General features: G+C 35.0%; 1 protein-coding gene across 3 annotated transcripts; it reads right to left on the reverse strand.

Moving 5' to 3' along the window:
• Positions 1-27856: 27856 nt before the first annotated feature.
• LOC132282751 (uncharacterized) lies at positions 27857-30494 on the reverse strand. Of its 3 annotated transcripts, none has more exons than XM_059784529.1 (4): positions 30304-30494; positions 29368-29622; positions 28914-29009; positions 27857-28834 (listed from the first exon to the last, which is right to left on the reverse strand). In XM_059784529.1, the coding sequence occupies exons 2-4, from the start codon at positions 29611-29613 to the stop codon at positions 28112-28114; spliced, it is 1065 nt and encodes a 354-aa protein (XP_059640512.1). In that variant the 5' UTR covers positions 29614-29622; positions 30304-30494; the 3' UTR covers positions 27857-28111. The 3 variants fall into 3 exon arrangements, with proteins under 3 accessions (XP_059640512.1, XP_059640511.1, XP_059640513.1); XM_059784528.1 differs by having other exon boundaries at positions 28914-29045; XM_059784530.1 differs by having other exon boundaries at positions 28914-29006; positions 30304-30492.
• Between the last annotated feature and the right edge of the window lie 41595 nt (positions 30495-72089).

Genomic DNA, 72089 nt, shown 5'->3' on the forward strand with positions numbered 1-72089 from the left:
GAGGTTGCCGGAGTTGCTAGAGACGACGGTTTAAGATTTCTAAACTGAAATCAGAGGCAAGTTTCTATTTTGTCTTTTTCCCTTTAACTTGTGTTCTGTGCATACCTAGGTAGACTCCAGGGGTTTAATTAATGCTAAAACATATCTGTGATGCATGTTTAAACTGGAATTTGCTTCGTTGTATTAAACTATTTTGAAAATTCTTAAACCGTTTACTTGTATCCTTCTGTATATGTTGTTTAAGCCTTGTTTAATTGAGATTGTTGATGCATGTTGATGTCTTTAAAATAGTCTGGGACATTAATTTAACACTAGAACAAGTATTAAAATAATTATAGAGGCCATGGGAATCACCGGAGGCGAGGAAAACGAAGCCGAAACACGTAACTGCTTCAAGGAGTGAGAGAGCAGGCTCCCAAAAGGAGGGAGCCAGCTCCCTCAAAGATGGAGGCTGCTCCTAGCTCTAAAGAGCGGGCTCCAAGGCTGTAAGAGCCTGATCTCCTATGTTGGGAGGTGGCTCCCAAGTTTATGGAGCAGGCTCTCAATTTGTGAGAGCCTGCTCTCGCCCGGAATTGCGTATTACTTGTTTTTAGGCTGTGTTTGGGCTTTACTGGGTCTTTTTGATCCGTTTAAATTGCGTTAAATGGTGTAGGTAATTGTTATAGACCTGTAAGAATATAGGGAAACAATAATTCAATAATGGATTAAGGAATGGGCAGTGTGAACTTAGGGAAAAGTCCTACATGTTGCACTTTGGTTGTTAAACAACTTACCTACTGGAACTTGGAGATTCTTGTAAATATGACTTAATACTGTTTAAACATATTTAAATTAAGGTATAAGTATGGTGAATTACTTAAAACTAACTATGCTTGGTTGGGATTAAATTGGTATTTAATTTGCTATAAACTATATCAATTTATGAATGATTTGGAGGATTTAAATCCTTTAATTGATTTTAGCAATTTAAATAGTTGGAACATGATTTTTAGGTTCTATAATGAATGCCTAATATCGTTGTATATGTATTAATTTATGTTGATGCATACTTTGGAGAATGGTTGATGTATTAACTGTTTGGATTTTCATCAATTATTGGATTTATGGATTCTTATGAAATTTACAATTAAGAATTTCATTATAATGTGTTCAGTAATAATTCTGATTATCATTATATTGTTTTGGATTATAATTGATAAACTGCTTATTTTGTTTTGTCAATTGTGGATTTGTTGTGTGTGTATGCACTGGTATAAGACGGTGGCATACTAGGGACGGATTAGTTCAAAATACTAAGTCCTACCTATTCGAAAATAAGTTGGATTAACTTATAACAGTTAAATCCTACTTACATATATGTATATGCACCGATATGGGATAGTGGCATATTAGGGATGGCTTAGTTCAAAACACTAAGACCTACCTATATTAGAGACGGATTAGTTCAAAACACTAAGTCCTACCTATTCTGGAATAAAATGGATAACTATAAAAGTTAAGTCCTACTTATATATATGACAGGTCAATTAACATTTGAATGTCATATTTTGAACGGATTTTATATATATATCTTTATGGTGCCGTGATATAAGCTTGAGTCTCAGGATCATGGTTAGGGTGCATATATCGCCTAGGATGGATAACTGGACATAATTATTGTTCCCTGGTAGGTCTAGGTATACATGACCACGTTATGTGCGATTTGCATGTTACCTTCTATTCAGGCTGAGACTACACTATAGTCTAGTGAATGTCCTATAGTGTGTATATATATACATATATGGATTATTTTAGTTATTGTTGAGCTATCTAGGATGTATCTACGTATCGGGTTTCTGTATAAATTGTAGTAGGATAGAACTTGCATGTAGGTCTGACCCACTCTTATTTTTTTCAGGTGTTCGCAAGTTCCAAGCTTAGAGCTTGATCGTGTCGAGTAGATACAGACACTCACTCCTCCGACTATGTAGGACTGCTTTCCATATTTAGCTTTGTATTTTTATTTTAGTTGTATTACTTTACAGTTTTGGATTGAATAGGGGTCCACTAGATGGATTCCCGAGTTGTACAGATATTGGGAAGTTAGGAATTTATTATTTAATTTTTGACGATTTTTAATTTAGAATTCTTTCAGCGTATTATTATTTTATTCTTATCTTAAATTTGTATTCTATGCTTATTTACATATCAAATTGTTTAGTACCCCTCGGATCTGTATTCGGACTTGATTACCCATGGCTCTAGAATCGAGGGGCATCACATGTTTAGGGATTGCCCTTGAGGGTTCCAAGATCACACCCACCTCCTCCATGATTGGCTCGACTTCTCCTTGGGGCTTGGATGAGCCCCAAGTTTGTAATCTAAACCTCTATCTTTTTCATACTTTTTGGGGAATAATATCTTGTGATTAGTGTTTTAGCCTTGTAAATTTAATGAATCTTGGGTTCTCCTTTGATTTCTATAGTTAAATACTTCCATCTAATTCTCTATGTAATTACATGTTGTCTTATGTGTAATTATTTAGGAATTGATCTCTGCACTAGTTTTTCTATATTAATTGCATGTCTTTGTGTGGATGATTGAGAATCTAGTGATGGCTAGACATGGTTTTTATTAGATGGGTTTGTCAATTAATTTGATGGATTATACTTCTGCTTGATGGGTTATTCTACAATTTAAAATACTTGTAGGTAGGTAGACAATCTTTACTTGATTTGATATTCTATGGCTTATTGTTGCAAATCCTATGATTCTCTAGATTGATGTGAACTATAATTGTGACTGGTTTGATGGGTCATGCTTAGAATTTATGGGTTATGCTACACGTAGTTTCTTTGTTAGTTAGGTAGGCAAATCATACATGAATTTAATGGTCTATGCTTAATATTGCAATTGGTAGTCGCATTTTATTCTCAAGAATGTTTTCCCCAAATTAGTTGAAAGTGTGTGGTTTGGTGAACAAGCTTGATGGCGATTCCAATGCACCCCAAGACCTCACTTCTCATCTCTTAAATCCCTATCTCAACTTAGTTTATTTTAATTGCATTTTAATTAATTAAATTTTAGTGTAATCAAATAATTAATCTCTCCTTTGCGATCTTGTGATCCACTAGAGTCGAAGTGAAATTCTAACACGTATAATCCCTTTGGACTATCCCTACTCACTCTTGCTACGTTAGTAGTAGTAATTTTTATAAATTTAAACTTGACTTAAAAGGCTTTTCTTTAACTACACGTTCACTACATTATATTGGTGTATACAACCACTCCCCTGGTTAATCCCGAAGATACAGGAATTGTGGGTGCAGAATGAGCCTGCTGTAGTGGCCCCTGAGTGTGAGTACTGTCCCCGACCTTAGCCTTCTTCCACTTACTCCTTGAAAAAGATGAAGCCTCACTATGATGCTGCTTATGTGAACCTCTAATCCTCAACTAATTTTTGTCCTCTGCCTCAACTAACATAGCCCTCTAGACCACCTCTCTGTAGGTCCTCAAATAAATAAGTGAAACCTATGGCCTGATGTTAAGATGAAGCCTATTACGAAACTTCATAGCCCTGGTCTCGTCTGTCGATACCATCTCCTCGACATAGCAGGAAAGAGAAGTAAACCATGTCTCGTACTCAATGACACTCATAATGCCTTAATAGAGACCTACAAACTAAATCCTCATCTCCTGTCTCATAGCCTTCGGAAAGAAGCACTAAAAAAAAAGCTCCCTGAACTTAACCCAAGTTATCGTCTCCATATTGTGAACATTGGTGATAGACCTCCACCAAATCTCTGCGTCGCCCATGAATATGGAAGAGGTCAGAGAGATCATTAACCAATCCGTAGGCACTGCCATACTATTTAACTTACGAACCATGAGGTCAAGCTATGCCTCTAAAACCAACGGATCTGAACTCTCAGCAAACTGATCAATCTTAACCCTTTGTAGCTTTATGAAGTAATCCAATGCCTCATTAACTACTGGTGCCGGTGCCGGTACAGGTGTAGGAATCTGTATCCCGGTAAACTATCTGCGAAACAACTCCTGAATGGACTCAGAAATCCCAAGAGCCACTCCCTATGCAATCTGTTCCTTATTCGTAGGAACCCGTGGTGGATTAGCATCCACACCCTAAGGTTGAGCTCTGGGCCTCCCTGGAGCTCAGTGTCATCAACCTGCTCCTCTCTAGCTTGATGTGAAAACTCTCCACGTGTCATCACCATGATGCTATATGCACAATGAACAAGGTCAATAACAACACAAGTTATTATGACCGAATGCAACTCACTCAGTGAATGCATGAAACACGAAGCACAAAGATGTATGCAACATACAATCATGTTGAGACAGTTAAAGAATGCTTTTAACACTTAATCACATAAGCACGTAAACATGTGAACACATCAAAGCATATCAGCAGGAAGTATGTTATGAACCCAAAAACTCATTGTCCTAAGGTTTTCGAACCTCAAGCTCTGATACCACTTGTTACGGCTCAAATTTCAAAGAATCTGGTGTGTTAGCGAGTAACCTAAAAACTAATCCGATAATAAATCCCAAATGTGGAAGCAATAAAAAGAGAAGAGGTCTTTAGAGGTGAACATCACATCTAAGACACTAAAGTGACTTCCTAGAAGTCACGAGACTCGAAAAGGAAACAAAAGCGGAAGCTATGATTTAAAACGGTCAAGGTGAACCACTAGGGGTAAAATGGTCTTTCTAAATAAAAATGGATGCTACTGTGCACACCATTGGATAAACAACAAAAAATTAATAAACTTAGACTCAAAAGTCACTCAATTTGAAGTTAGAACGAAAAATATACGAATTTCTGAAGTTTTATAAAAATTTGACAAAAAAGGGTGCCTAGTACGATCAATCGTGAATGGGACGATCGATCGAAAACTGAACGATCGATGAACTGTGCGAAGTCTCTGTGGAGCGATCGGTCGTAAAAATTTACGAACGATCGTAAATTTAATGAATGATGAAAATACAAAGGGGCTTTGTGGAGCGATCGATTGCAAACTTTTACGACCGATTGTAAAATTTACAAACGGTGATCCTGTGACAGTGAAGTTTTTGAAAACGCCTATTTTTTGAAGCAAAAACGGAACTTTTTGGAAAAAGTTTGTCTACAGTATCCGGAAGTACCGCTTGTGGTCCTATTGAAAATACCAGCGAAAGTGAAGATCCAGATATAAATAAAAACATTCATAGTTGGATTGATAGTGACGGTTTTAGTTACAGTAATAGTAATGTTGATCATTTATTCAGTGTCAAGGACATTCGGAATTTCATTTCTGATGACACTTTTTTAGTTAGGGATAATAATAACCCTATTTCCTCTATGGGGAAGAAAGAAAATTAAAGAACCCGCGGCTATTGGCAAAACTACAATTATTTTTAACCAAGGAAAATCATTCGTGGCAACCACCCCCCCCCCCCCCCCCCCAAAAAAAAAAAAGTCCTCTAATCAACCATAGTCAAAACCAAATATAAATTGCACTGAAAAATAACCAAAATACTCCCAAGATAAAACTACATCAAGGAAATAAAAATATGCTGAAATTGTCATACATTCCATACATCAAAAGAGATTGTCCCTTGGCCGCATTACATACATATTAAAGTAGCATCAAAATAAGGTACTTAAGTTCATATTACATAACCAAAAGGAAGCAAATTGTGCTTCTAAACAAGTTATACATTGACAACATCAAAAGAGGTAAATCATGCCAACACTTGCATGTCAAAAATATATAAAAAAAGAATCCAAAGCTACTCAAGCCAAGCTAAGGATGTTGCCAAAAAGAGGGTCTCCTTTCCTGAAAAACCAAATATCAACTAGGGTGAGTAAACAAGTTACTTCATAGGATGAAGCGTATGTGTATACCTTAAAATTTTAACGGTTCTTTGCAAATGTAATAACCAAACACATGTGGATTATGCCTCCTAACGTCTAATTTCAAAGGGGAAGCTAAGGGATCATCCTAAGCTATATTTGAAACAATTTGAAAGCAATCCACAATAGGTAATAAACCCAATTACATTAGAACATCCAATGAGGTACAACAAGTTATAAACTCAAAGTAATATCAACTTGGAAATGGCGTCCGGTTATGAACTTCACAACGCAAGACAAATAGTTGTTTTGGGCTTTTAACCCATAAGGAACCACCTAAGTGTGCACTATATTAGGAAGAACTCATACCTCTCGTACTAGGGCCGTACCCTAGCCATATCAATGTTTCATTGCCCCAAGTATTTCCAAAATCTACAAGAATACCACAATTATTACATAGTTATAGAATGCATTTAACCACCTTCCATGCACATCAAATTCGAAATCCACACACACAACCATGCCCTAAGTTCTCAAGCTAGAATGGCAATTACAATATCAAGTTTACAACATGGATACAACTACACTACTATAAGGTTGTCAACACAGGCAATTTGTTCATGCTATCAAGGTAAGCTTAAATCCCCAATTGTAAACAATAACATAGTTTAATTCCACACATAATCAATGATAAGAATAATTCTAGAATATCATAGTTACAACAACCAAATAAAACTAGAATTTATTCTTCCACTAAATAAAGTAATAACTATACAAGAGATAAACCATATATAAGTCTTGTACGAAATGAAACGCTAGGTAGAAATATTCAATATTCATACATATATACAACCCTATAACTTCAATAAACATGCATGCAATGTATATCAACTACAAAGAACACAAGATACAATAAGAATATAAATATAAGACAACCTCTACCTCACTAGAGAATTAAATCTCTAGAATCCTCAAGAGTGAAAGCAAAAGGAGAAACCAAGGAAATATGTGGTAGATGTGGAGGTGAGGAAGCTTTTGTCTTCAAGGTGGAAGACTAAAAGCTTAAAGGAAGGGGCTTGAAAAAAGAGAAATAGAGGCTAGGGTTTCAAGGTGTCACAATGGTGGCTTTGTGAGGAAGACAACATTTCTAGAATTTCCACTAACTTAAAAGCCTTTGATAGTCAATTACACTACACTAACACTACCTCTCTCACATATACACACATCCACTCTCCACTTGTCATGATCCTAGGCCTCCTCACAAGGCTTAATCTAAACCTTACACTTGTTAAAATCCTAGGCTAACAAGTGTTCCAATGGAAAGTCAACAAATAGGCCAATAAAAATATGACACTTGTTACTCTTTCTCAAAATTACAAGTTAGTCCCTCCACTAAATATCTCAAAGAATAATTACAAAAAGGTCCCTAAGATAAAAATATCTCAAAAACTTAATTACGCAAATAATCCCGAAAAACAAAAATGTTTTTGAAGAAATTATGCATCCATACCCCCAGAAAATAAAAATAAATGAGCATACTTTTTAATGAAATTAAATCATGCACTGGTAGTAAAAACTAAAATAATGCAATGCACGTGGTGTCGAAAATCAGTTCCGGACACCGAACCCTACCTAGGGCTCAACAAAATCCTAAGGCAACACGGAAAAGAATAAACAGATAAATAAATTAAAAAAAAATAATATAAAAAAAATGAATGCTAGAAAAACTGCTTGCACTTGTGGTCCACATCATCCTGATTTTGTGATTGTTTTGAGAATCACTCTAGTATTCTACACTAGCACAGGTGCATACTAGCATTCATTTGTGGGGTACTTGCTTTGTTGATTATTGAATTGGTTATATCCCAATTGGGCTAGTAGTGAATTGAAAGCTTTCATTCTTGATAAAGGTGGATAACAAACCCTTTTCATTGACTAGCCGGGATTCTAGCCTCATCAAGCACTGAATTTCTCGCGCCGAAAGATGGAGGGCCCAAACTCTAGGTTAATAATTGAATGTTGAAAAAAAAAAAGGTGAAGACTTCTCCTAAAAGGTGAGAAGTGGGAAATGATTAGATAGAGGTTATTTTGATTTGTAGCCTAATTGATTTGAGCTTGTAAGTCCTTAGGGGTGTTTGCATACCTAATGCCCTAAAGCCATCTGGTTTGGGAGTCATTGACCTAACGCTCGACCTCATAGATCGCTAGAAAGCTTAATAGATCAACACATTGCACCATGTTTCCATCTTTGATCCTTAGGATTAAAAAAATAAAAAATAAAAATAAAAATAAGCGCACCTAGATAAATAAAACTTTAATAAAAGGTCTGTTCTTGTCTTGATGATCGGTACTAGATTTGTATGCTAGTTTGAGGGTAAGGATGTGATCATTTCTTTAGTTGGCTTAGATAGCAACATATTTGATGTCGATCCACTCAAAAAGGATTCTAGAGTTGTTTTGATTTGCATGATCATTTTCTTGATGTGTGGAGGACCATATTTGCTTGCTTGATGTTGAAATTTTGGGAGATTGCTTGGAAAGGGCTGAAAAATTGCATACTTAAGGTAGTTTTCTCCCAATGCTTGTTTGTAATATTGGTGCCTCTTTTGTGAGAATGAGCTTAATGTTTGTGGGTATCATTTCTGGAAACCCTCATGAGACTTCACTCGTCCACTAGGGGTAACCTAGGAGTTTAAAAGGCTTGTTTCATGTGTTAAATGCAATCGTGTTCCCTACGAAAGTGGCGTTATCCATTTATTGCTTTCTAGTTCAAAGTTGTATAGTTGTTCATTTCATTCCTTTACTTTGTAGTTCATTGCTAGGGACTAGCAATATTTAAGTTTGAGGGTGTGATGAGCGCTGAAAAGTGCACATTTAAACCCCTTAAACTCAAGTATTCTAGGACCTTTATCTATTTTACTTTTCCGTTTTAGACTAATTTCATGTTATTGCCCTTTTTAGGTGTTTATCCCTAAAATAAGTCAATTCAGCCAAATTATAGTATAAAAGAAGCAATCTCAAGCTGAATGGAAGAATGGAGTAAAGTGGAAGCAAAGTGGTAGAAATCAGCAAACGTTGATCGATCAGGAATATTTTCGATCGATCTCACATTGATCGATCTCACCTCACCAGGATAGATCAGACCCCTTGTCCTTATCCTCAAAGAAATTCTATCTTTGATCGATCCAACTTTCTTTAGATTGATCGAACTTCCTTGATCTTATCCTTACCTACCACTTTTGTCTTTTTCCCAAAATATCCCAAAATATCTCAGAGATTTGTCGTATTCCAAAAAAGCACCGCCAAGGATTGATCAATTTGGCCTAACTTCGATGGATCTGGCCATAGTTTGATTGATCTCATCTGAATTCGATCAATTGAATCTTCTCAAGTTCGAATTAAAACAGAGTCCATCTCATTAAAAGATGGCTCGTGGTGCAATCATTGAAGGGACCCTAGTGCACGAGACATGACCATTGGGTGTCACACTTGAGCTACCTATAAAAGGATTTTGAGCCATTTTTACATCATAACTCATATATCTCAATACATCTCATATCACATATCTTGGAGAGGAGGCTAGAGCTTAGAGAAACATACACTATTTTGGGAGTTCTTCCATTCTTCTAGGGTTTCCATCAAGAAGAAGAGCATTTCTACCATGGAGATGCCCTTAAGGGTTGAATGACTACATCAATGAGTGGCTAAACATCTTCTTGGGGCTAGAATTAGCCCTAAGCATGCCTTCTAGACCTTAATGCTTTGTATTTTGAGGGAATTTGTGTTATAATGTTGTCTTGACACTTGATTTATATATGACTCTTGTTCTTACAATGATTTGTGTTGATTAATATTTCCAATTAATCATTTCATTCTATCCATATGTCTATATATACTAGAGTAGATGTTCATGTGTTTATCTCTTGGTTTTGTGATATTGATGCATGTCTATGTGTATTGATGCTATGAATCTAGAGATTGTCAAGGCATAGTGCTTAAATAGTATACTCTTGTAGTTTGTTTGATGGTTCATACTCATTTCTTGAAGGATTATGCCTCTACCTTAGTTTAATTAGTTTAATTTTCATGTCCTTAGCTTAAAAGTAGTGTAGTTGCTTTATTTTCTTAGATGTGAGGACAATCCATGCTTGTTGTTTGATGTTCCATACTTATAAATGTAAGTAGTATAGTTCTCTAACTTGTTAGTGTGTTGATTGTGGGCTTAAAGGAAGGAATAATTGCTTAGTTTGATATATTGTGCTATTCACTAGGTTGTCTAGACATTATATGCTTAATTAGTCAATTCATGCTTGTTGATTCAATCAATCATACCTCTTTGTATTGTAACACATGTTTCCCCTCATTCATTGCACATTGAGTGTCTAGAATGGTAATGTTTAGTGGTGACCTTTAGATCCCAAGACCTCTCTCTCTTGTTCTCTACCCTTTTATTTACTTCAATTGCTTAGTATTGAATTTATTTATATTGTAGTTTAATTAACAAATCAAAACACCATTTGATCACTCGACCTACTAATCCGACCTTATTTCCATATTAACATAGCCCCTAATCCCTTGAGATGATCCTTACTCACCTTACCTATATTAGTTGTTAGAGTTAGTAGTGGCACTTTATAAATTTAAACTTGGCCACACTTTTATTGCAACTTTGTTGGTGCACGTGATGGACCACACCATCTATCTCGCACCTTTGTTTATTATATGAACGTAAACTATCAACCTTTGTAGTCTATGTCATTCAACCAGTTTCCACAAATAAATATTGTTTCCCTATATACTAATTTAGCATATGATCCTGGCATCTACGTTCTTCTTCTTCCAATACCTTCCAAATTGGTGTCCTACTATTTGTTGATAAGACTAAACGATTTAACTTTAGGATGCACTAAAGGACCGAAAATAGAATACAATGAATCCTAAACTTAAGCTCTAAGTAAACGAATACACAAGCGGAAGTCACACAACGAAAGACACCCTAGGGACATTTGAACCTGGAGTGCTTTTATACCAACTGTGATACTTCATAATTTTGAAACACGGGTTGATCAAATCCGCGTACAAAATTATGGAAATATAAAAAAAATTAAAGTATTTAAACAAGTATAAATTACAAAAAGAAATAAAAAGAATAAATAACTCGCTGTAGAAAAATCTATTAAATAATAATTCCATTTAATACTTCTCCAAAATTATAACTCGGGAATCCCATAATTTAAGAATCCCTAAAAACATTATCCAATAAATAACAATACTACTTAAAAGTAAATAAGATGAGTAGATGATTAACAGTCTACTAGCTGCGGATCCTCAACATCGAGACTGGAACTTCTAATAACCTGAAAAATAAATCATGGGTTAAACTCACGAGCAAGCTCTCTCTACCAGGCCTCTGAAAACTAATAAAAAGATCATCTCTGACCAAAGTCAATCCTAATAGAGTTTTTTTTATCTTTAATATACAATGATATACATATATATAATTAATTATATATATACTTCACTAATCACACCCATTAATAGGTTCCTTAAATTTCCAAACCCATTAAATAATAATTAAATTAATAATCATTTATAGAGCAATCCACAATTTATTTTTCTCTTAAAAAGAAACTTTCTTACCTTAATTCCTTCCTAGACAGTTGTTTAATCATTTAAACAACAAAATTATAATAAAATGAATATTATATTTAATTCAAAACTCAATAATGATTTATTTATTCAAATCACATATCTAATACCTATGTTTTGACAAATCATCCATGTCTCCACCAATATTATTTTATTAATATATATAAAATAATATACTAACATTTAAACCCTAAATTATTCTAATATACGAATATCTAATCATAATCCAACTTATCTATACACTAATTTCATATATGAAATTTTAATCATCTAATAAACATAACAATTTAATTATGCTTTGGCAAATCAACCATGCCATTATAAATATATTTATTTATACATTGACAATTCAACCATGCCTCCTTTAAATATATTTATTTATACATTGGCAATTAAATCATACCTCCACAAGTATATTTATTTATTCATTGGCAATTCAACCATGCCTCCACAATTATATATATATTTATACTTTTAAACTAGCAACTCATCCATACTTCTTATATATATATTTTATTCATACAAATACTTAAGCAATATATTTACACATTTAGTAACTCATCTATGCTTACAATTCAACCAAGTATCAAACCTTAAAAGTTAATTTATCAACCAAACAATCCTTACATAGGCAAATTAACTTATCAACAAAATAACTCATAACTAGGCATTCCATGCATATCGTATGCATATAATTAATTTAATAACCAACCTATCTAGATATACTAAATAAGACTAATAATATTAATCATCTTAAATAATATATACATTTACACATATATTATTTAATATATATATGTGTATAATACATTCCTTAATAATCCTTGATTATTTAAACTCATATATACATATATATCAATAATTATATATATATTTATATATACGTCCATCCATACCACTCATAAATTAATTAAACTAGATATATACATATATAAATAAATATGTATATATAAATATATCTCCTTCCATCACCAATATATTAATTTAATTATATTTATGCAAATTAAATGCTACTAAATATCGTCATAAATTGTTTCCCATAAATATTCCATCTCGGTTTAAATAATTTTTCGACACCGTTTTACTAAAATGTAAATATCTCCTAGTAGGATGAGAATCTGAGAATGAAATTGGTACCATTAGAAAGAGGACGAAAAATCCTTAAATTTGAGCTCAAGAATAACCCAATTTCGATTTAAGATAACTGAGTTATGACCGTTTTAATTTCAAGTGTCGAATTCGGCCAACAATAGTTTCCTATACGCGCCCACACGCTTACCATGCACTTGCACACGCTGGATCCAAGCCTCCATGTGTGTTGGTATTGGCTGAGCTCATGCGCTACAGTGAGCTTGCCCACACTGAATCAATCAGCTGCTCTGGTCCCCCCTTAACTGCCCAGATCCGTGCGTATCGTAACTCTAGTACACCGCACCGCACTAGATCCATCTCCCTTTTGATCAATCCTCATCTATGGATCAGATCCGCGGCACATCATAATTCAATGTACCGCAACGCATTAAATCGAACTTCCTTGTTGACGTAGAATTCCCCAGTACGTAACAATTTGTAGAAATTCCAAAAAACATATAAATTTTTTTTCTAAAAATATATTAAAATATAAAAAAAAATTCAAAAAAATCCCAAAAATTCTAAAAACCTCAATTAACCCTCTAAGGTCCGGATCAAGCCTATAAATTGATTTTAAATATATACAACCTATATATATAATTAAAATTCAATAATTTCAAAAAATAAAATAATAAAAAATCATTCTTTTAATACTCCGATTTAATCCTCATTTAATTAAATAAAATTAACTTAATGCTTTTGATTAATCTGTTCTAACCATGATTTAATTAATAAATTTAATCTAAATATTGATTCTCAAGGTGAAATCCTTATGAGTTCTAAGAGGAAAGTTAGAGAAGAACTCGCTTGAAGGTTCCGAAACGAAACTGACTTTTCAAGCTTTGATTATCTCTTCCAATTTTGGCATCATCTTTCTCCGATCTGGCCTCCTTTTTGTCAGCTTTCTCTTCTTCTTCTCTCTTATTTTTCTAACGTGTAAGTTTTTAACTATAAAACCTTATATGTAAACACACTAAAATCCAAATCCTATTCCTAATAGGACTACAAAATAAAATAATAAAAATAGTAATTATCTTAAATAATATATATACACATGTTATATAATATATATATATATATATATATATATATATATATATATATATCAATTGATGAGCCCTGAAAAGTACGCAATTAAACTCCTTAAGCTTAGGTATTTTAGGACCTTTATTTATCTTATTTTCCCGTCTTAGACTAATTTCGTAAGTGCGCAATTAAACCCCTTAAACTTAGGTATTCTAGGACCTTTATCTATCTTATTTTTCCGTCTTAGACTAATTTCGTGTTATTGTCCTTTTCAATAACTTATCCCAAAAATAAGTTAATTTAGCCAAATAAGAGCTTAAAAGAAGCAATCTTAAGCTGAATGGAAGAAAGGAGCAAAGTGGAGAAAAAACAACATCTTCGATTGATCTCAACATTCCTTCGATTGATTAGAGCAAGATCGATCTGACCTCATCAAGATGGATCCAAGCAATTGTCCTTATCCAAAAGATCTCACCATCTTCGATCGATCTAACTTTTTAAAGATCGATTGAAATTATTCGATCTTATTCACACCTACCACCCCACCTACCACTTTTGTCTCTTTCCCAAAATATCTCAGAGATTTGTCTTTATTCAAAAAGGCACCGCCAAGGATGATCGATCTCTGCAGCATTCGATGGATCTCACCAAGTTCGATCGATCTCACTACAGTTCGATCGATCGAACCTCCTCAAGTCCGAAATAAAACAAATTCTAACTCATTAAAAGTTGGCTCATTGTGCAATCATTGCAAGGACCCTAGTGCACGAATCCAGACCATTGGGTGTGACACTTGAGCCTTCTATATAAGGATTTTGAGCCATTTTTACACATATCTTGAATATCTTCATATCTCAACATAACTAACACATCTCATATCTTGGAGAGGAGGCTAGAGACTAGAGAGAGTTTTACATATTTTGGGAGTTCTTCCATTCTTATAGGGTTTCCACCAAGAAGGAGGTCATTCGTACCATGGAGATAGCCCTTGAGGGTTGGATGACTACTTCAATGAGTGGCTAGACATCTATTTGGGGCTAGAGTAGTCCCTAAGTTTGCTTCCTAGACTTAGTGCTTTGTATATTTTTGGAGATTTACTTGTAACAATTGTTTTGATCTTGGATTTATATATATATCTTGTGGTTTCTACTTGATGTGTATGGATTAATGCTTTCAATTGATTATCTATTTCTAATCATATGTCTATGTATGCTAGAATGGATGATTCATGTGCTTTTTTCTAGATTTAATGGAATTTATGCATGTCTATGTGTATGGATGAAGTTAATCTAGTGATGATCAAAACATAGTGCTTAATTGAATACTCTTGTAATTTATTTGATCGTTCACACTTGTTTCTTGATGGATTGTGCCACACCTTTAGCTTGCTTAGTTTAATTTCCATGTCTTTAGTGTAGATGTAGTGTAGTTGTTTTAGATTGATAGATAGGTGGACAATCTATTCTTGTTCCTTGGTGTTCCATACTTATGAATGCAAAGGGTATATGTTTCTAGATAGTTATGTGTGCATAAATTGTGGTTTCATTGAATGGATTTTGGTCTCATTTGATAGGTTGTGCTTTCCATTTGATTTGGCTAGACAATTTATACTTATTTGTCATCCATGCTTAGTTTCAATTAATGTCACACACACACACAAGGTACAATTCAATTTCTCCATTGATATACAATTGCTAGTATCTAGTGAAGTCAAGCTTAGTGGTGAGCTCTAGTACCCCAAGTCCTCTCCTCTATATCTTTTTCCCTATTTTCTAAATTGTTACCTTTTACTTCATTTAATTTCAATTGCATTGTAATTTAATCAACCAAACAAACCATCTTTTGATCACTCGACCTACTAACTCTATACATTGTTTCCATTGCAAATACGCACATAATCCCTTGGGACGATTCCTACTTACCCTAGTTATAGTTTTAGTTAGAGGTAGTAGTAACTTTTATAAATCTAAAACTTGGCCATATTGTACACTCACATTTTTAGCACCTCTTTAAACGTTGGTGCCGCGACAACACCATCAATATATATATATATATATATATAATTATGCAAAGATAATTATTTAAATATCTTTATAGCCATGTGTCCTTATTAATTAACCCAACAAGACTTCCTTCAAGTCCAAGACCACATTCTTTGGTTCAACTTTCCTGAAACCCAAATCCAATTAATTTAAATAAATCAAATAATTAAATAAACACTTAAATTAAAATAACTAATTACATGAAGCACATAAATAAAGTAAGAAATTACAACCAAGTCACGCCATACCAATAAAATCAACACACCAACAATTCAATCAATAATCAAGTACACACACAAACAATCATCATATATAATCATGAAAAATTAATTTAATTAAAATAAGACAATTAATCTAAGCACTCAATTAAATTAAACAAATCATTTAAAAATAAAAATAAAAGCAATCAAACCCAAATAAATCAAATAAATTATTTAAAAATAAAAATAAAAGTAATTAATTCCAATTAATAAATTCTTTAAAATATCGGAGTATTACACTTACGGAGACATACCTAACCTACCTTTAAATTTATTTTACAATTGTAGTGCCAAATGTAATTCTTTTTCAAATAATAATAATAATAATATCAATTGGTACACACTACTCCATGACCCATCATCTGTTTCCATCTATCATCGTTGCACTTAATTTGTCAAAAGAATATGGTCCATATATCCCAGGCAAAGATTTCAATTATCAACTTTATGTTAGTGTCATCGTTTTTTTTTTTTTTTTTTTTTTTTTGTGTTCATACATTGGTCACTTACATAGACATACCTTACCTGCCTTTAAATTTATTTTACAATTGTAGTTCCAAATGTATTTCTTTTTCAAATAATAATAATAATAATATCAATTGGTACACACTACGTACTCCATGACCCATCATCTGTTTCCATTTATCGTCGTTGCGCTCAATTTGTCAAAAGAATATGATCCACATATCCTAGGCAGAGATTTCAATTGTAGACTTTGTGTTAATGTCATCGTTTTGTTTTTCTTTGTGTTCATACACTGGTCACTTATATAGACATACCTAACCTATCCGAAAAAGAAATTAATTAGTTAGAAGGTTCAATCACTCTATTTTTTCCACCTCTTACACTCTTACACTTTCGCCCTCTAACCATGGCCATTTCCATCTCTTCCACCTTCACTTTTGCCATCACCCCTCCCTTTTCAACCTCTTACTAGCACCCCCTCTCCACCAATTAGGGTTGGCAATTTAAGCCCAAGCCCATTAAACTGTCCAAATTTGCCTATTAAAATTAAATCATTTGAACACTTAAATTTAAGTGAGTGGATAACAATGGGTAAAAAGTAAGTACCCATCTAATTAAATGAACAATGATGGGTTAAGAGTGGGTACCCATCTTAACCCACTCAAACAAAACCTTCTTTTCTTTCTCCTTCATTTCTCTCTCCTCCATTTTCTGCCTCTCTCATTCTCTTTTTTTTTTCTTTCTTTTTTTTTTTCTCTCTTCCGTTTCTCTCTCTTTTCTCTTTTCTCTTCCTTCTCCTCCAATTTTATTTATTTATTTATTTATTTATTTGCATTCTCTATCCTCGCTGGTTGGAATCGGTTAACTCGTTTTGACCTGCCTATTTGAACCCTTACCCATTTATATCCCACTATTGGTGGGTTGAGAATGGATTACTGAACATTCATACCCAACTTATTTCAAACTCGCCCAAACCCACCCAATTGTCTCCCCTACCACCAACCACTATATTTATAGGCACAAATATCTTGATAAGACTATGCTCATATATAAAAATCTAATTTGAACAATAATCAATAGATCTCGCAAATACCCTCGTAAATTAAAACATATATATATATATATATATATATATATATATATATATATATACACACACACATTTATATAAAATCACATGTTTTGTAGGAAACGGCGTCGTACCAGGCCGTCAAATACGCTCTTAGGTTTGGATTTAAGGTAACCAACAATGAGGCGGAATATGAGGCCCTCCTGGCCAGCCTCAGGATGGCTAAAGCCCTGAAATTCAAGCGACTAATAGCGTATACTGATTTTCAATTGATAGCTGGACAAGTCCAGGGGGAATATGAAGCCAAGGATGAGAAGATGAAGACCTATTTGCATAAGATAGAAGATATCAAGGGATGTTTTAAGAAGTTTTTCATTCATCGGATCCCTCAAGAAGATAATGAGCAGGCAGACGCCCTAGCTCGACTAGCAACCGCAGAGGAAGATAAAGCTATATCTGTGGAACATTTGGATGAGCTTAGCACAGTCTGGGATTGGCCACAGAAATACACCAGGTGATCTAAGGCATGGAATGGGCAGAACCCATTATCAGGTACATAGAGAACCAAAAGCTACCCCAAGATCATATAGAAGCATGAAAGGTCAAGATGCGTGTAGCAAAATATTCCCTCATTGATGGGGTTCTCTACAAGAAGGGATTTTCTCTACCCTACTTACGTTGTGTCTCCGCTGATGAGGCAAACTACATTCTAAAGGATATACATGAAGGCCTTTGTGGAAACTATGCTGGGGGCAGATCACTAGCTCATAAAGCTATCCGACAAGGATACTTTTGGCCTATTATGCAGAAAGATGCGCTTGATTTTCTGAAGAAATGTGACAAGTGCTAGAGATTCGCCAACCCCTTTTACAAGGCCGTGGCCTTTGCCCAATGGGGAACAGATCTTATCGGCCCCTTACCCCCAGGGAAGGGACAAACTAAATACGCAATTGTGGCCATCGATTACTTCACCAAGTGGGTGGAGGCTGAGCCATTAGCTCACATTGGAGTGAATGAAGTAAAGAAATTTTTCTGGAAGACAATAATTTGTAGGTTCGGAGCACCAAGGGTGATTGTGACAAATAATGGGAAGTAGTTTGATAGTGAGCAGTTCAATGATTTTTGTAATGAGCTTGGGACCAAAATTCATTTCTCTTCTCCTACCCATCCCCAATCCAATGGGTAAGTAAAGGTTACAAATAGGACGATACTGAAGATGATCAAGACATGCTTAGAAAAGGCCAAGGGCTTGTGGCCTGAACAGCTACCTGGAGTTTTATGGGCATATCGTACTACCGTGAGAACCCCCACTGGGGAGACCCCCTTTGGGTTAGCTTTTGGAAGTGAAATGGTGATTTCGGTAGAGACAAAGGTTGCCACCTTCAGAACCAAGTATTTTAAACCTCAACAGAATGAGATGGAACTGCGGTTAAACTTGGACCTAGTAGAAGAAAAAAGAGAGTAGACCCAAGTCAAGGTTGCAGCTTCCCAACGGATGGTATCCAAGTACTACAACGCCCGGGTCAAGCTAAGGAGGTTCGAGCCAGGAGACTTGGTGCTTCGCGAGGTTACCCCGGCTACTAAGGAAAGGGGGAAGGAAAGTTAGCTCCCAAATGGGATGGCCCCTATCGAGTAACCCAGAGCAACAGACCGGGGGCATATTAGTTAGAGACACTTTTAAAGTGATAGTATGCTTTTGGCTTCAATAAAGCGGACCAGTATTTAATGAATGCTGATGATCGACTGTCAAATATTATTTTCGATAAGTTTTTTTTAATAAAAACAATTATTTGTCTTTATTTTGCATTTTTCTACTGCTGACGATATTACTATTGAATTTAGTAAGTTATGAAAGGACTAGTAAAATGTTAAGTCCATTTCTTTATTAAAAGAAATAATTGACATTCCTTTATTAAAGGGACGAGCTGGGTGAAGCTCATAAAAATACATTCCTTCAGAAGAAGGACAGGCTGAGTGAAGCTTGAAAAAGTGTTCGAATATTTCTTTAAGAAAGATGTGTTCAATACCACAAAGGGAGAGCCGCATCGATAGAAAATGAATTCTGCATAAAGAAATAATAAATATGGAGCAATATCATGAAAGACAAAATGTCAAAAGCAACACAACTATTTTCTGAATTAAGAGAAATTCTGAAAAGTTTTTAAGAGAGCGACATGCTAAGAAAGCAAAAAACCTAAAATATATATTTATATATATGTATATATAACTACTACTATGGAGCTCAATCTTCCTCTTCGCTCTCAGCTTGAATATCATACATAGAAAAATCTATGTTTGGACGATCTTTGCTGACAAGGGCTTTGAACTTGTTAAATCCATTACAGCAAGCCTTGCCTATGAGCACCTTGAACTCATCAAAATTTTCAAAGCTCTCCACGGCAGCTAGCTTCTCAAGTTCAAGCTTATCAAAGTATTCTTTGGTAAGTCTCACTTTCTCATCTTGAAAGCTTAATTTTGCATTAGCCAAGTCATCTTCTTTATTTTTAAGTATAGAAGTAACATCTTCGTATTTAGCCTTGAGGGAAGCTATCTCTAGGGAAAGCTTCTCGTATTCTTTTGCAATGACAACAGAGTATGTACTGCCCTATAAATAAATAGTGGCAAATAGTTAAAAAAGAAAGGGATGCACATAATAAGAGTAAAGTCTCACATGGCTAATTAGATGATGAAATTTCCGTGAAAGCTCAGCTGCCGGTAGGTTCTGCAGTCTGGCAGAGTCATCTTTTACCACCATTTTATGTAACCTATCATTCGCGACACTAGGGTTATCAAGAATCCATTCCTCTTGGGAAAAAGCTTGGTTGGTAGAAGTCGACACCGAACCAAAACTCTCGAATCCCGTAGGAACCCCACCAAATTTACCGAAACCTAAAGATATAGAAGTTGGTTCTAATAACACTCCAGAGCTTGAAGATCTACCCTGATGTTCCTCTCCTACCCTTCGTAATTTTTTGGAAGCAGGAATAGAGGGAAGATTACTTGACCGGACTTGGGCCAAAAGTCTTTTACTAAGTTTCTTAGCTACATAAAATGTAATAAATAAAAAAAAAATTAATGAAAAATTAACTAAAACCAATAAGTGTAGGTGTGGGTACCTTCATTTTTCTTATCTTTCTCTGAAGGAGTGAGAATTTCAATTGAGCTAGTAGCTCTTACGTACAATTGTAAAGCTTCATCAGTCATAAGAGCACTAAAGATCTTCATTGGGTAAGCAAGGGCATTACCTAAGTATTTCTCCTCTTGGGTTGAGAGAACTGGTTTGTCCTTAAAGTTTGGGAAAAGGAATTGTAAGTTGCAATTCTTTAAATGAATAAATAAAATAAATTTCCCTCAAAGTTTAAGAAGTTAAAAAAAAAAAAAAAAAAAAAACAGTGTTCAGTGAACAGTACCTGCGGCACTTTTCCCGAGGGAACAGTGCTAAGGTCTAAAAAAACAAAAAAATTAAAATATTTTTTACTGTTCCAGTGAACAGTGCCAAGGGCAAAAAAAAATTTAAAATTAAAATATTTCTTTACTGTTCCAATGAACAGTACCCGTGGGAATAGTGCCAAGGGCAAAAAAAAAAAAGTTTAAATTTTTTTACTGTTCCAGGAACAGTACCCGCGGCACTGTTCCCGAGGGAACAGTGCCAAGCATAAAAAAAAAAACAAAAAAAAAAAAATTGTTGCACTACCTAAGGGTTAGATATATATATATATATATATCGTTACCTGCAGGATCTAAATTACTCAAAAAACTTAGAAATTTTTCGTACGCACCGGAAATAAAAAAAAAACGACTCTTCCAGCCTTTATTGTTTTTAAGAGCTGCAACAATGAGGAATATCTTCTTCGATCTACACTGGAAGTACCAAAAGTCATCATTTTTCTTGGGATAATAAAAATGCAAGAATTGATTTATTGTTAGGTGACCATTGCCACACCTTCCCCAAATAATTAAACAGTCTATAATAATTCTCCATGAATTAGGGGCAATTTGAAAAGAAGCTATCTTCAAATTGGAAAGTAAATCTTCTACAAATGGATGAATCGGAAAACGCAAACCAGCAGTAAAAGTCGACTCGAAAAAGTATACCTTCCCCAAATGAACAAAAGAACATTTATCCTCTAGTTTGGGTTTGTGAAGGTGAATAGATGAAAGAATGGAATATTTAAATTTTAAATTATGTAAATTATCATCCTTTATTAAGGATTCTCCTTCACGTGGGGGTTGCTTGGAAAAAGCAGTCCTTGGTCTTGACGGGTAATCAACACCAGATTCGCCAGTATAATCAGGATTAAGTTCTTCAACACTTTTAGAATTTGAGTCTTGAGATTAGGATTCAACATTCAAATTATCTTCATGCATAGACATAATGAGATTGTGGATATCGTGAAAACAGCAAAACCATTCTGGAATTACACCAACAACCCGACAGAGACGACTAAACTCAACTACGTATCTCGCAAATTGAGGTTTTGGAGAATCCGAGTAAAAACAATAATAACTACAACGATCCATAAGAAACTCAAAGTCAAGATCCAGCTTAAAGGATTTTAGACAATAAGAAAAGAAAAAAGAAGGGAGGTAAATAAATAAATAAATAAATAAATAAATAAATATATATATATATATATATATATATATATTTATTATAAGAAATCCTTTTTGAATAACAATGAAATTCTCTTGAAAGAGTCCTACTAAAATTTGGAAGGGGATTTGTAGTAAAAATGAAATAAATAAAGTATATATACATATTAATCACTATTTCCTTGGTCCGAAACGTACCCGGAAATAGGGGGCAACTGATAGAGAAAAATAACCCTAACGATAGAGGCAACTAAGTGTTGACCAGCCACCAGACTTCTTCGACTTTACGATAAGAACGACGTTATTCGGTTAGCAAGGATAAGGGAGCTTGTTATTAAAGATAAATCCAATCTTTAATAAACTCAACCGACTATATCAACAAAAGACCATAAGTATAAGATGACGGGAAAATAAGGGATATACAAAAAAATCCTACTTGAACTATTACGATAGCAATTCCTGCTCTAGAAACCCCCACTAATTTGATCGTCGGATGATCTATGGCCGGCACCACACCGGTGTTTGACTTAACCGTCTTTGTTTTGCAGGAAACGGCGTCGTACCATGCTGCGGCGAATTTCAACCCCAACATCACACATTATTCTTCTATGTTGAAAATTGATTTTTATGGGCTATAAAATTCTTTGCTAATGGAAATTGTCGATAATCAACTAATTTTTATTGCAAAAGGACTTTTAAAAATATTTTAATTTTTAAGCATTTACATATACACTGCTATATCAACATATATAGTTATTCATTAGGATTCAACAAATTAAAACACTAAAAAGAAATTCTTACATGACTTCTTCGGAGCCATAATTCATACATAACCATCTAAAATTAAAGCATCATATTTAACTGGAGAAATATACCACTGGAAATGTGTTAAAAAAATAATACAAAGAAAAAAAACCTAGCAAACATGATCTAATTATCCAATGGAGTAAAGATATTACTATTTTAGGCTTGATGACATGAACTGGGAACTCTAATGACTTTTATACGCTTAAAATTGAAAAAAAATAAAAATATTTTTTTATAAATAAAAAAACTGTTTGTCAAATTTGTGAGATTAATTATAGATTTACTTTCACCATTCTACTATTCTTAGTTTTTATAACATCAATTAGCTCAAAAAATTATATATATATATATATATATATATATATATATATATAACACATATATATATCTTTATAGGTAAATCACTATCATATTTTTATCCCTATTATTATTATATAAATAAATAGTATTACTATTTTATCAAATTAAATTAATCTTGTCTTTTTCAATTTAATATGGTAGTCAAAGAAACTTTGTTTGACGATAAAAAAAATAAATAAATAAAATTGAAACTTCCTTTGTCATTTTAAATTTTGCTAACATGTTGGAATGGGTTTGACCCATTTCTAACCCGTCCATATGAGTCCTTACCCATTTATGACCCGCCATTCAAACCCAACTCATTCAAAATTCACCCAAACGTCATAAAACATTGTTAGACTCTATTGCATAATTGTAAAATACTTAATTTCGTTCCAATTAAAAATTTTAAAATAATATTATCAGAGATTCAGAATACCAAAGGTCCAAAATTATCCTCAGACGAACTAGAATTACTAAAATAATCAAACAAGATCACCAATCAAACCGTAATAGAAATATTAAACAATTAATAATAGTGTTACTTTTATAATATTCCTCGAATGTTAATCATATATTAACTAGGGTAAAATGAAAAAAAAAAAACTTTCTAAACTATGGAGGAATCATCAATTAACCCCCTAAACTATTAAAGTTACAACTAATCCTTGAACTATACATTTTTGTTACAGATTGTCCCTTTCGGCAAACTTCCATTCCAAACTTGCCGTAAAGCGATCACGTGACTGTCACATGACCCTCAATATTTAATTTAATAATTATAATACCCTTAAAAGCAAGAAAAGACTTTAATTCCCCTTATTGTGCCATTGCACACCCTTATGCACCTTTTGTCTACACACGCAACTCAAAGACTCCAAAACTACATAGTTTTAGTAAAGGTAAATGGGTATTTTTATTTTTTCGACCAGCTCACTTGCTGGATTGTTCTTAATTTTTTTGTAGTTAAGGGATGTGTTACAACATGCCAATAATTTAGGAAGGTTTTTTTTTGCATTTAACCTTATTAACTATTACCATTCAATTGTTATTACACATTGTTATCAAAGAAAAAAGAACTGTCCTATACAGTCCCACCATTTCTACTGTCACCATTTCTATTGCCTCCTTTTACATGGGCTTGTTTGGCTGGGCCTTACGTTCAATCCCTGTCAATGATCCTGTGGGCTTTAAGTCTCTATTGGGCCACTATGTTATTGCACATGGTTGCATGCTGGTGTCTTCTCAGTCTACTCCGATCCAGCGATGTGTGCCGCTAGGTCGTCCTCGGTTTTCGAAGTGTACTGTGTGGTGTTAGTTTGGGGCCCACTTGTCACAGAGTGTAATGATGGTGCGTGGGAAGGGTGCATCTCCAATATGTTCTCGTGCGTTCGGTTCCTTCTGTTTGGCTTTTATTGTTGATGTCCGATACCTGGATGGGCTGGTGGGGTTGTCAAATGGGCCTAATGATCAGTTAGCTCACATTTTAAACCCAGTCTTGTTCCCTGTGACTCATCATACCTGTGTTACACTGTGTATGCTCCATCGGCTAGGCAATGTTTCTTGTAGGACGTTTTCTTTTTGCAGGTCTTGTGGTTGTTTTGTTTTTGGGTTGTTCAGTTTATTTGCTTTGGTTGTGATTTGTGTGTAGTTGTTCTGTTTCTTGTAGACGGCCTAGGTGATTCTATTGCGAGGAAAAAAAAAAAAAAAACAGTCCCACCATTTCAACCCAAATTTTGGGCTAAATGCATTCCAACCATGGAATGTAACAAAGTGGGATCCACATGCTAGCAAGTTAACAATTTTTAATTTTTATTTTTATTTTTATTTTTTTCCGAAAAAAAGGTTAACAATTTTTTTTGGAATTAAAAGGTAAGCTTAGCAAGTTAACAATTGATATTGCAATTATGAATTTATGTACAGTTACCTCGTGCACATACAGCAATGTAACCTGAAATTAATAATTTTTAAAAAAGAAAAAAAAAAGTATGATGGATTTATATTAGCAGGTTACGAAGGAAAAAAAAAAAAAATCCACTAACGTGCTTAAATTGGTTACGTGCCTAATCATGAAAGATTTTTAAGTTGATTTTAAAATCCAGTTGAATAAATCGTCAATTCTATCATTTTTATTCTTTGAAAAATAAAAGGCTGGGGTTAAAAGCAATCTAATGTTACCAAATAAATTTATTTATTTACTTTTTTTTATTGACTTTAAGATTACCCAAATTAAATGATGAACAAAAAACAAAAACTTTATAACCAATGGAACGAAAATAATGGTGAACAAACGACAAACATGTAATTCATGGCCTGAGGTGAAGGAGTCGGGTCAGGTGAGCTTGGGTCCGAAGAGATTCGGATCTTCTGTGGATAGATATCAGGTACCTTCATTACTTGCCCCCGAATCCCAATGTCAAAAAGGTCGCCTATACCTTCTTTACTAATCATGTCTTATGGGATTGCGGGTCTCTTTACTAGCTACTATTTGTGATCCACAATTTCGTAGAACGTAGGCAGTGGTTATAATCGATTCGATAAAAAAGAAGAAATATTATGTAATTTTTATTGAAGACTTTTTGAAAAAAATTATCGCATCTTCTTTTGATTCCTTATAAAAGATATTTAATAAAAGTTAAAAAGAATATTTACGTTCGTGGTGTCTTTTAATATGGAATAAAATCAAAGGTCGGGGGCTATTTTTTTGACTCGTACTAATGAGAATTTGACTCAACGAGTAAGGAACGAAAAGTTCCTGAATTTGTACTCCAAAAAAAAAAAAAAAACAATCAATTGTGAACTACTCCTTCCATCCCATAATTATTATTTGTATTAGAACTGTGACTTACAAAAATATGCAAGTCACAATTCTCAATGTAGACAATTATTATGGGACCGAGAAAGTATAGAGTTGTTTTTATGGAGTTATGGGTTCTAAGATATCAAAAGAATATAGTCCACAGATCCCACTCAGAGAGATTTCAATTACGGAGTATAAACTTTGGTTCAAGTGTGATAAATATTCTGTGTTCATACAATAGTCAATTAAAGAGAGATCTATCTGACTAGTTACAAAAAAAAGTGAAGTTTTGAGTTCACTAATTCTCATAATATTAATTAGTTACTCAAATTGTCAAAGTTTTTGGGTGTTTCTATGCGCGCGTTGCATATAACTTAATTTCGTTAAACTCCAATGCATAATTCATAAGTTCATGTTGGTGTGACATTATTTCGTTCTAATTAAATGTTTTTAAAATTTATTAGTGAACCTCCTTTGAGTTTAGTTGATTTTTCTCTTGATTTTCAGTTAAAGTCATGAAAAATAATATAATCAGAATACCAAATGTCCAAAACTATCCTTCATATACACCAGAGTTACTAAAATAATCTTAGCAATGGACCAAAATCACCAATCAAACCATAATATAAATACTAAATAATGGAGTTGGTAACGACGCTCCACTATTGTCTTTAGGGGATCCACTCTTATATTTTTCTAAAATAAAATTACCAAAAAGTCCAAACTACTATATCAACAAATATAGTTATTGATTGGGATTCAACAAATTACAACACTCAAAAGAAATTCTTACCTGACTTCTCATAATTCATACATAAACATGTAAAATTAAAGCATCATATTTAACTGGAGAAACATACCACGGAAAGGTGTTTAAAAAATACAAAGTAAAAAAATTACTAAACATGATCTAATTATCCAATGGAGTAATGATATTAGGCTTGATGAATTGAAATGGGAACTCTAATGACCTTTATATGCTTAAAATTGAAAAAAATAAAAAAAAATTTAAAAAAATAAAATAAAAACTGTTTTTCAAATTTGTGAGATTAATTATACATTTACTTTCACAATTCTACTATTCTTAGTTTTTATAACATAAATTAGCGCAAAAAAATAATAATAATTGAAAAAAAAAACCTCAATTAAAGCCCATACTATTATATACATACACATATATATATCTTTATAGGTAAATCACTATCATATTTTTATCCCTATTATTAAATAAATAAATAAATAAATATTATTACTATTTGATCAAATTAAGTTAACCTTTGTCTTTTTCAATTTAATATGGTAGTCAAAGAAACCTAATTGGAAGTGGAAGTTGAAAAGGTGGACAGAGCTTACATTTATATGACCGATTCACAGACCATACTCTAAGTCACATAAAGCGGAAGTGGGAGCGAAAGCGAATTTGAGAGCGAGAGTATGAGAGTGGCATAATTAAGTCATAAACGGAGAGAATTTGAGCAAATGTAAGAGCGGGAGCGCGACATCTATTGAGAAGGATTGTGTTAATTTCACAAACCTTTTGAAATTTTGCTACGTGTTGATTTCACAAACCTTAAGTCCATCAACACAAACCTGAAGTCCGGAAAGGGTAAATACTTTGCCAGAGGTACTCTAGCTAGATTCATGTTAACATGGAAACAATTCCAAATTCTGTTGATTTTTATTATTGTGGATATGCAATATTGAAAAGTAGGCCAGATTCATGTTACATGGGCCAGGTCAATTTCATCCTATACTTGGAACATTTCTATCTTGCGTGTACATGCATTTTCTTTACTCAGTTGTAGTTTACTTTTCAAAGTGTGCAAACTGCAAGTCAGGTTGAAAACAGAAACATGGCATTTTCATTCATGTGAACTTCACTACATTCCACAAAAGAAATTCTACAAAGTTCACAGTTGTAGATTCAAAGTCTGAGCATTATTCATATCCTAATCATTCAACACCTTCAACACCATACCCACACTTTCATACCCACTACTTTCCAAAGAAAACTTTAATCCACAAACAAAAACAGAATGCCAACCACACAAAGAAACCACAGCTTTGACCTTCGCATCTTCAAGCTGAGGAAGTTCAGATGGAAGAGAGTCTGTCCTTAAACCCAACCCAAACTTGCCTAGACTCTTCAAGCGAGTCCACAGCTTTGACCTTCGCATCTTCAAGCTGAGGAAGTTCACTAGATAAGCTTTCCCATTTCTTCTTGAAGGGTTCAGACTCGGTGAGGATTGCATTTGCTACCTTTTCCAGTTCAACTTCTTCTTGTTCAACCTGCTCCAGTTCCTTTTGAATCCTATTCAGTTCAGTTGTCAACGCCTCTCGCTGAGTAGCTAACTTGTCAGCCTGTTCTCTGATCTCTGGATAAGGATCCAGACTTAGTTGAAAATCTTCAAAGGCTTTCTTACTAATTTCAACTTTCTCATCATACTCAACAATGGAAGAGGTGCAAGATCTGACATTGGTAGCAATGGATTGGAGATGGTGCTGTAGTTTGTTCAATGATGCCCTGATGCCCTCAGAAAAATCTGGACACTTCTTGAGAGTAGTTAAAATGAGGGTCAATTTATGGTGAAAGGTCAATACCTCTTCAACATCTTTAGAAAGGTACAGCAACAACTGCTCTTTGGCGACCTTTACTGCATCATCTTCAGAATGACATGGAATCACTGGCACACTCGCACTAGAGGTAGAAGTGGTAGAGGACTTGGAGGCATTGATCGCCTTGTAAAGATTTTCTAAAGCTGGAAGTGCCCTTCCTTTCACCATGAAAGAGGTTGTAGTTGAAATGGAAGGGGTCACCTGAGAAGAACTTGTGTGTGAGAAGTCAAACAAGAAATGTGAAAGGAGGCAAGTCATAAAGTTGTAAGCGCGCACTTGCCTCTGGAAGGGAAGGAGTTGGCGAATCCTTGCCATCTTTAGCAGCTAGACTCTCGGCAATAGCTTGAAGTACCAAGTCCTCCTCTGCTACAACCTGCTGGTCCAGATGAACGTTGAGGAGATTAGAAAAGCCCTACAAACAGAATGTTAATGTTTGGGAATCGTATACTTTCCAACATGCACTTCTATGGAAAATATGGAAAAGGAAAATAACAATACCAGTTTTATTTCTTTGAACAAAAGCTCTATCATTGGCTACATTTTTCCCACAATAGTATCACATAATCCATTTTTAATTCACTAGCTATCAACCTTTTTTTCTTGTTTATATTATTATTATTATTTTTAAATGATATGATGCAGTACAAGAAGAAAAAAACTAAAATTCAACCCACACCCCAAGTGTGATTTTAAATGAAAAACAAGTGAAAGGAAAGTATAGAAAAGTGATCAACCTTGCCATCTTTAGTGGCTAGACTCTCGGCAATAGTAGCTTGAAGTGCCCAGTCCTCCCCTGCTAACTCCTGCTGGTCGAAATGAAGGTTGAGGAGATTATGTCCCGTGGAAGAGCCAAAGTCCTCGTCTTCTAACTTCTGCTGGTCGAGATGAATGTTGAGGAGATTATGTCCCATGGAAGAGCCAAAGTCCTCCCCTGCTAACTTCTGCTGGTCGAAAAGAATGTTGAAGGGATTATGTGCCATGGAAGAGCCCTGCAAGCAGAATGTTAATGTTTGGGAATCATATACCAAACATTATGTGGTGGTTACAGCGGCTGATTTATGTGGTGGTGGTTCAGATTAGGTGAGTCTCAATTTCAAAGGAAAATATATATATATATATATATATATATATATAATTGTCCTGTTTTGAAAATCGTGACTCACATTTATAAAGATTAAAAAAGACAATAATAATTGATGGTGTAAATTTGTGATAAAGAATCAGAGATTAATGGCTCTGATACCATGTTAAACATAAAAGAAAGACAGAGATATACAATATATGTTCTGTATATTGAAGTATGAATAAATCATATACAAATGGAAATATACATAGGCTAATGATCAACAACGGCTATACAATAATCACGGAAACAATAACACAGAGAGTGCCAAATTCAAAAGTTAGAAGATTACTTCAAGAGAGAGATCGATTAGAAGCAAATGTAAAAGAAAGGGAAAAGAAATTGAAGGAGATGATGCAGTACAAAAGTTTTTTTTTTTTTTTTTTTTTTTCCTTCTTTTTTATAAGCAAACAATAGAAAATATTTACAAAACATGCAAATGACTGCAAATTTTTTTTTTCAAATTAAGAAAGCAATGGTAAAGATAGAGAGGTTTGAGTTCACAGAAAGATTAGAAGCAAACATAAAAGGAAGGCAAAAGATTTACCTTTAGCTTACAGATTTTGTTGGATGGTGCTACTAACGTGTTTCAAATCCAGTATCAACACACCAAGTTCGAGTTCCATTTTCTGAGTGAGAAACAAGTACCTAAAAGAAAAAGATAAAGAAAAGTGAATGCTTGCAAGGAAATTCACAAAAGAAGAGAGATGCAAAGTCAGATTTAAGACAGATCCAAATTCAGATGTAAAAGAGAACCAATTTAAAAAGACAAGTAAGCCCAGGAAGATTGGAAGAAAATGGCACAATAGAAATGGCAAATGTGGATTTTCATGTGACGAGGAGAACTTTTGAAAAGCAGTCCATGTCTGCCGATTAAAGAAAAAGCAAAGAGGAAAAAATATTGATTATTGGTATAAAACTTAAATTAATGCAAAAATTATTTAAGATTTTAATATATTTCATTTCAAAAGAAATTAGAATAATACTTGTAGCATATATCATTAACTATTTAAGTGTTACAAGTGAGACTTATCCCACATTCGATCTGAATGAATATTGAAAGGTGTATAAATGATTGGATATGCAACAATACTTAGCACTTAAGTTTGAGTAAATAAATAAGCATTTATCCATTACAGTTTATATCCGGACGTTCCTCTATGCTCCCTAGATAAGTAGATTAGCCCGAACACAACGTCCCAGGGCTAGGGCATAGCGACGTGGATATTAAACCTCCAATTTTTTTATTTACACATATCTCATATTAAAAATCACATTTAAAAATTAAAAACAAAATATGACTATATTTTCATAATCAGATGTAAGATGATAGCCAAGTTAAAAAACAAATGTTAAGGGAGGACCAAAAATAATAAATAAATAAAAAAACTGTAGTCTGTCTAGTTAAAAATACAAAAGTAAAAGTGACAATGAAGCGGATGTGACACGCACGATGTTATGTATACCTTTAATAATTGCATAACTTTAGTGTGGGTCCCACTTAAAAATAATCGGACGCCCACCCACATCAACAAATAAAAATAAGTTATGATAAAGTCGAAAAAACACCTTTTTATTTTTTTATTTTTTATTTTTTTTTAGTGAATGTGAGTGGGGGGATCCACCCATTCAATATTGTGGCATAAGCTATCAGTCTTGGAGGTGAGGCAAAGTGGGGAGCACGAGATTGGACTTGTGGAGCAAGTAAAGGCTTTGTACAAATGTTTAGTCTTGACCTGCGACAGTATAAATGTGTGTTTGCTGAACGAATTTTATAGATATAAAAAACGGAGCAATAAAACTTCTTTAGTTCTTTTCTCAATCATTACTTCTTTTATTTTTCTTTGAGAATCATTTATCTGATATATTAATATAATTATGAAACATTAGCGGTACGAGCTCTAATCATATAAGATTTGAACAAGAAGTTTTTTCTCCTTCTTTCTATTATAATTCTATATATTTTGTGATATTAATTTTGATAAATTGTTGAATTTGTTTACTTTACTGAAGAAAATTATATTTTTGACTCCAATTAAGGGCAAGAAAATCTTAATTATTAATTATTGTTCATAAATTAATTTTTTTACTTAAGTGATGTATGTGTTCGTACTATGGTCGGTTCTACCGCCTTTATTATTTAATGATCTACTAATTATTGTCGATTCTACCGTCTTTACTATCCACTAATTATGGTCGATTTTATCGCCTTTATTATTTAATGATTTATGGCCGGTTTTACCACCTTTAATGTTTAATAATTCACTATGACTGGTTTTATCGCCTTTGTTGTTTAATTATACTGGAATTATAATAGTTCATGTTATGTTGTTGTTTCACTTAATGCCATTTTATTACTAAAATAATGTTTATTTTTATATCATGTTAAATTGTATTCTTATACTGTTGTTACATCTAGTTATTTTGAAAATGTAAAACTTGACAAAGCTGGAATTCGTAACCTTAGACATTTTTGGCAAAAATTATTTATCTTTGATTCTGAATGTTCAGATCCATTTAGTTGCCATGGGTCTTGGAAACACAATTAAAGAAGAAAATAATGCATCATTACAAGATAAAGCGAATGCCATGATTTTCTTTCGTCGCCATATTAGTGAAGAGCTAAAAACTGAATACCTCACTGAAAGAGATCCACCGAGTTTGTGAAAAAATTTGAAAGAAAGATATGATGATAAAAAAACAGTTGTCCTCCCAACAGCTTGGGCTGATTGGCAGCAACTGCGGTTGCAAGATTTTAAAACTGTGCTTGAATACAACTCTGTCCTATTTAAAATCAGCTCTACATTAAAATTGTGTGGTGATACCATCACTGATGAATTTATGTTGGAAAAAATATATATCACATTTCACGTCTCGAATGTACTCTTACAACAATAATATCGAGAGCGTAGATTTAAAAAATATTCAAAACTAATATCATGTTTACTTGTGGCTGAGCAAAATAACGAGCTTTTGTTAAGAAACCACTAGTCTCGTCCTATCGACACAGATCCCCGAAACGTATGTTGCCTCATCTTGTGGATGTGGTAATAGACATGATCGTGGTAGTAGAAATGACTATAACAATGAATGGCCGTGGTAAAAAAAACTACCACAATAATGAATATAGTCGTAGTAAAAATCACTCTTATTACTATGAAGGATATCAATCCTCAAACTTTCGCAATCAGAGATTCATACTATATCCCCAAATGAGAGATTATAATAAAATGAAGCATGTAAAAGAGAAGGATGTGGCTCAATGTAATACCCCTATATTTTAAAGGAATTATTTATTGAGATTCATTACTTTTATTTTATTAAAAATGATTTGTTTGATTTGACTGGAATTATTTGTTTTTATTTCGTTTTATTTAATTAAGTGCGTAGATTAATTGTCTTATTTTAATTAAATTATATTTCATAATTATATTTGTTGAATTAATATGGTGTTTGTTTTGTGGAATGCTATGATTGAATTGTTTCTTTGATTTGTGTGCATTTAAGCTTGTGTGATTTTATTGTGAATTATTTGTATTTAATAGGTTTAATTTAATTATTTTATTTATTTAAGTTAATTGGTTTGGGCTTAAGAGTAGTGGGACCAATGGATGTAGTCTTAAGCTTGAATGAAGCCTTCTTGAGTTAATTAATAAAGGCACATGGTTATGAAGATATTTAAATAATTATCTTTGCATAATTATATATATAATTATATGTATATAAATATAATTAATTATGGAAGGATATATATATATATATATATATATATATATATATATATATAGGTATATATGATTTATTTAACTAATGATTATTTATAGAAGGAATATATATATATACTATATAATATATATGTGTATATATATTTATTATTTAAAAATTATTATTTTTATTATTTTATTTGGTAGTCATAATAGGAAAATGATTTGGATTTTAATATGTATAAATATATGCATAAGACTTTAGAGTTGAAAGTTTTTACGTTAGAAAAATAAGAGAGGCACAGAAAAAAGAAAAAGAAGAGCTGACAAAGAGGAGGCCGGATCAGAGAAATAGGACGTCAGATATGGAAGAGACATTCGAGTTTTTCTCTACTTCTCCTCTTAAAACTCATAAGCCTTTCACCTTGATTATCAAAATTATATTTTTGTTTCGTTGATTAAAAATAATTTATTAATCGGATTATATAAGCATGTTTATTCTTTGCAAAATTATAGATTTAAACATGTGAAGATATGTACGTATTGTTATAATAATTTAATTTTGTATGAGTAGTTATGTTAATTAAATTTCATGATTAATTAAATTAAATAGATCTTAATATAATTATACATGTTCATTTATGCCCAAAACAATAAATAAAGCTTTTGGAATTTTTCTTGGTTTTTTTGAAAATTTTCTGGAATTATTTTATATATTCTCGAATTATTTTAGAATTTTTTTTAATATTATTCTGTTATATATATATTGTTTATATATACTGGGGTGGGTATATAATCGGCGCATCAACTAAAGGGCAGGGATTCGGTGCGGCGATGTGCACAGTGCTACGGTGTCCCCCAAATTATGACCATATGATGATCTTGCTGGACAATGGAATGATTTAGTGCAGACGTGTGTATAGGAGAACGGTGCGCACGCTGATCTAGGCCGTGGGTGGAGTTGATGAATGGTGGGGTAATCTAGTGTGGTGCGGCATGGCATCTGGACTGTTGACGCGGTCTGGTCAATGAAAGGAGTAGTCTGGTACGGTGTGGCTCACCATATCACGGAGTACCAACCAATGAGGAGAAGCCAGCACAGTAGAGGGACACATCAGGCACGTGAGGGAACGTGTACGCCCCTGCCAATCAATAGAAGTGCGTGGGTTGGTTTGGGTGTGTGTGGCAGCGCGTGGGGGACTCGGTCATTTTCCTTCTTTTCCTTTTTCTCCATTTTTATTGATAATTTTTTTTTTCGTTGAAATTTCCTTTTGCTTAACCTCACTCTTCATGCTCGGAGTTGATTTTTGACTGCACCTACTTTCATTCTTGTTGGTTTTCTTGAAAGGTGTATCTTTACTTTTGGAGAAAAGCTCGCAAGTCGTTTCTTTTTCCCGTAGGGGCGTGGATGAAAAGACTCTTTAGAAACATTCTTGTTTCTTGGGGTGTTTTTCATAAATATCTTTTCAAGATATTTTAGTTTAGGGTTTTTTAAGAAAATATTTTTTGAAAAATATATTCATTTGGGGTTACATATGCAGTTATCCTTTTGTGTAAGAGCCTTTGTGCAATTAATGAAAGTTAATTGCTAAGTGTCTCTTTGGGGCTTGAATCCTGGTACGGGATTTTCACATTTCGTCAAGTCGTGTACTCTTAGAATTGTCTTGCTGTCGAACCCTACAGTTTTTGGTTTTTCGGCCTTGGTTAGCGTCAAAATTGTTTGGGGCATATCTCTCTACTCGGGACTTCTTTCATTTTGGTTTTTTTTTGTTGACAGAGTTTTTCCGTTTGAGCATGTCTGCTCAAATTCCACTTTTTCGGACCGAGCGGGACCCATTCGGGGCACTTTTAGGGTTTTTCTATAAATAGGGGGTTATAAAATGAAAAATCAAAATTTCTCATCTCTTTCCCCTCTCTTGGTGGGATTCAATGGCAGCCCAAGGGTCTACTACCTTCTCTCATCCCTTTTGAACCTCCTTCATTTAATAAAATGTCGTAGTGCTTTAGTGTTTAATGTTCACCTTGACGAGGCCTTCGATTCCAATCGATTGGAATCCCGTTATGGCCATTTTTCGAGTTCGGGTTTGAGACCAAGTTAGGATTTTGGTGTGACTCCTTTGGGGTTTATTGTTTGCCTTGTTGTCCCCGACAAACCCCAAAGTATCGTCGGATTTGGAGCGGTTTCATTTTGGTGGCTTTTGAGATTTTCATCTCAAATTGAGGTAGGGGATGTCTTAGGTTCATATTAATATTGTATTGATTGTTTTGATAGCTTATACAACTTGTACGCATGCCTTTGTCAAAGTTTTATAATTTAATTTAATTATTTTCTATGTTTAAGATTTAATTCTCATGGTCGTATACAACTTAGAATTAAATTGTGGCGTGCTAGTAAATTAAGTGTTGGTATGTTTATTAACATATATTAAATTAGGATTATTTGAATAAGAATTACTACTTTTATTTAATAATTTTCTTTTATGGAAGTTTAATTCACATAGTTGTAACTAGCATGAAATCAACTTGTAATGTGAAATTAAAATAGGCCTTGGTATTATAATGACCTGGTCATTTTCCTTCCTTTCTTTTTTCTGAAATTTTACGGATAAATTTTTTTTCGTTTAATTTTCTTTTCTGAATTCTGTTTCTTGTCACATAGTGTCATCCTAGGTGCTTGAAATTGGTTTCCGAGACTCTTTCGTGTGGATTGACAACTTCCTTTAAGGACCGAGTCATTTCGCATTTTCACTTTTCGGACACTATTCACTATTTCGTCTTTTTCCCTATTTCGTCTTTTCCCCGGTTGTCACTTTGTTGGCAAAACCTCACCTTTCGGAGTTGGTTTTTGGCTTCACGTATCTTCATTCTAAGTGGTTTCCACGAAATACGTATCTTTACTTTTGCAGAAAAGTACTCTAGTTGCTCCCGGTGTTCATAGGGGTATGAATGCACAGTTCTTTAGAATCTCTTTCTTTTCTTGGGGTGTTTTTCATAAACAGCTTTTGAAGATATTTTATTTTAGGGCTATCTAAGAAAATATCTTTTGGAAGATATTTTCATTCTGGGGCAGTTTTGCAATTAACCCTTTTTGTAGGGGCCATTGTGTAATTAATAAAAGTTATTGCAAAATACTTTGTTTTGAGCCTGGATTCTCGTATGGGATTCATTTTCACATTTTTTCAAGTCATGTACTCTTAGAATTTCCTTCTGGTCGTTTTTCTCTAGTTTTAGGGTTTCTGACCCTAGTTGCTGCCGAACTTGTTTGGGGTATATCTCTCTGCTCGGGACTTGGTTTTCGATGCTGTTTCTTCCGTTGTTCATATTTTCTCATTTTGAATCTTTTTCATTCACAAATTTTTGCCGTTTGAGCGCGTCTGCTCAAATTTCACTTTTCCGGACCCGGCGGGACCCTTTCGGGGCACTTTTAGGGGTTTTTTTTTTTTTTTTTTTTTTTTTTTATAAATAGGAGACTTAAAGAGAAAAAGTCAGATTTTCTTCTCTTTCTCCTCTCCCTTGGCCGGCAGCCATGGCTGCCAAGGGGCTACCACCCTTCTTCTTCTTCTTTTTTCGGCCACTTCCCTCGTGTAAAACTGTAATGACCCGGTCATTTGCCTCTCTTTCCTTTTTCTTGAAATTTTACGAATGAATTTTTTTCGTTTAATTTTCCTTTCTGAGCTCTGTTTCGTGTCGCTTAGTGTCATCTCGAGTGCTCAGAATTGGTTTCTGAGACTCTTTCATGTGAATTGACAACTTCCTTTGAGGACTGAGTCATTTTCGCATTTTTCGTTTTTGGACACTATGCGCTATTTCGTCCTTTTCCCTATTCTGTCTTTTCCCCATTTTTCACATTGTTGGCACAACCTCACTTTTCAAGCTCGGAGTTGGTTTTTGACTTCACGTATCCTTATCGTGAGTGGTTTCCACGAAATATATATCTTTACTTTTGCAAGAAAGGACTCTGGTTGCTCCCGGTGCCCATAGGGGCATGCATGCATAAATCTTTGGAATTAATTTCATTTCTTGGGGTGTTTTTCATAAATATCTTTTGAAGATATTTTATTTCAGGGGCATCTAAGAAAATATCTTTTGGAAGATATTTTCATTCTGGGCCAGTTTTGCAGTTAACCCTTTTTGGAGGGGCCATTATGCAATTAATGAAAGTTATTGCAAAATGTCTTGTTTTGAGCCTGGATTCTCTTACGGGATTCATTTTCACTTTTTGTTGACTTGTAAATTCATAGAATTCCGTTCCGGTCATTTTTCTCCAGTTTCAGAGTTTCTGGATCCAGTTGCCACCGAACTTGTTCAGGGCATAACTTTCTGTTCGGAACTCGATTTTTGACGCTGTTTCTTCCCTTATTCATATTTTGTCATTTTGAATCTTTTTCGTTCACAAAGTTTTGCCATTTGAGCATGTCTGCTCAAATTTTACTTTTTCGGACCCGGCAAGGCCTGTTCGGGGCACTCTTTGAGATTTCTATAAAAGGGGGGTGAGATATTTCATTTTTCATCTTCTCCCCTCTTCATGCACGACCTGGAGCTCCCATGGCAGCCCAAGGGGTGCTGCCATCTTCTCTCTCCTCTTTTGGTTCACTTTTCCTTGATGGAAAGTCTTCAGCCTTAACGTTTGTTGTTCCCCTCGCCGTGCTCTACCTTTCCCCCTTATTAGAATTCAGTTTTGACAATTTCTTGAGTTTGGTTTTGAGGTCAAGTTATGATTTTCATGGGGCTTCTTGCGTATTCTTGTTCACGGTGTTGTCCCCGACAAAACCTCTCGGTATCGTCGAATTCGGAGCACTTTTATTTTGGTGGGCCTTTGGGATTTTCATCTCAAATTGAGGTAGGGGATGTTTTAGGTTTAAATTCTTGTTATATAGCACGCTTGTGATGCTAATACTACTTGTTTGCATGATTAAATATAAAATCTAGAGATTTTATTATTTATTTTTCTTGTACGGGATCTAATTTTCCCAGTTGCTCATGACTTGGTTTAAACATGTAGCATGATTTTATATTACCCCTTGATATGCTCATTGTCGTGTATTAAAATTGGAACATTTGAATAAGTATTAAAGATTTTATTTAATAGTTATCTTAGGTGAAAGATTAATTCACATGGCCTTAACTAGCTTAAAATCAATATGTGTTAGCATATTAAATTAGGCCTTAGCATGCTCTCCAACATAGTTGAATTTGAAAGTGATTGGAGGTGTTTTGAAAATTACTAATTATTAATTAATTTGCCCCGAGTGCACTATTCACTCTATTTAAATTTCAACTTGATATTCTTGATTTACATGCCATATAGCTTCACACATATTTGATTTAGAATATTCGGTTAGGTCTTGAAACCTTTTATTTAATTAAATTCCATATTTAAGATTTAATCCTCATGGTGATATACAACTTGGAATTGTATTGTGGCATGCTAGACAATTAAGTTTTGGTATGGTTGTTCACATGTATTAAATTGGGATTTATTGCATGAGAATTGCAACTTTTGTTTTATATTTAACTTTAGTGAAAGTTTAATTCACATGGTCTTAAATTGAATGAAATAAGCTTGTAATGTGATATTACATTAGTCCTTGGCATGTTCTCTAAGATATGTTAAATTGAGAGCATTTGGTTAAGTTTGAAAATCTAGAGATTTTAATTAAAAGAATTAATTAAAATCTATTTTGTGGTCCCATTAGCTTAATTAAGATTTTAACTTGATATTTGTATTGGCCATGACTTGTTTACTAGTATATATTAATTGTGGACCATTTGAAGTTGCTTTGAATCCTTGGTAATTAAATTAGCATGATTTAATTAAAGTTCTACCTTGTTGTTCCAACAACCTAATTGAGTTTTAGAATAGATATAGGTGATGACCATACCATGTCCTTTAACATGTATTAAATTGAGGTTATTTGAAATTGAATCGGAATCTAAAGAATTTAATTGTGTTGATCTATTTAAATTCTATCAATATGCTCCATGATCTAGTTGTGTTTTAGAAGTGGTTTCTATATTTAAATCATGGACTTGGACTTGTTGTATATTCATTTGGTTATGTTTTGAACATTGGATAACATAGTTGTTATGTTTGTATTCATGAGAATATGTTTTCCTTATTGAATATATTGTTGCCTTGTGTAATGATTTGCACACTTCGTGTTTAACATCTTTCATGCATAGCGTGTAACGAATCGCACACTGAAGATTCGACATTCATCATATCATATTAGTTGTGGATTTGGAGCGTGTGTTGTATAGGTTTCCAAATTTGGTTGTGCTTGGTAGATAGTTGATTATCTTGCATATTCCTGTTGATATATGCGTTGTTGCACAACTTGTTGATTTTGGAAACTTGGGGATGTCATTGTTTGGCTATGGCTAGGACGTGGTTCTAGTACGGGGGGATAGTCCCTCTATATATAGTCTAGTGCACACATAGGGAGGTTACCCATGGGTTAGTAACCCTAAAGTAACTATGTTGTCGGTCTGATCCGGCGTGACGTCCGAAAATCCACTTTGTTTGATTTCGCATTTCATTTTCAAGTTGATAACTAGATGATGTTGTAACTTGTTGTTTCTTATTTGTCGTTCCATTTAAAGTTACAGGATGTTAACTTTGCAAAATTGTGCTTTATGCGTTGTATTGGAAGTTCCAATGTTGGTTAAATTGCATCGATATTGAAAATTGTGTTTTGACGTTCTAATAAAGCTTAGGATTGATCCTATTGATTCATTTATAACATAGACGTTAGGTGGCATGAACCACTACTGTTATTTTGTGCTTTGGATTCTAAGTTGATGGCTTTGAGAACTTAAACCTTGTTGCATTGTATAACATCCTCTTTTGTTGTTGAATTGCATGGATAATGTGATTCTTGTTAACTTGTATTCAAATATGCTTTTGTCATGTTGTATGAATTACTCTAGACCTAGTTCAATTGTATTGAAAATGCAATTCATGTTAATCTATGCTCAAGCATTCTTCTTGTCGTGTTCAGTGGATTATCCCAACCATGATTCGCTTCAGACACGTATGTATATCATGATTCTTGTTGCTTAGACTCTAAGGTAGCTTAGGATACTCCTCGAGTCTCACTTGGACATAGACGTTAGGTGGCATGAGCCCCTTTAACATGTTTCACCTTAAGGTGATAAATTTGTAAAATGCTAGGTCGATGCATGCTCATCTCCTATGAGTAGCTTTATGTTACTCACCCCTACGATACTGGGGCATATTTCAGGTACGAAGACTTGGTTCGTGAAGCCTAGCATTCCTTGGATGTCGTGTAGCTTTCAAGTTTCCATTTCATGCAAATGTTAGCATGAAATGTCATTTTGTAGACTTATATGTCAAAATATGTATATTTGATTCCATGTATGTAATGTGTACTTAAGTACACTCCTTTCAATGTATTTGATATGTATGAGATGAGGCCGGAGGCCAATGACATGTGTATTGTATTTTATACAACTTTTTAACTTCATGAAATATTATGAAAACCTTGAAAAATCGCAAGTCATTGCTTCACCATGGTTGCATCGGGTGTGGGAATTCCATTTTCATTCTTTCATAGGGTCTTATTAATCTTGTATGAAGTGTGTCCAAGGGCCAAACGGTCATTTGATCCCGTTTTGCATTTTTGGATTCCATGTTTTCCATTTCAAGTCCATTTTTGCCTTTTTGCCCGTTGGGGGGTCGGATTTTGCATCGGCTATATTTTTAAGCCATGGACCATTGTAGCGCGTCTAAATAGGTAAGTTACGTTTGCGTGCATAGTCGTTTCTGGGCAAAACCTCATCGTTTGTGTTTTGAGCCTCTTGTGAATTCATTTCGCATTTTTTTTGCATATTCTGATCTAGGGGCATGATGGACCTTTCACCTCAGTTTTATTTTCTTCTTTCAATATAGTCGCTTAGAAAACATGATTTTAGGGGGGGGTTTCTTTTTCGTGTTTTTCCAGAAAATGTCGTCTTGGTACCGGAAATCCCTCGTGAAGTTTCAGCTTCCAGTTTTCATTTAGCAGATTTATGACTCTCTTGTTCAGTTCTGATCTAGGGGCATTTTGGGGATTTCACAGTGAGTTTTTTTCGATTCCGTCCGCATTGTCGGGTAGAAAACTCGATTTTAGGGGGGGTTTCTTCTTCGTGTTTTTTCAGAAAAACTCGTCTTGACCTCCGTTTCAAGCCTCAGTTCTGGGCAGATCAAAAAAAATGTAACAGCAGCCAAGGGTTGCCACCAGCCATGTCTTTGGGCACCGGCATGCACGCCGGTGGGTTCGCGCATGGGCGCCGTGTGCGTCATGGCCCCTCGTCGGGCCGTCGCGACGTCAATTCTTCTTTTGGGCTTTTCTCCTTCGTTCGGACTCCGATTCAAGTGAATTTTTTTTTTGAACTTGACTAATTTTTCGCTGTCTTTCCAACGGTGTGCTCGGTTGCACCCGGTTCTTCTTGGATAGTTACCATTTTACCCTTTTTGCTTTAAGTGCTCGTTTTTCTTCGTCATGCCTTTTCTCCTTCGTTCGGACTCCGAATCATGCGATTCTTGAAGCAAGACCAAATCTACAATTTTTTGAAATGACTATTTTGCCCCTGGGGGCTTATTTGTCATATTTTCGATCTTTTGCTTTCGCATCAGTTCTTGTTGAGTTCCACGACCTCATGGAAGGCCACTTTGACTTCTTAGAGTCTTGTTTTCTGTTTTCGCTTCCTCATTCGGATCCGTTATCGGATCATCCTTACGGTTCATCACAGGACACGCTGTCCTAAAAACCAAGGTCGTCACAAAAACGCCGTAGTGCCTTAGCGTTTTGTGTTCGCCTTGACGACGCACACCTTTCACCCTTATTAGAACCCATTTCTGACCGTTTTTGAGTTCGGGTTTCAAGTTCAAGTTTGGATTTTCATGGGGCTTCCCCTTGGGATTCTTGTTCATCGTGTTGTCCCTGACAAAACCCTTCGGTATTGTCGGATTCGGAGCACTTTTCTTTCGGTGGGTTTTTGAGATTTTCATTTCAAATCGAGGTAGGGGGTGTTATAATTTATTTTCTTGTTATAGTGCATGCTTGTGATGCTTATACAACCTATTTACATGCTTGGATATAAAATCTAGAGATTTTATTATTTATTTTCCTTGTATGAGATTTGATTTTCCCAGTGGGTTAATACTTGTTTTAAACATGTGACATGATATTATATTACTCCATGATATGATCATTGACATATATTAAATTTAGAGCATTTGGACAAGTAACAAAGATTTTATTTAATATTTATCTTGAATGAATATTTAATTTATGTGGCCTTAACTAGTTTGAATCAATATGTGTTAACATATTATATTAGGCCCTAGCATGCTCTTCAACATAGGTGAATTTGAGAGTAATCGGATGTGTTTTAAAATCTAGAGAATATTTAATTAATTGATTAATTAATTTATTCCATGTGTACTACTCACTTCATTTGAATTCTGACTTGATCTTATTGATGTGTATGCCATATACTTTCACATATATTAAATCTAGAATATTTGATTAGGCTTTGAAACCTTTCATTTATTATTTTTCTAGTATTAAAGTTTAATGCTCATGGTCGTATCTCGCTTAGAATTCACTTGTATCATATTTTTAAATCAAGTCTTGACATGTTGTATAACACATATTAATTTGAGATCATTTAGACGAGTTTCAAAATCTAGAGATTTTAATTAAAATAACTAATTAAAATCCATTCAATGGTTCTATGAGCTTAATTAAGTTTCTAACTAGGTAGTCATGATTTCCTTGACAAGTTCCTTCACATGTATCAATTTGAGAATAATCGGATAAGTTTTGAGACTTATATTTATTTATTTCCTCTGTATGGAATTTAATTAACATAGTTGTGTCTTGTATGAAATGAACTTGTAACTTGATATTGAACTTGCCTTTGACATGATCCTTAATATAATTTGTTCGTAGAACGTTTGGACTTGCCTTGTAACCTTGATAATTTAATCCCTTAAGTAGATTAAATTCTCTTTTTATACTTCCATCGATTTAATCATAACTCTTTGTATATCGGTTTCATTAATGTACTTAATGAACATGCACATTGTCTTGGAATGATTTAATTATACATGCGTTGTTTAGTAAGTAATTGAATCATGTATTATATACTTGTGGTATATTTACTTTAATGAATTTCTTGTGCTATATACCTTGGTTCTTATCTATATAGATGCATACTATGATTTCTTGACATTTTACATGCCATCATAGTTGAGAACTTAGGGCATAACTTGTGTGTTCCAAAATCTTGGTTGTGCATGAAATGTGGTTAATGTATTTCTTATATTTGATACAATTTTAACTTGCACAACTTGTGATTTTGGGACTTGGGATATCAATCAAGAATTGACATAGCTAGGACTTGGTTCTAGTACGGGGGATTGTCCCTCTACAACTATAGTTCGCACTAGGGAAACTTGTAAATGTATAACTGTGTATGTATGCTTAGACATTGCATAACTGGTTTTAATATGGTTTAGAAACTTGTAAATGTATGCTTGTGTATCGTATATCATGTTTTAACATTGTTTAGTATACTTGAGTATGTATGCTTGCATGCCGTACATCATTTCAATTGCTAGTGTAGCTCGAGATGATCACTTAGTCCCACTTTTGGCATAGACGTTAGGTGGCATGACCTTTTTGAATTGCTTCATGTTAATGTGAAAACCTTGTAAAAAGTTAGGTCTATGCATGCTCACTCCCTACGAGTAACTTGTTTACTCACCCCAAAGTTATCAGGCTGTTTTCAGGTTCGGATGCCTTGATTTGGGATGCACAATATTCGTAGGTCGTTTCGATGGATTGAATTTCTTTTAAGTGTATTATTGTTCACATGCAAGTGTTAGCATGTTTGATTTTTACTTTTAAAGTTATAATGCATAGTTAGGGCAAAATGTCAATTTTACCTTGAAACTTGTAATGTGTGCCCAAGCACACTTTTTGACATTCATTTTATGTATATGATATGTGGCCAAGGGCCAAACTTCATTTGAAATCCTTATATATCCAAAAATGTTGAATTTTACCTTTAATGAGAATAATATGAAAAACTAGGGTTTAATATATCATTTTTGCACTGGAGTATGCATTATGTATGAAATTCGTTGTTTAGCATTCATTTACAGTGTATGAGGTCTAGCCAATGGCCCAATAACATTTTGTTTTAGGTTTTTGCATTTTAGTTTCATATATTGCATTTTTGGGCTAAAATAGGAAAATCTGAGCCTTTAAGGGTTCATTTCCAAATTGGGTGGTGCAAAGTGTGCCCGAGCGCCTCTATTAGGTCTCATTTAATATGCATGAAGTGTGGCTAAGGGCCAAATGGTCTTTTGATTGGATCTAAGCCCGATTATTGCATTATTTACCGTTAAAAGGCATTTTTCACGCATTGGGGTTTGGATAGGTCATATTTTGCATCGGTGGTATTTTTAAGCCGTTGATCATTGTAACAAGTCCTAATAGGTAAGTTACGTTTGCGTGCATGATCGTTTCCTGACAAAACTTCTTCCTTGGGGATTTGAGTACCTTTTGGACTCATTTTATATTTTCTTTGCCATATCTGATCTTAGGGGCATTTTGGGTATTTCTTTTGAAAATAAATTCCGATCTTGACATGGTTGACCAAAAAACATGATTTTAGGGGGGGGGGGTCATTTCACAACTTTTTTTTCCAGAAAAAGTCCCTTAAAGGCCTCAAAATCACATTTTTTGTTGGTTGGTCTGGTGCATTGGGCATTGGTCCATGGGGGATGAGCGCTCCAAGACTTCAAATTGTTGTATCTTCTTCATTTTAACTCTGAATTGGTCCGTTCTTGAGTCTAAACTGACCGAGTCGAAATAAGCTTTCCAATGGTAGCAATTATAGTTTCCAATTACACTTGTATCTCAAGATATTTAAGTTTTAGTATGGTAGTGTCGGGATTTGGTTCGAACCAGGATGGGGTTTCTTTTCCTTCGACTTCAGGACTTGATATCTTTGCCATCCGAACTCCGAATCAAGTGATTCCTTAGTCTATCTTTGTTAATTTTTTGTTGTCTTTCTAATGGTGTGCACGGTGGCACCTATTTTAGTTTCGAATGACCAAATTGGCCTTAGTTTATTCCTTGGAGGGTTTTGAAACCCTAACTTTGGTCTTGCTTCTGATCAGTCATGGGACTCCTCGGAAGGTTATTCTCGTGTCTTAAGGATGATGTACATCTCTAAAGACTTGTTTATGTTTAGCTTCCGCAGTTTTGGATCCGTTTTGGGTCATTATAGGACGCACTAGGTTTGTAAAATCCAGGGTCATCACAGGTGGTATCAGAGCTCCTAGGTTTGAAAACCTTAGGACGACGGGTTTTGGGTGCATATCATGCTTGTGTTGCCATGCTCTATGATTTTAGTTTCTTCTTGGTAACATGTTTACGTACTTATGTAGGCTTATGTTTAGAAGTTTACTTTAACCGCTTTAGCATCTTGTATGTGATTGTTTGCCTGAGTACATTGTATATGCCTATTTGCATTAGTGTATTGTATATGCTTGTTTTCCTTAGCATACCGTATATGCTTGTCGGCTTTAGTACATTGCATATGTTTGACGGTTGTAGCTTGTTATTTTGCGCTTGTCTGCTTAGTATGTTGGATATACTTGTTTACTTTAGCGTGTTATGCGTGTATGTTCATCTTAGCATATCACAACTTTTTTCCAAAAAAAGTCCCTTAAAGGCCTCAAAATCACATTTTTTGTTGGCTGGTCTGGTGCATTGGGCATTAGTCCATGGGGGATGAGCGCTCCAAGACTTTAAATTATTGTATCTTCTTCGTTTAACTCCGAATTGGTCCGTTCTAGAGTATAAATTGGCCGCGTTGAAATAAGCTTTGCAATGGTACCAATTATATTTTTCGATTCCTCTTATAGCTTAAGATATTTAAGTTTTAGTAAGATAGTGTCCGGATTTGGTTCGAACCGGGATGGGGTTTCTCTTCCTTCGACTTCAGAACTTGATATCTTTGCCGTCCGGACTCTGAATCAAGTGATTCTTAAGTCTATCTTTGTTAATTTTTTGTTTTCTTTCCAATGGTGTGCATGGTGGCACCCATTTTAGTTTGGAATGACCAATTTGCCCTTAGTCCATTCCTTGGAGGGTTTTGAAACCCTAACTTTGGTCTTGCCTCCGATCAGTCACGGGACTCCTCGGAAGGTCATTCTTATGTCTTAGGGATGATGTACATCTCTAAAGACTTGTTTATGTTTAGCTTCTGCAGTTTTGGATCTATTTTGGGTCATTATAGGATGCACTAGGTTTGTAAAATCCAGGGCCGTCACAGGTGGTATTAGAGCTCCTAGGCTCGAAAACCTTAGGACAACGGATTTTAGGTGCATATTATGCTTGTGTTGCCATGCTCTATGATTTTAGTTTCTTCTTAATAACATGTTTACGTACTTATGTAGGCGTATGCTTAAAAGTCTACTTTAACCGCTTTAGTGTATTGTATGTGATTGTTTACCTGAGTATATTGTATATGCCCATTTGCATTAGCGTATTGTATGTGCTTGTTTTCTTTAGTGACGAGGCCGCTTGATATACACCAAAATAATGTAGTGAATGTGCGGTTCAAGAAAAGCCTTTTAGGTCAAGTTTAAATTTATAAAAACCACTACTACTAACGTAGTAAGAGTGAGTAGGGATCGTCCCAAGGGATTATACGTGCTGGAAATTAACTTCGACTCTAGCGTATCACAAGATTGCAAAAGATAGAGATTGGTAGATTAAACTAGAAAGCAATTAATTAAAATGAAAGTGAAATAAAACTAATTAGAGATAGGGATTTAAGAGATATGAAGAGAGGACTTAGGGTGTTGGAATCGCCACTAAGCTCGTGTAATTAACCACTTGCTTTCCATTAATGGGAAATACATTGTTGTAAACAAAATGCGACTACCAATTGCAATATTAAGCATGAACCATCTAATTTATGTATGAGTTGTCTACCTAAACTAAGTGTAGCATAATCCATCAATTTTAAGCATGACCCATCTAAGTAGCAACAATTGTAGCACACATCAATCTAGAGAATCATGGAGTTTGCAATAATAAGCCATGGAATATCTAAGCAAGCTTAGATTGTCTACCTACCTACAAGTATGAATTAAATTGTAGAACAACCCATCAAGCATAAGTATAAACCATCAAATTAATTAACAAACCCATTCAATGAAAACCCATGCTTAGCTCTCACTAAATCCTTAATTGAATCTAGTGTAGAGATCAATTCCCCAAATAATCACACATAAGACAACATGTAATTAAAATAGAGAATCAATAGGAAGAATTAAACCATATGAATTATGTGAGACATAATTCCCAATTTAATCACACATAGACATGTAATTAAACTAGAGAATTAATAGGAAGAATTAAACCATAGAAATCATAGAGATATACCAAGATTCATTAAATTCAGAAGGCTAGAACACTAATCACAACAATATATATAAATCCCCAAAAATAGAAATACAAGGGTTTAGATTACACAACACTTAGGGCTCATCCAAGCCCTAAGTGTAGATCTAGCCAATCATGGAGGAGGTAGATGTGATCATGAAATCAAGCTCCAAATATGGCTCCATCTTTTTCTTCCTCTTCTTCTTTGAAGCTCTAGAGATGGAGAGAGAGAGTGGTCTAGAGATGGATCTTGAGATGTGCCTCCACTTCCCTCTTTTATTCTAACTCTAATCTCTAACTTTTCTAGAGAGAGAAATAAAAAATACAATGTAAAAAATAAAAAGATAAAAAGCTCTTTACAAAATGGGTCACTTCTCTTTATATAGAAGGTCCTTTTCTTAGTCACCAAGTCAGGAATATAGCCCCAAAAATATCTAATCCCATACTATGCGGTAGGTGGACTTTTGGGTGCGTACAGGAATAAGACAGCTCGCTACCAATAAAAGTTCGATCGATCAGAGAAAAAGTTCGATCGATAAAAGAAAAGTTCGATCGATCCAATTTTTATTTTCGATCGATCCAACTTTGATCGATCTCAGAAAAAGCGATCGATCTCAGAAAAAGTTGGATCGATCCAACTTGGCAGTTTTTCAGCATTAGCCTCCTTTTGCTCCAAATCAGCTTCCTTTTGCTCCGGATCTTCACTAAGACTTAGTTTGACTCCAAAAAGGCCTTAAGCAACCATTTTTAGCTCGTTTTAGCTTTATTGACCTAAAAAGGGAAATAACACGAAATTAGTCTAAAACGGAAAAATAAGATAGATAAAGGTTCTAGAATACTCAAGTTTAAGAGGTTTAAATGTGTACTTTTCAGCGCTTATCACACCCCCAAATTTAAATATTGCTAGTTCCTAGCAATAAACTTCAAAGTAAAGAAATGAAATGAACAACTAATTAGCTATAAACTAGAAAGCAATAAAAGGATAACGCCACTTTCGTAGGGTACACGATTGCACTTAGCACGTGCAACAAGCCTTGTAAACCCCTAGGTTATCCCTCGTGGATGAGTGAAGTCTCGTGAGGGTTTCTAGAAATGATACCCACAAACATTAAGCTCATTCTCACAAAAGAGACACCAATATTGCAAACAAGCATTGGGAGAAAACTACCTTAAGTATGCAATTTTTCAAACATTTCTAAGCAATCTCCCAAAATCTCAACATCTAGCAAGCAAGTATGGTCCTCTACACATCAAGAAAATGATCATGAAAATAAAAACAACTCTAGAATCCTTTTGAGTGGACTTGCATCAAATATATTGCTATCTAAGCCAACTAAAAAATTAATCACATCCTTACCCTCAAACTAGCACACAAATCTAGTGCCGATCATCAAGACAAAAAGTGGACCTTTTATTAAAGTTTCATTCATCTAGGTGCGCTTATTATTTTTACTCGATTTTTATTTTATTTTATTTTATTTTTATTTATAGGATCAAAGATGGAAGCATAGTGCAATGTGTTGATCTATTAAGCTTTCTAGCGATTCATGAGGTCGAGCGTTAGGTCAGTGACTCCCAAACCAGACGGCTTTAGGGCACTAGGTGTTCAAACACTCCTATGGACTTACAAGCTCAAATCAACTAGGCTATAAATCAAGACAACCTCAATCTAATCATTTCCTACTTCTCACCTTTTGAGAGACGTCCTCACTTTTTTTATTGCTTTTGCAACTTACTTTTTTTTTATTATATTTTTTATATATATATTCAATTTTTTTTTATTTTTTTATAATTTTCAATTATTAACCTAGAGTTTGGGCCCTCCACCTTTCGGCGCGAGAAGTTCAGTGGTTGATGAGGCTAGAATCCCAGCTATTTAGTGAAAAGGGGTTGTTATCCATCTTTATTAAGAATGAAATCTTTCAATACACTACTAGCCCAATTGGGATATAACCAATACAATAATCAACAAAGCATGTACCCCACAAATGAATGCTATTGTGCGCCTGTGGTAGTGTAGAATACTAGAGTGAATCTCAAAACAATCACAAAATCATGATGATGTGAACCACAAATGCAAGCAAGATATCAATCTTTCAAAAAATTTACTCCTAAATGGCATCTACAAGGCATACAAGGAGTATTGGACTCTCAAGTCAAACAATTTTTAAATTTTAAGCAATATAGTCCTTAAAAGATCTAAATCATCGCTAACATGGATCTTAAATTTCAATCATCCATTTAAAGTTCAACTTTAAGTAGAATGCAACAAAGACACCTTACCCCCAAACTTAAACCGCACATTGTCTTTAATGTGCAATGAGAACAATGAAAAAGATGGAAAGAGTATACCGTGGTGGAAAAGACATGAAGCCCGGTAGCGATCTAATTCGAAAGACGTCTTCCCCAAACTTGGAATCAACAACCTACTTGAATTACCACACTAGCATACTCACACCAAATATCAAATGGGATAAGAATAATCAAATTATACAATCTAAGGCAATATAGCACAAGATGAAAGAGAGATATGAGATCAAGCCCTAGCTAAAACATAAAAGTAGCATAACTACACATAAGGGCACAATGGTGAAATTTTTTTATATTTTTCTTTTTATGAAAGCAAATATATACAAAATACAAGAAAAATAAGGAATAAAATGCATAAAGAAAATGCAAAAAGAAAAAAATAAAGAAGGTCAAATGCAATGAAAGAATATGTATGGTGTTGGCCGTCGTTCTACCATCCGTTTGAGAGTGTGCATTAAGGCGAGGGCCAAGTTTTACATTTATAATGGTACTTGAATGTATGGCCTAGGCATGCGTAATGGTACTTGAATGTTTTCATTGTGCACATTTGGATGAAGGATACCTTGTTGGTCTATGTGACCAATGTCCTCAATATGGCCATCATTATGGTCATCCATTGATAGGCGGGTTCTATTTGAACTTCCCCTTCCCCTAGGATTTCTAACGATAGATTCAAGATGCAAATCAAGAGGGGCAAGAGTTGGTCTTAATGAACGACGCCCATGCATGCACAATACAAAACACAAGAAACACAAAGAATGACAAACACTATGCCTTCACAAAAATGTAATGAAACTCCCTCCACAAACACTTAACCCATATTCCTATGCTTTAACAAAGATGATGCAAAGAACAATAAAATAGCCTCCACGCGGGCTCATGATTTATCTAAGAATTGAATTACAAGCCTCCACGCGGGTTGACGATTTAACTAAGGAATTGAGTAAAGAAAGTCTCACAAAGGTCCTTTAGCACTTCAACTCCAAATTTTAAAGCTTAGCTTAGCAATTTTTTTTTAAGTTTTTAGCATTTTTCCTTTTTCTGCTTGCTTGAATTGAATGCTCAATGGCTTATTTGCTTGATTCCTCTCCAATAATGCACCTAGTTAAGTAAGAACAACACAATAAGTAACTAAAAAGAAAAATAAAAATAAATTAAAAACACAATCAAAAGAGTACTAATCCTAATCAATTCCATAAATACGACGTTGCCTAATCTAATCCACTAATCCCCGGCAACGGCGCCAAAAACTGGTGTTGGCCGTCGTTCTACCATCCGTTTGAGAGTGTGCATTAAGGCGAGGGCCAAGTTTTACATTTATAAAGCCACTACTACCTTTACTAAAAATATAGCTAGGGTGAGTACGGATCGTCCCAAGGGATTATGGGGATTGAGCAATGTCGGAGTTGATTGTGGAATCGTTATTAGGGCTAGTAGGTCGAGTGATCAAACAATTGGTTGGTTGGTTGATTAAAGAGCAACTAAATTAAACAAAGTAATAGCAAAAGAGTGCAATTAAGAGTAAGTAAGAGAGAGAAAAGTCTTGGGGTTTAGAGATCACCACCAAGCAATGCATTTCTATATCATTAACAAGTGATTAATGAGGGCAAATAGTGGGTTGCAATAGTGGTGTGTATGTATTTGGTTGATTCAATAAGCAAGGATGACTAGTTAAGCATGTATTGTTTAAACATCATGTGAAAGGCACAATATATCTAAGCTATGAAGCATATATTGTCTAAACAACATGTGAAAAGCATAATAAATTAAAACAAGCTATTAATCCTTTCATTAAGCTCACAATCCAAATACAACACAAGGATAGAGACATATGCTAATTGCATTCACAAGCTTAGATCATCAAACAACAAGCATAAATTGTCCTTCCATCTAACACTACACTATAACTACACTACATCTACACTACTAGCATGAAAATAAACTAGGGGAGAGGCACAATCCATCAAGAGGTAAGCATGAACCATTAAGAGAATCACAAAAGCATTCTTTTAAGCATAATGTTTTGACAATCTCTAAATCTATAGCATCAATACACATAGACATGCATCAATAACACAAAATCTAGAGATAAACACATGAACATCTATTCTAGCATACATAGACATATGGATAGAATGAAATGACCAATTGGAAGCATTAAACCACATAAATCATTGAATAAATATGATTTATATATATCAAAGTGTCAAAACATCAATTACAACACTAATCTCTCAAATACACAAGATTAAGATATATAAAGCATGCTTGGGGCTAACTCTAGCCCCAAGAGGATGTCTAGCCACTCATGGTGAGGATGCTCCAACCCTCAAGGGCTAACTCCATGGAAGAGGTTTGCTCCTTGTTGATGAAGATCTCCAATGGTGTCTCTAGCCTCCTCTTCCTCTAAACTTCCTCTCCAAGAGATGATATCAAAAATAATGTTGGCTCCCCTTTGAAAAAGTAATCCTTATCCTTATATAGGTAGGTCAAAATGACACCCAAAATGAGCTGGGGTCGTGCACACAATATTCCCTAATGATTGGATAAAGGACAACTTTTAATGGGATGGAATTTTAACTTTTTCGCACTGGAGGAAGTTCAATCGATCGAAAGTAAGTAAGATCGATCGAACTTAGGCTGGATTGATCCAACTGGCTGAGTTTATTGGAAAAAGACAAATCTGAGATATTTGTGGGAGATATTTATGGGAAAAGGACAAAAGTGGTTGGTGGGTGGTACAGCCGTGGATAGGATCAATCATTTGGATAAGGATAAAAGTGTTCGATCGATCGAATAATGATCTTGGATCGATCGAACTTTTGGACTTAAGTAGTTTGGGTCAATGCTTGGATCTATCTTGAAGTGCTGAGATCGATCAATGTTTGATCGATCGAACCTTGGACTTGGATCGATCGAACTTGCTGCTTTGCTTCATTTTGCTTATTTCTTTCTCCACTTTGCTCCTTTCTTTCTTTAATCCCAGAATTGCTTCAATTAAGCTCTTATTTGGCTGAGTTAGCTTATTTTCGGGATAAGTGCCTGAAAATGAAAATAATACAAAATCAATTTAAAACGGTAAAGTAAGATATATAAAGGTACTAAAATGCCTAAGCTTAAGGGGTTTATATATGCACTTTTCAGTACTCATCACACCCCCAAACTTAAATATTTCCAGTCCCTAGCAATAAACTAGAAAGTAAAGGAATGAAATGAACAACTATACAACTATAACTAGAAAGCAATAAATGGATAACGCCACTTTCGTAGGGAACACAATTGCATTTAGCATATGCAACAAGCCTTTTAAACCCCTAGGTTACCCCTAGTGGACGAGTGAAGTCTCGTGAGGGTTTCCAGAAATGGTACCCACAAACATTAAGCTCATTCTTTCAAAAGAGGCACCAATATTGCAAACAAGCATTGGGAAAAAACTACCTCAAGTATGCAATTTTTCAACCCTTTCCAAGCAATCTCTCAAAATTTCAATATTAAGCAAGCAAGTACGGTCCTCCACACATCAAGAAAGTGATCATGCAAATCAAAACAACTCTAGAATCTTTTTGAGTGGACCGGTATCAATGTGTTGCTATCTAAGCCAACTAAAGAATTAATCACATCCTTACCCTCAAACTAGCATACAAATCTAGTACCGATCATCAAGACAAAAAGTGGACCTTTTATTAAAGCTTTAAGCTTTATTGTTCTAGGTGCGCTTATTCTTTTCACTCGATTTTTTTATTTATTTATTTTTTTTATAGGATCAAAGATGGAAATATAATGCAATGTGTTGATCTATTAAGCTTTCTAGCGATTCATGAGGTCGAGCGTTAGGTCAATGACTCCCAAACCAGACGGTTTTAGGACATTAGGCATTCAAATACCCCTACGGACTTACAAGCTCAAATCAACTAGGCTACAAATCAAGATAACACCATCTAAACATTTCCCACTTCTCACCATTTGGGAGAAGTCCTCACTTTTTTTTTTTTTTGTAAGCAAGTTCAATTATTAACCTAGAGTTTGGGCCCTCCACCTTTCGGCGCGAGAAGTTCAGTGCTTGATGAGGCTAGAATCCCGGCTACTTAGTGAAAAGGGGTTGTTATCCACCTTTATGAAGAATGAAAACTTTCAATGCACTACTAGCTCAATTGGGATATAACCAATTCAATAATTAACAAAGCATGTACCCTACAAATGAATGCTAGTGTGCGCCTGTGCTAGTGTAGAAAAGTAGAGCGAATCTCAAAACAATCACAAAATCAAGATGATGTGGACCACAAGTGCAAGCAAGATATCAATCTTTCAAAAAATTTACTCCTAAATGGCATTTATAAGGCATACAAGGAGTATTGGACTCTCAAGTCAATCAATTTTTTTAAATTTTAAGCAATATAGTTCTCAGAAGATCAAAATCATAGCTAGGTATGGACCAATCATAGAAATATCCCTCAAATACACGAGTCATGCTAAAAGTTTGAATTTAAAACTATCACTATAGAGCACCATTCCCCCCAAACTTAAATTGCACAATGTCCTCAATGTGCAAAGAGAACAAATGAAAGAGTATACCAGTGCAACTAAGCAAGAATGATCGGGACTGAAGTATCCGAAGTGGGTGGCATGGCCCCCCCGAACTTGGGATAAACTGTGGTCCTAAAAATTAGCACTTGGATAAACTTATCAGATAACAAAATGGGATAATTAGTGCACAGTGAACTTGCAAGTGTAAATGAGATAAACAGAAAATTAAATGAGAGAGGTATAAGGGTGGTCCTGAAAATTAGGTAGCACTCTCTCACTGAAGTCACTGTGATGCACCTGATGGAGTCAAACATACAAATATGAGAATACAATCAGATGACATCCATAGCAAAAATAGATATATAAAATAGAGTAAATGCAAGTACAACAAAAATATCAAAGCCGACAGACTGGCCGTAAAAATAATACAGTGACAATAATAAACTATGAAAAGGAGTGAGAGATCATAAGATAGAAAAGAGTGGGAGCTCAGGAAGATGAGGTAGGACGGGCAAGTCTGGCTTTGCGGATGTCTCTAGATAAATCTCTGAACATAGCCGCGACATCTGTGTGGAAGGTAGCGAACTCTGTTCTGTAGGCCGTGAGGTCAGCTCTGATGGCAACAATAGTGTCCTCGAGCATTTGCAGACGCACTCTGAAGCCGGGGGTCAAGTCTGGTATAGAGGAGTCAGAAGACAGCTCCTGGGTCTGCTCCTACTCGTGGATAGGTGACCCGGCTGGAGAATGCTGAACTGCGTCATCCGCTGAGTGTTCCAAGTCAATGTTTATATCAATGTCATCATGCTCGGTAGCTGGATCGACTGGTGCATCGTCCGCTGCGGGAGCTGCTGTTGCTGGCTCTGCTGGTGCCGGGGCTGCCTGTGCTGCTGTCACATCCTCTAACTCCAGCTCTGTAGTTGCCAGTATGGCATGGGTCTACAGGCGAGTGATAATAGCTCTGTAGCTGTTGTGTAACGACCTGGATTTCTCAACCCTGTGCGTTAATGATGAACCGGAAGTTGACCCGATAACGGACCCAAAATGCGGAAGCGAAAGAAGCCAAATGACCTCAAGAGATGTATGTCATCCCTAAGGCCCCAAAATGACTCTCCATGAAGCCACGGAACTCAAATGAGCCAAGCAAATGAAGCAAGAATGCCTAACGCGAAAAGAGATGAACTAAGGGCAAAATGGTCATTTCTCACTGAAAAGGGTGCCACCGTGCACACCATTGGAAGGACAACAAAAAATAAACGAAATTCGACTCAAGAATCATCTGATTCTGAGTCCGGGCAGAAAAGAAATGAAATTCCAACACCCGATGCGAAAGTTATGAAGCAATGATTTAACATTTTCCAATATTTTCATAATAAACTTTGAAAACAAAAGTGCATAGAAAATGAGATACATGTCATTGGCCTCTGGCCTCATCTCATACATGTTAAATACATTGAAGAGAGTGCACTTACGTACACTTTACATATACAAATCAACGAATACAAGTTTAAACAAATAGGGCTATAAAGAGGCATCTTATGCTAACACTTGCATAAAATAGAAACTTAGAAACTGTAAGCCATCCAAGGAGCAATGGAATCTTCAAATCCTGAGTCCTGTACCTAAAATATGCCCCAGTATTGTAGGGGTGAGTAACATAAAGCTACTCGTAGGAGATGAGCATGCATCGACCTAGCATTTTACAATTTTATCACCTTATGGTGAAACATGTTAAAGGAGCTCATGCCACCTAACGTCTATGTCAAGATGAGACCCAGGGAGCATCCTAAGCTACCTAGATCATTTATATCATAATCACATTGTTCATGCAATTCAAACAACATGGAAACATGTTATACAAGGCAACAAGATATAGATTCTCAAAGTCTTCAACTTGAAATCCAAAATACGAAAACAATAAGTGTGGGTCATGCCATCTAACGTATATGTTCAAAATGAATCTATAAGGTCATTCCTAAACTACATTTGAACATCAAAACACAAATTATGATATCGATGCAATTTAACAAACAATGGAACTTCCAATACAACGCATGAAGCATGCTTTCACAAAGCTACATCTTAAGCTCAAAATAAGAAATCAAATAAGGAACAACAAGTTACGATATCATCTAGTTATCAACTTGAAATGAAATACGAAATCAAACAAAGTGGATACTCGGACGTCACGCCGGATTAAACCGACAACATAGTTACTTTAGGGTTACTAGCCCATGGGTAACCTCCCTATGTGCGCACTAGACTATATAGAGGGACAATCCCCCGTACTAGAACCAAGTCCTAGCCGTAGCCAAACAACGATATCCCCAAGTTTCCAAAATCAACAAATTATGCAATAACGTATATGTATATCAACATGTATATACAAGATATCAACTATTTACCAAGCACAATCCAAATTTTGGAAACTCATACAATACATGCTCAAAATTCACAACTACTATGGCATGTAAGATGTCAAATACAAAGTGCGTAATTCCTTACACATAGCAACAATATATTCAATAAGGAAAAATATATTCTCATGAATATAAAAGTAACAACTATGTTATCTAATGCTCAAAAGTAATCAAGTGAACATACATCAAATCCAAATCCATGATTTAAATATAGAAACAACTTCCAAAATGCAATTAAATCCATAGAGTAATAAAGTAGAATTTAATTAAACATAAATAGCTAAATTCTCTAAATTCTAAGTTAATCCAAATAACCTCAATTTAATATATGTTGAAAGACATGTCATGGCCATCATATATATAACACCAAATAACAAGTTAAGTGATTAAAACACTTAAAACAAAATTAATCAAGCTAATTAATTAATTTCCTCTAGATTTTTAAACAATTCCAAATACCCTCAATTTAATCTATGTTAGAGAATATGCCAATGCCTATTTAAATACCACATTACAACTTAATTTAATGCTTGATACAACCATGTGGATTAAACTTTCATTAAAGATAAATATTAAATAAAAGTTGTAATTCTAAATCAAATGATCCAAATTTAATATATGTTAACCAACATATCTAAGAATAATTTCCTATCATGTTACAATTCAAATCAAAGTTATACATCATCATAAATTTTAAATCCTATACAAAGAAATAAAAATTACTAACTTTCTAGATTTGATACAAGGCATACATAGATGTTGTATAATCATGGCAAACACACAATACAACACACAAATAATCCTAAAACATTCCCTACCTCAATTGAAATGAAAATCCCAATTACCACCGAAATGAAATCGCTCCAAATTTTCGGTCGGCAAAACAGATTTTTCAGCTTGCTACCTTCAACTTGTAAAATTCATAAAAAATTCAATTCTAACCCAAATTGAATGAATCCAAAGCCCAATGAAAGCTTAAACACTGTAATTTGATAATATCAATGTAGTTTAACAAAATATTTTCCCAATTAAAACAGTTTTGACCCACAACTTTGAAACAAATTCTGTCCAGAAAACACATTTTCAGCCTGTAACTTCCAACTTTGAAAATTCATAAAAAATTCATTTGACATCCAAATTGGGCAAACCTAATTTATTTTGGAAGTAAACATATCAGAGTATAAAACTAGAAATTTAAGCCATGATCCAATGTCAAAAGGTTAGTGAAATAAATTATCTAAAAATATATTTTTCAGCTGCAATAAAAACATGGACAGCAGATAGTTTCAGATTTTTAAAAAAAATTTAGAAATGCTCTAAAATTGTGAAAAAATTTTGAGTAGTGTAAACCCATGGGGGAAGTTCCAGTAAAAATTTCAGGGCAATTGAAGCACCACAGCTCCATATAAAAATTCATTTCCAGACCAAAAAGGAAAAGCTTCAAATTTCCAGCAACTAGCTTACAACTTCAAAAATTCATAACTATTTCATTTTAAATCCAAATTATATGAAACCAAAACTAAATGAAAGCTAATTGAGTATATTTTCATATTCTATATTTAATTTGACAAGATTAATTTCAAGTTAAAACAGTTTAAGGGCAAAATACAAGTCCTTCTCTTCCATGCATGTAAAACACTCAAAAATGACATAAAAATACTTCAAAATAATAGATCAATAGCTCACTAAAGAATTGAATCTCTAGATACCAAAGCAAAATTACGAGTTAGGTTAGATCCTTCAAGGGTTTTGAAGAGGAGGATGAGGGGAACCAAAAGTATTCCAAACTTTATGGTCTAAAGTAAGTGGAAGGGCCTCAAAGATCAAGGTCAATGCCTAAGGCTTCAAGCTCCATCCATGGAGGCTAGGGTTTTCTTGTAAGGAAGACAATGAAATAATGTGGTTAAGTGTGAGTGGAGGAAATAGAAATCCTCCACTCACTATGTGCTTTTACACTATGGTTAACACACACATCTATGGTCAATTGCACAAAAACCCTCCTTTAAAACCATAATCCCAAAGTGGCCCAAAGATATTTGCAAGAGTAAATTGTGAACCTACACTCGTCACCAATCCATGGCTCATTCCTAGGCTTAATCCCACACCTACACTTGTCAACCATCCAAGCCAACAAGTGCACCAATCCTAGGCCAACAAGTGGGTGAATCCTCACCCTTCAAATGTCATCATCCAATGCATTAAAGTGTTTCCACACAAATGTCAACAAGTGGACCAATGAGAGTAGGACACTTGTCACACTTTTCAAAAATTGCAAAAAGGTCCTTTTTGAAAATATCTTCCAAATTTAATTGCAAAATAATCCCTAAAATAATTACTTTATTTAATTACACTAAAACCCCACAAGTTAAGAATACTTACACTAAAGTATGCATTAATGCCCCTTTATGAAAGAAGTAAGCAATCAACATGTTTTTCTAGAAAAGTAAAAATACCACTATCATGGAAATCAAATATCATGAATGCATATAAAACCGGAATTAAATCCGAGCACAAAAAGTGAGGTTGTGCAAGGAAAAAGGATAAACGAGAAAAAGACAAATTGTGAATAGTGTTCGAAAAATAAAATATGGAAATGACACAATCACCAAAGGAAGTTGTCAATCCAAGGAAAAGAGTCTCGGAAATCATTCCAGAGCACTCGAGACGACATCAAGTGATGAAAAACCGAACCCAAAAAGGAAAAGACAACGGAAATAAAAAATATCCGTTAAAATCTGAGAAAAAGAAAAGGAAGAAAAATGACCGGGTCATTACATCTTGTTCAGTCCTTCTTGAGGAAGTGACAGGAACCTCTCTCGGGGTCCTCCTGCGGGTGGATGGAATAGCGCTGGTCTATGAGAATCTGGGTGATGAGGTCGCTGAATGGAAGAGACTTGGCCCTTCCGGGCGCCTCCTTGCTGACGTACTCATCGTAGAGCTTCCTTATCATGCTCCAGATAAGCGTAGGAATAGACACCCAGCGGCCGGTATGGAAGGTGTACAGGGCTTCTAGATAATCGCCACGCCTCTGAATCTTGTGTCCGGCCATGTATATGTTCCGGAAAAGCACGGAATCGATGAACCAAAGGTCGTCTGGAAGATATGTGTGGGTGGCGAATGTCTCGCCACCGGCATGGTGACATGTGAGAAAAACTGCCATATCGGCGTAAGAAGGCCTGTGGAGCCTGCGATATGTCTCCTGTAGCTCGGGCGGGCACCGATGTGGACAGCGAGTCGAACGGGCCAGAGTATTCACTATAATGGGGATCTTATGGCCATCGATAAAGGTGATGAGCTTGGCTGTAGTGCACGGCGACGGTCGAAGGTTCTGGTAAAACAACCGTACCAGTCGCGGGTAAATCAGCTCTGTGACTGGGGCAAGAATAGCTGAGAGGCCCCGCTGAATGATGTCCTGGTAGGCAGATGGAGTCAACACTGATCTGGAGAAGAATGCGGTGTCGAATGCTGACTCGTGGTCGATAGTCATGTGTGTATATCGAGGCGCTAGTCTGTCGCGCTGTAAAGGAGCTAACTGAACAGGTGGAGTCGGCTGAGCTGGCTGCTCAGCGCCTCTATGCGGTGGAGATGGTGATGGAGTGAATGTTAGACGAGCTGGTAACTGGGGTGGAGTAGGGTATAGTGGCTCCTCTGTATGGGAGGGCTGCGCAGTCTCCTCTGTCCGCTGTTGGACTTTCCTCTGTGTGTGCTCGGGGCTAGGATCCCGGACATGGGATGAACTGGCCCCGTCGTCAAGTCTGCGTCTAGTGCCGTGACGGTGTCTACGTGCTACAGTCTTGACGCGAGCCATAGTCTGCAAATAGAAGTTCAAGAGTTAGTGCCAGCATATATAAAATATAAGGCATAATATAGAAACATGTATGTCAGATAAGATAGACAAAACAAGATATCGCATGATTCTATACAAGTGGCAGAATATGAAACATGCCAAACAATGTGAGTATGAAATGCTTCCAATGTGGAATATCACAGGCATTGAGCATATATAAGGTAGCATGAACATAAGATAAGATGAATGGAGTGTGTATATGAGATCTGTGAAATTCGATCGATCATAAAAAGAAATGAGATCGATCACAAAAGTTGGATCGATCGAAGGTTGAGTTGGATCGATCGCAAATATTCGATTGATCATAAATTTGTTCGATCGATCGAACAGTGCGACGATGAAACCTAACAGTCACAAATCTGTGACTTTTGAAGAACAGGGCCCACACGAACGTGTTCGTGGGCCCTACAACACATCAAATCAACAACTCCCATCACCCAAACATGGCCCATACTCCCAAATCAAACAAAAATATCAAAAATATATACAACGATATACATATATATATATACATATTTCAAGCATCAACAATGGAGGTTTAATCATATATAAAGCATGAATCAAACATATAAACCATGTATGCACGAGATTGAAGCTTGAAATCGACTAGTGAGGTCTCGGATCTTACCCAAATCGAAGGGAAATGCGGATGCAAAGAGGGAGGGATGAAACTGAGATGAGAGAGAGAGAGAGAAGCTTGCTTCTCGCCGAAGATGGAAGATATGAGCTAGGGGAGATGATTTGCAGTAGAAGGGAATGAGAGGCTAGGGTTTGATGTGTTGAGATCGATCCAAATGATCGATCTCAAGACCCTTGGATCGTTTTTAAAAAATATTTCCCGACTAGTTCGATCGATCGAAGATGAGTAGTGATCAATCGAACTTTGATGAACTCCTTTCAAAGTATTTTTGGATTTTTGATTTTTTGAAATTTGCAAAAATAAAATTAAAAATTGGAAAATAAAGTAAAACAAAATATTTTTGATTTGCTTTGAAATTTTTTTTTTTTTGAATAAACAATTAATTAAAAACTAAATAAATTAAAATATTTTTGAATTTTTGAAAACTTGTTGAAAATTGAAACAAAATAAAATGAGAATAAAAATAGAACAAAATAAAAATGAAAATATTTTTTGGATTTTTGAAAAGTTGAAAAGTCAAACTAAAGTTAAAACAATGAAATGAAGATTTGTGATCGATCGAAACAAGAGTTCAATTGATCATACAGAGAGCAAAAATATGCAGGTTTTTTTTTTGTTCAAAAATTTGACTAAGTGTTGGAGCATGAGATCGATTGAACTGGGAAGTTGGATCGATCGAAGAACTTTCAGATCGATCTTGGAATGTTTCGAATGATCAGACAGAGAGCTGAAAATATGCAGGTGGATGCAGGCTCAAAATTTTTCTAAGTGTTGAGGCATGAGATCGATCGAACTTGGAAGTTGGATCGATCGAATGTGTCTTGATCGATCTGAGAATTAGTTCGAACGATGGGACAGAAAGATGATTTAGATGCAGGTTCTGTAGGCTCAAAAATATTCAAAGTGTCAACACTCAAGATCGATCGAACAGGATAGTTGGATCGATCGAAGGTCCTCTGATCGATCCAACTGAGAACTAAGATTGCAGATTTTTCTTGGATCGATGGGACATAGAGCCTATTTGGATGCAGGCTTGAAAATTTTCTAAATGTTGGATTCAGATGGAAGTTCGATCGATCGAACTTATATAGAATGCTCAAAAATGACATGAAAGCTCATGCAATCCTCACCAAAGTTCCTTAAAATGCATATGAACCAAAAACAAGTATCTAGACTTCGCAAGAAATGAAATGAAAGATAGAAATGGGGGAAGAATAGGGTTTTGACACCCTACGAATGCTTTTACTAGTCTTTAACGTCTCTAGCAAGACATTGGGCTTTTTTAGCGCGGATTAAAGATCTTATAATGCATCCCCTCCATGTTAGGGTGATGGATGCTTTGAACTCTACCCAACAAATGGTCCTTTGAAGAACTTGTTGGATCAAGCTCAAAAGAGGCTTTTGATCCTTTGTTTATGCCATCAAAACTTTTGGGCTTCCATGCCCTTTCAAAGCAAGAATTTGAAACAACACTTTGAGAATGCAAGGTTGAAGATGATCCTTTAGAAGTTTTGGTTTTTACACAAAAGTTCATTTCCTTGACATTGAAGATCATGACACTTTTCTACAACATTGACCTCTCCTTCATATTTGTCAAATGAATTGGGTGTGGGATTAAAGATATTCAACTTCACCTTCATGTGGCCAAATGAAATCTTCATTATCCCCGTCCTACAATTGATGTTGGCATTTGCGGTTGCCAAGAAAGGACGGCCAAGGATAACGGGAATTTGGCTCTTAGGATTGGAAACCGGTTCCGTGTCTATGACAACGAAATCAACGGGAAAGAGGAATTTATCAATCTTAATCAAAACATCTTCAATGACACCTCTAGGCTTTTTAATGGATCGGTCGGCAAGTTGCAAAACTACCGACGTCGGTTTCAATTCACCTAAGCCTAGTTTGACATAAACCGAGTAAAGAAGAAGGTTAACACTTGCTCCTAAGTCAAGAAGCGCCCGATTAATGATATGTTCACCAATGATGCATGATGTAGTGGGTGAACCGGGGTCCTTAAACTTTGGAAGAGTGTTATGTTGCAAAATTGAGCTTACTTGCTCGGTCAAAACCACATTTTTTGGTGCTTGGCTTTTGTTCTTTCGCTTTTGGGTGCAAAGATCTTTTAAAAACTTGGCATAAGCCGGAATTTGCTTGATTGCATCCAAAAGTGGGAGATTAACTTTTACTTGCCTAAACATTTCCAAAATCTCATTGGTCTTGACTTTTTGCTTTTCTTTTGAAATGGACCCTTTCAAAGCGTCTGAAAATGGAACTCTTGGCTCAAAAACATTTTGAGAATTTTCTTTTAAAGCCTCTTCAACCCAAGAAGTTTTCGAATCATTTTGTTTCAAATCATTTTTCAACAAAACTTCTTTCTCAACATCATTTTTCAAAACTTTTTTATCAAACACATTTTTCAAAACTTTCTCATTTGCAAGATCATGTGTATGCAATGAAGGAGGATTATGATGTGAAACGGGACGGGTGACAACTTATGGTTGCACCGGTTCACTCTCTTCATTGGTTATTTCTACTTGATTAGCTACAACTCTACCACTCCGCAAGGTGGTCACCGCATTAATATGTTCTATGGTACACCCCCTCGATGAGGATTGGGTTTCCACAACACATTGTTGCTTTGGTGGGGCATTAATATGCATCTTTCCCTTCTCTCTAGCATTAAAAGTGCTAGCTATTTGCCCTACTTGGGTTTCTAGCTTTGCAATAGATTGAGAGTGAGAATGAAACAATTGTGTGTTAGCCTCTAAAGTGCCCAAAGCATTTAAAACTTTCTCTTCAAAAGCGGGACTTCGAGAATTACCTTGGGAATATGATTGGTTGGGAAAATGAGAATTAGAGAATTGATTCCCTTGTGATTGGTATGGCTTATAACCTTGGGATCCTTGGTTTTGCATTGGAGGTGGAATATACTTCCCTTGATAACCGCCTTGGGGAGGGTTTGAGCCTTCCCCTTGGTTTTTCCATGAGAAGTTCGGATGATTTCTCCAACTTGGATTGTAATAAGTACCATAAGGATTGTTCCCTTGGTTCACAAAAGCCGCATTGACTTGCTCATTAGGTTCACTTTGCACTTGTCCATGAGGACAAAGAGAAGTAGAATGAAGAACACTAGAACAAGTTATACATGTTTCATTTGATGCACGAATGGTTAGGGAAGGAAGTTACTTGGTTCGCCGAGTTTTGGTTAATCAAAAATTGATCAAACCTTTGAGACAAAGACTTCATTTCGGCGGCTATCTCATTTGAATGTTCGACTTGATGTAAGCCTATACTCTTCCTACCTTGTGAATTTCTACCATTCTTGGATGATAGCGTTCTATGCAAAGAATTTTCACTCATGCTTTCATAGAGACGCTATACGTCATCCTCATGCCTATCAATGTAAGAGTCACCCATAGAAGCATCAACCATGCCCTTATAATTATCCGATAAGCTCTCAAAAATATATTGAACTAATTGGCATTTGGGCATGTCATGGTGTGGATACTTCCTTAGCAATTCATTGAAGCATTCCCATGCCTCATGGAATGTCTCTCCATCCCCATGTGTAAATTCTCGAATTGAGGTCCTCATGGCATTGGTTTTAAAAACCGGATAGTACTGCTTCAAAAACTCTTGTTGCATTTCTGCCCAAGAAGTGATTGAAAAAGGCTAAGATTGTTAAACCAATATTTTGCCTTGTCCTTAAGGGTGAATGGAAAAAGTTTAAGCCTTAAGACTTCTTCCGGCATGTCCGTATATTTTACGGAAGAACAAACTTCAAGAAACTCATCCAAATGCTTATAGGGTTCTTCACTAGGAAGTCCATGAAAGTTAAGAAGCATTTGAATGGTTTGTGCTTTAATTTCATAATGGTGTGCTCGAAATGGTGGCACTTGAATGCATGTGGGTGCATTATATTCATTTGGCACAGAATGGTCCCTCAAAACAAGTGGTGGGTTAGCAACTTGAGGTGCAACATGAACACCTTGATTTTGAATTCCTCGATTGACAATGGGAGGTTGTGGAGCATACATGGGCCTTGGCATTCCGAATGGAACTTGGTTTTGTTGTTGTAGTGGTTGGTGAATGTATGGCCTAGGCATGCTTAATGGTAATTGAATGTTTTCATTGTGCACATTTGGATGAAGGATACCTTGTTGGTCTATGTGACTAATGTCCTCAATATGGCCATCATTATGGTCATCCATTGATAGGCGGGTTCTATTTGAACTTCCCCTTCCCCTAGGATTTCTAACGATAGATTCAAGATACAAATCAAGAGGGGAAAGAGTTGGTCTTAATGAATGACGCCCATGCATGCACAATACAAAACACAAGAAACACAAAGAATGACAAACGCTATGCCTTCACAACAATGTAATGAAACTCCTTCCACAAACACTTAACCCATATTCCTATGCTTTAATAAAGATGATGAAAAGAACAATAAAATAGCCTCCACGTGGGCCGACGATTTATCTAAGAATTGAATTACAAGCCTCCACGCGGGCCGACGATTTGACTAAAGAATTGAGTAAAGAAAGTCTCACAAAGTTCCTTTAGCAGTTCAACTCCAAATTTTAAAGCTTAACTTAGCAAATTTTTTTAAGTTTTTAGCATTTTTCCTTTCTTTGCTTGCTTGAATTGAATGCTCAATGGCTCCTTTGCTTGCTTCCTCTCTAACAATGCACCTAGTTAAGTAAGAACAACACAATAAGTAACCAAAAAGAAAAATAAAAATAAATTAAAAACACGATCAAAAGAGTACTAATCCTAATCAATTCCACAAATATGAGGTTGCCTAATCTAATCCACTAATCCTTGGCAACGGCGCCAAAAACTGGTGTTGGCCGTCGTTCTACCATCCGTTTGAGAGTGTGCATTAAGGCAAGGGCCAAGTTTTACATTTATAAAGCCACTAGTACCTTTACTAAAAATATAGGTAGGGCGAGAAGGGATCGTCCCAAGGGATTATGGGGATTGAGCAATGTCGGAGTTGATTGTGGAATCGTTATTAGGGCTAGTAGGTCGAGTGATCAAATAATTGGTTAGTTGGTTGATTAAAGAATAACTAAATTAAACTAAGTAATAGCAAAAGAGTGCAATTAAGAGTAAGTAAGAGAGAGAAAAGTCTTGGGGTTTAGAGATCACTACCAAGCAATGAATTTCTATATCATTGACAAGTGATTAATGAGGGCAAATAATGGGTTGCAATAGTGGTGTGTATGTATTTGGTTGATTCAATAAGCAAGGATGACTAGTTAAGAATTTATTGTCTAAACATCATGTGAAAGACACAATATATCTAAGTTATGAAGCATATATTGTCTAAATAACATGTGAAAGGCACAATAAATCAAAACAAGTTATTAATCATTTCATTAAGCTCACAATCCAAATACAATACAAGGATAGAGACATATGCTAATTGCATTCACAAGCTTGGATCATCAACCAACAAGCATAAATTGTCCTTCCATTTAACACTACACTACAACTACACTACATCTACACTACTAGCATGAAAATAAACTAGGGGAGAGGCACAATTTATCAAGAGGTAAGCATGAACCATCAAGAGAATCACAAAAGCATTCTTTTAAGCATAATGTTTTGACAATCTCTAAATCTATAGCATCAATACACATAGACATGCATCAATAACATAAAATCTAAATATAAACACATGAACATCTATTCTAGCATGCATAGACATATGGATAGAATGAAATGACCAATTGGAAGCATTAAACCACATAAATAATTGAATAAACAAGATCTATATATATCAAAGTGTTAAAATATCAATTACAACACTAATCCCTCAAATACACAGGATTAAGATATAGAAAGCATGCTTGGGGCTAACTCTAGCCCCAAGAGGATGTCTCGCCACTCATGGTGAGGATGCTCCAACCCTCAAGGGCTAACTCCATGGAAAAGGTTTGCTCCTTGTTGATGAAGATCTCCAATGGTGTCTCTAGCCTCCTCCTCCTCTAAACTTCCTCTCCAAGAGATGATATCAAAAATAATGTTGGCTCCCCTTTGAAAAAGTAATCCTTATCCTTATATAAGTAGGTCAAAATGACACCCAAAATGAGCTGGGGTTGTGCACACAATATTCCCTAATGATTGGATAAAGGACAACTTTCAATGGGATGGAATTTTAACTTTTTCGCACTGGACGAAGTTCGATCGATCGAAAGGAAGTGAGATCAATCGAAAATAAGTGAGATCGATCGAACTTAGGTTGGATCGATCCAACTGACTGAGTTTTTTGGAAAAAGACAAATCTGAGATATTTGTGGGAGATATTTATGGGAAAAGGACAAAAGTGGTTGGTAGGTGGTATAGCCGTGGATAGGATCAATCATTTGGATAAGGACAAAGGTGTTCGATCGATCAAAAAATGATGTTAGATCGATCGAACTTTTGGACCTAAGTGCTTTGGGTCAAGGCTTGGATCTATCTTGAAGTGCTGAGATCGATCAATGTTCGATCAATCGAACCTTGGACTTGGATCGATCGAACTTGCATCTTTGCTTCATTTTGCTTCTTTCTTTCTCCACTTTGCTCATTTCTTTCTTTAATCCCAGAATTGCTTCAATGAAGCTCTTATTTGGCTGAGTTAGCTTATTTTCGGCATAAGTGCCTAAAAATGGAAATAATACGAAATCAATCTAAAACGGTAAAGTAAGATAGATAAAGGTACTAGAATGCCTAAGCTTAAGGGGTTTAAATACGCACTTTTCAGTGCTCATCAATGTACAATGCCAGAAATGAAAAATAATATGTACAATGCAAGTATATACAAAATTTTCTTACTTTTTGTTTTTCATTCATTTCATTTTTTATTTTTTATTTTACCTATTGATTTATTATTATTTTTTTTTAAGAAAGTATGTACAATGAAATAAAATGCAAGAAAAATAAAGAAATAAAGATGAAAATGAACATGACTATACAAGAGATAAATGACACAATGTGTCATGTGGGTGCTAAGTTTAATGTCTCTAGCAAGATGGAATACTACTTTGAAAAATTATTATTTTTTTATTTATTAATTTTTTTTTGAAATTAAAAATTAAAAATTAAGAAAAGTTAAAAATTAAAGTTAAACAAAATATTTTTGGATTTTTTTTTATAAAAAATTTGAAATAAAAATAAATCTTGAAAGTAAAAATAAAAATAAAATAAAATAAAAATCTTTTTGGAGTTTTCGAAAATAAAATAAAATAAACAAAAATATTTTTGTATTTTTAACAAATTTGAAAACTTTTTTTTTTTTATAAGAGAAAAGAGAGTAAATAAAATAAAAGAAATAACAAAAGTCAAAGAAGATGAAAAGTAAAATAAAATAAAAATAGAAAGAAGAAAAAGTCAAAAATTCAAAGGGGCAAAGCTGTGATCGATCTTGACTTGGGTCGATCACACCATGATCGATCTATGCTCGGACAATGGGATAAAGAGTATGAAATTTGCAGTGCTTTGAAAATTTTTCTAAGTATGGAATCTCGATCGATCCAATAATGAAGTTGTATCGATTGAAGAACTTTAGATCGATCTAGGATTGTTTTCAATCGATCTGACAGAGAGCTGAAATAAGCAAGTTGATGCAGGCTCAAAATTTTTTTAAGTGTTGGAACTACAGATCGATCGAACTTGATGTATGTATCAATCGAAGGTCTTCTGATAGATCTAACTGAGAACTGAGATCTGAAGATTTTCTTGGATCGATGAGACAGAGAGTGATTTGGATGCAGGTTTGCTGCAGGAATGAAGTTCGATCGATCGAACTCTCATTTGAGATCGATCGAACTTATGCAAAATGCTTAATTTTCAACATGAAAGTGTAGAAAACCCTATGCTAAGCCCCAATGATGGTAACAAAAATAGAGATTGAAAAATGGATAGAAGAATGTATACAAAAACAAAAAAATAAAAAGAAATGAGGGAGGAATAGAGTTTTGAAACTCTACGAATACTAGTGTTTAACGTCTCTAGCAAGACGTTGGGCCAACTCACTAATCAAAAGAATCAAAAACCGGATATGAAACATCCTTATTGACCCTCTTTTCACTTTTCTCATTTAATGTCTCACTTACAACAATGAAATCATTCTCCAAAAGAATGACTTGAAAATAAATGAAAAAGATGATACTGTTCCTTTCATCCACGGTCCTGAAAAGAAAATCAATAATGGTTAACCTTGCCTCAATTTTGTGCTCTTGAAACGTATTCAAAGAATCACTTCCTTTGTGAATTGGCAAGTCAATGTCTTTCAAAGACTCATTTGGAATATCAAGGAACACCTTCTCTTCATCCTTTTTCTCCTCCTCAAAAATCACCATCTCCTCACCTTCCAAGTTAGCTAAGGAGTTCATTAGAAAGTTTATTTCATTTTTGGAGCTTTCAAGGTTAAAACCACAATTTTTATATATTTCAAAAAGGCATGTCTCAAGAGGGTCTTTAGAGATAATAGAAGGAAGGTCCTCTTCAACAAGTTCCTCCTCCTTCTCTCCTACCTCAAGTGTAGTTAACGTCTCCTCACTCTCTAGAGTAGCAATGTCTGAGATAAAATCATAATCAAAATAAGGAAAGTCCTCATTAATCATGTTATGCTTTATTGGATTAGCCACTAACTCACTTGCCACTTCCTCCTCTATACAAGATAGAGTGCTAGGCATTAGCTCACTTGCTACTTCTTCCTTACTCTCCTCATCCTCATCTATATACATTGAAGTTCTTGCCATTTTTTCATTTGCCTCTTCCTCCTCCTCTTGACGAGAAAGAGTACTTGTAATTTGCTCAACTTGAGCTTCTAACTTGGCTAAAGTTTGAGAATGGGAATTAATAAGTGGAGCTTGTGAAATATGCACATCAAGTAAAGCTAAAACTTTTTCTTCAAATCCGGGTGAGTAACTAGAAGGTGGTGGAATTGGTTCAACATAAAATGATGGGGGAGGGTAATAGTCACAAGAAGGATTAAATGAGTGATCAAGTCCATAATAAGATGATGCATGTTGAAATGAATTGGACTCAACCTCATAAGGATCAAAATATGGTGGAGAGACATAAGGTGAGGGGAAGTAATTTTCCCCCAAACTTGGATCAAATAATGGCTCCATCCATATTCAAAATCCAAATGCAACAAATAATGGCCTCCACACGGGCCGATGCTTGAACAAAAATTTAAGCAATAAAATGAGCTTCAACAAGGGCTATCACAAGCATTCAAAGAAGTGAAACAATTAAAATACAAGAGTTCCAAGAATTGCTCACAATGGTCTTTAAGCAACTTCAAATTTTAATTTTAGCTTTAAGCTCCAATGATTACTTCAAGTTCCAAAGTTTGCCTTCCTTGTAGTCAAGTACCTAATTGAATAAATAATAATGAGAACAAGAGAAAAGAATATACAATGAAAAAAATAAAAATAAAAATAAAAATAAATAAAAATAGAAGCAATCAAATGAAGACTATTGTCTAGTTTAATTCCAACAAAATGGTTAATCCCTGGCAACGGCGCCAAAATTTGACGAGGCCGCTTGATATACGCCAAAATAATGTAGTGAATGTGCGGTTCAAGAAAAGCCTTTTAGGTCAAGTTTAAATTTATAAAACCATTACCACCATTACTACTAACGTAGCAAGAGTGAGTAGGGATCGTCCCAAGGGATTATACGTGTTGGAAATTAACTTCGACTCTAACGTATCACAAGATTGCAAAAGATAGAGATTGGTTGATTAAATTTGAAAACAATTAATTAAAATGAAAGTGAAATAAAACTAATTAGAGATAGGGATTTAAGAGATATGAAGAGAGGACTTAGGGTGTTGGAATCGCCACTAAGCTCGTATAATTAACCACTTGCTTTCTATTAATGGGGAATACATTGTTGTGAACAAAATGCGACTACCAATTGCAATATTAAGCATGGACCATCTAATTTATGTATGAATTGTCTACCTAAACTAAGTGTAGCATAACCCATCAATTTTAAGCATGACCCATCTAAGTAGCAACAATTGTAGCACACATCAATCTAGAGAATGATGGAATTTGCAATAATAAGCCATGGAATATCTAAGCAAGCTTAGATTGTCTACCTACCTACAAGCATGAATTAAATTATAGAACAACCCATCAAGCATAAGTATAAACCATCAAATTAATTAACAAACCCATTCAATGAAAACCCATGCTTAGCCATCACTAAATCCTTAATTAATCACACATAGACATGCAACCAACATAGAAAATCTAGTGTAGAGATCAATTCCCCAAATAATCACACATAAGACAACATGTAATTAAAATAGAGAATCAATAGGAAGAATTAAACCATATAAATCATGTGAGACATAATTCCCAATTTAATCACACATAGACATGTAAATAAACTAGAGAAT

This window comes from Cornus florida, unplaced genomic scaffold (genome assembly GCF_030987335.1).
Source record: "Cornus florida cultivar Cherokee Brave unplaced genomic scaffold, ASM3098733v1 CherokeeBrave_3.0.0_Hap2_Chr11, whole genome shotgun sequence".
Classification (NCBI taxonomy): Eukaryota; Viridiplantae; Streptophyta; class Magnoliopsida; order Cornales; family Cornaceae; genus Cornus; species Cornus florida.

Bases quoted from the DNA above. Each gene is read 5' to 3' on its own strand.
- LOC132282751 (XM_059784528.1), bottom strand. From the start codon at position 29,613: ATGGCACATAATCCCTTCAACATTCTTTTCGACCAGCAGAAGTTAGCA. The intron at 29,046-29,367 runs GTTGATCACTTT...TTCTGTTTGTAG, and splicing joins TAGCCACTAAAGATGGCAAG to GGCTTTTCTAATCTCCTCAA. The intron at 28,835-28,913 runs GCAAGTGCGCGC...AGTTCTTCTCAG, and splicing joins CAACTCCTTCCCTTCCAGAG to GTGACCCCTTCCATTTCAAC.